This window comes from Numenius arquata, chromosome 12 (genome assembly GCF_964106895.1).
Source record: "Numenius arquata chromosome 12, bNumArq3.hap1.1, whole genome shotgun sequence".
Classification (NCBI taxonomy): domain Eukaryota; kingdom Metazoa; phylum Chordata; class Aves; order Charadriiformes; family Scolopacidae; genus Numenius; species Numenius arquata.
Window position 1 is genome coordinate 16,666,175 of NC_133587.1, and position 51,006 is coordinate 16,717,180.

Here is a 51,006-nt window from a genome sequence, read left to right on the forward strand (position 1 = left end):
GGCTCCCCTCCCTGATCACGAGTCCCTCCCCAGCTTTCCTGGAGCCCCTTTAGGGACTGGAAGGGGCTTCAAGGTCTCCCCGGAGCCTTCTCTTCTCCAGGCTGAACCCCCCCAACTCTCTCAGCCTGTCCTCACAGCAGAGGGGCTCCAGCCCTCCCAGCATCTCCGTGGCCTCCTCTGGCCCCACTCCAACAGCACCACATCCTTCTGCTGTTGGTGGCCCCAGAGCTGGAGGCAGCACTGCAGGGGGGAGTCTCGTAAGGCAAGAATATAAAAGAACAGTCAAGCCTTTAGGACCCCATATGCGACTGTTGTATCTGCAAACCCTTCCGAGAGCCTGACTCCTGCAGAGGGGGTGCGTTTGGCTGCTGCGGTGCCTGCTCGGACACACACCCATCACCATGCCCTGTCCCGCACAGCCCGGTTTCATCCCGAAGGCCCCGTTCCGTCCCCGGCAGGGACCGCGGTGGCGTCCGAAGGCGCCGCCGTGGGAGGGGAAGCGGGTCCGGGGCCCCGGGGCTCGGCGGGTGGCTGCCTGCCCGGCCGGACACCGTACCCTGCCGCCGGGGCGAGCCGAAGGGGCGTTCCCGCTCCCCGCAACGGGGGCTGCCGGACCTTCCACCGAGGAGCGGCCCTGCTGGGCCTCCCCCTTCCCCCAGGGCGGCCCCACTTCACCGGCCGCTGCCCCCGCCCGAGGACCGGGGCCGGGGCCGGCTGGGTCCCCCCCGGCTCAGGCCCGTCGAGGCCGCGTTCCCGCCTGACCCCTCTCTCCCGCCGTAGGGGGAGTGGCGCTCGCCTTTGTCACGTGTGGCGCGGGGCGCCGCCGCGATTGGCGGAGCGGGGGCGCGGGCGGGTGACGCTGCTCGGCGGCCGCTTCCGGGCCGGCGGCGGGGCCGGGTCTGGTTACCGGTACCGGGGCGGGAAGGCGGGAGGATGAGCGGCGCGCGGCGCAGGGAGGAGCCGCCGCATGCGCAGCAGCACGCGGTGGCCAACGGCGGGGCGGCCGGCCGCGGGTCGGTGTGGGGCAAGGCGCTGCGCAGCGACTCCGCCTGGCACGACAAGGTGGGGCCGGGGTGCCGCCGCCGCCGGCGGGAGTGGAGTGGAGTGGAGCGGAGCGGGGGGGGGGGGGGGGGAACTGCTCTCGCCTGGCGGTACCGGGGCCGGGAGCTGGTGCCGCCGGCTCGGGCCCGCACCCGACTCTCCCCTGGCCGCGGGGGCGTGTTTGGGAGCAGGCCCAGGCCGCGGCGGGGCCCGGCCCGCTCGGGTGCGTGTGGAGAGGCGGCTCCGGCGGGGCTGCGGGAAGGAGCCGGAGGAGCCTCCCCGCGGGCGCCGGGGAGGCGTCGCTGGAGCTCGTTTAAATCCCGTCGGCGGGGACACGGTGTCCCGCCATTTGGCAGCCTGTGGCGTTTGTCACCCGCAAACGTGGCTCCTGCCCGTCCCCCCTGCCCCAGGAGCTCCGGGCCCAGCACCGGGGCGGCCGGGCCGTGCCAAGCCCAGTGTCGCAAGGCCCCGGCCTGTGGCTCACAGCTCGGTGGGTGAGGCCAGGGTCTTGTCCGGCAGCCGGCCTGGAAGACACAGCACTCTTGTTCAGGTCCAGCTGGGACTCCCACACCGGGCAACCGGCATTATGGCCTTCCTCACCCAGAGAGCTTGCCTGCCACGTACTTGTGAAGGCAGATGTGGCACATCTGCTGTGCTGTGGCCTGCACCAGACCCAGTTCTTCTCCACTTCTTGGGTGCAGAGCCAAAGAAATGACAAGCTGCCTTTATATGGAGATATCTGTCCTGGTTTGGGCCGCACTGGCCACTGAAATGAATGACACATGCTCTGCCCCAGCCTCTACCTCCAGGGAGAGAAGGATGAGAGAGAAAGAGACGTAAGAGTTTAAAAGAAACTAAACTGCTTTAATGAGATATTAAATAATAAAAAGAAAAGATAATAATATCAAAAAAAAGAAGAAGAAAATGAAATATACACAATATATACAAAACCAGTATCAAGCTCCCAGGATGAAGATCACTGGGGAAGTCCCAGACTGGACTCAGTGACGGATGGGAACTGGATTCCAGATCTGGAGTCAGGAACACACGGATCCGGATCAAGGCAGAGGAACAAACAGGGTCCTCCTCAGACGCTGCCTATTGAAGAAAGAGCTGACCTTTTGATCCCTCAGCTTTTACACTGAGCATGGGGCAGATGGGATGGAATACCCTGTGGGTCAGTTTGGGGTCACCTCTCCTGTTCTCTCCTCCCTGCAGCTGGGACCCCTCTATGCTTTTCCGTTTCCGACCCTCCAACAGGACAAATAACAAAGTGAGGTGACCTTGGCTGTTATAGCAATGAGCATAAGCAAGAGCCTCTCTGCACACCATTCCTTGGCATGAATTATAAACATCGGGTCTTACCGCTCCGGAAGTGGATACTGTCTGAAAAATACACCATCAGTTTCAGAGAGTTCAGTTAGAAGAGGCTTGGCTGAAAAGTAAAATTACTAAAAAGAAAATGAATTCTATTTTACCTCAAAGAGGACATTTGGATTAAACTCTTCCAGGATTAAATAAAAATTTCCTTTGTGTAATTAAAAGAAAACTCGAAATGTAACCTGCTTTAAGGAGTTGGGGGTGACATATATTTGCAAATCCAGCTGACGTGTCGGGTCTGAAGGGAAAGGGCAGCAGTGAGAACAGGCTGGTGAGCGTTTCTCTGTTCCAGTGTCAGGGCACGGGTGTGTTCTCACAGAAGAGTATCGTCCTGGCAGCTGTTCAGCCCTTCGTGGTCTGCTTTGCTGTTCCCAGCCTGTCTGCTGTGCACAAAGAGGTTTGGTTTCTGCAGAAGTTCGTGGGTGTGCTCAACTTACACATTTTGCTTGTGTTTGTCAAGAGACCTTCCGAGTGTGAGAACCTGTCAGCCACAGACTTCCCAGTGGTTTTAGCTCTCGTGAAGCCCTCTCTCCTGTGCGTATCTCTGTGTGCTGCAGTGCTCCTGGTCAGTGCCTCATCCCACCCACAAGGTGCTGTGAGCTACGGCAGCGTCCCAGGTCCTGCTGTGTCCCTACCGTGGCCTGGGCATATGCAGGAGGAGCAGGACGGCTGCTCCCTAGTTTGTTGCCTTTGCCTTTCAGCGTGGGGAAGGTGCAGACTCTGCCCTGTGTTTCCTTGGGGCACCGACGTGAAACTCTTTTCTTCCCAGTTGCCGTTGCTCAGAACTGTTTGGGCTCTGCTGTACTCGACCTCGTCCCCCTCTGACAAACTGGGCAGGAATTTCAGAGTGAGCGAAGGGAGCAATGACAGGCTGTGCCAATGTTTTGATGCGACAGGATGTGAACTGAAGGCTGAAATGACTGTGAAATGTAGAGACTGAGAGAAACAACGTTTGATGTGGATTCTAGTCTTCCACTTGGAACCAAACACCTTTGCACGTCCCACTGTAAAATCAGGCCAGCTGTTGTGTTTGAGGGTACGCTGGGGCAATCCCGCCCTCGGGGAGGCTGTAGCAGAAGTGAATTTGATTGAATGTGTGAGTCAGCATTGTCCATCTGAAATACTTTCAGTTGTGTCAGCACTGTAGATGAACAGGAATGACCACTTTGGTGCCGCTCTGAAAGAGCACCGTTGCACTCGTAGTACGTGTGAGATATGGCTGAGGGTTTGGAGTTGGCGTGAGCACTGCCTGCTGGTGGCACTTGTTTCGGGGTAGGGCCAGGCCTGGGGCACTGAGAGTGGCTATAACAATTTCTTTAAACTTTTATTCCAGTGAATTTTTATAGAATTGAATCTTTAGTAAACAAGGGGACTGGATCCTTGTTGGCCCCTGAGGTTAGCCCATTGGTGGACAAAGCCATGTATTTAATTTGGAAGCAGAAAAGGCCAGGGTGCACAACGCCATGAGCTGCTTTCCTCTGCTCCGAGTACAGGATCTTATACTTTGAATGGAAAAACTAAGTGTTCGGTGTGTTAAATTTTCACTTTTCAATTGTATAATGCTTTAAAAAAAGGAAACATGGTAAATGCCAAAATCTGTCTTGTGCTTTCTCTCCTCAGGACGAGTTTTTAGATGTGATCTACTGGTTCCGGCAGATCATTGCGGTTATTTTGGGAATCATCTGGGGAGTAGTTCCGCTGAAGGGATTCGTGGGAATAGCAGTGTAAGGTTTATTTCCTTTTCTGTCTCATGTACTTTCCCACATTTGGACTTGACTTGGTGCCTGTTTTAAACACTGGGCTGGCCAACTGCAGCCTCTGCCTGCCCCGCGTCTCAGAGCCAGCATTGCATTCCGGGCTGGTATTTGTCATGAAATTCATACAAATCATAACCTGTCTTCATCAGCCTCTCTCTCTCTCCTCAGCCCGATTAATACTTCTTAAAAGTATTATTTATTTTTTTATTTTATTGTTCTTAAAGGGGGCAGGGGTAGAAGAAGGGAAGGAGAGGTTCAATTGATTTGTGAAGTGGCCTTTTCCCTGTGAATGGGGGCTATGACTCTGGTGGCCACTTGAGGAGTAAGACCCATAGAGGGGAAGGTGTGGTAGCCCTTCTCTTTTGAGTCAGAAGCCCTCCTCAGAGAGGAGGCTCTGCTAGCAGACGAGGGGGGCAGCTTCTCTTTGAAAAAGAAAAGGTTTCTTCAGAAAAGCAAAGATCGTAGGTGACAGGCAGGCAGAGTGGCCCTGTTGGCAGTGCTCCTGCAGCACTCCCAGCTCCTTCAGCCATGGCGGGGGGCGGGGAAGGCAGGATCCCCACCAGGACACAGGATTCAGGTCACCTCCCAGCAGGTGTCCGAAGGCTGCAGTGAGCACTCTTGAGTTAAGAAATGAAAATTTGTTTGGCCCTGGCACGTGTCTGAAAGCATCTGGAGGGACACGAGAGGTGGGAAGATGCGGGGTCAGCTCTGGGGAGTCTTCGTTTGCAAATGTCTCTGCCTAGTTGAGGTCTCCTAGTCAAGCTCACAACCTCACAGCTTTTCTTAGGGAAAATTGTCATCTTGTCCCTCCTCCTGAGTGTCCTGGCTGTGGCAAGAAAGTGGAAGGAGTAGCAGAAAGTGTCACTAAGAAAAAAAGAAAAAAAAAAAAAAAAAAGTTTGAAATTTAGGGAAAAGGAGCTGTAAAGCAGTGATGCCCCAACAGGAACTCAGGAGCCACATGCAAACAGTTAAATCTAAAGGGCTTCTGGTAACAGATGAGGAGTAGCTGAGGAGCATTGTTCTTACTTAGTCATCCATTAATCCACAAGGCACCTTCAGGCACCTAAGCCAATTCCTGCGCTAAATATTAATAAGAAATGGAAATAATATGGTGTATTGCGGGAAAGCTAAAAGCTTCCAGAACTGTGTGTGTGGTGTCCCCATGGTGTGCAGTCACCCAGCGGCTCATGGCATGCTGCCAGCCACTGAACTGGTGTGTGTGTCCTCCCCGATTGCCCTTCCTACACAGCCTGCTTTCCAGGAAATGTTCCTGTCACTTCCCAGGTTGCCCCAGCCCTAAGCTGGGGTGGTGCAAAGCCAGACGTGTCTAAGGACAACCAGGAGGTCACGTTTTTTTCTCTCTGTTGCAGCGTAACTGTTGGCACAGACTAGAGAGCACTGAATTGCCTCAAGTGGAACCCCAGCACTGTGGCTCTGAGGGCGCTATTGAGGCTTCTCTGGCTCTTATCTCTGACTGCATTCGGTCAGGGGACACTAACAGGGATCTAACACTGAGCAGGACCTAACAGCCCTCCCTCTGAGCAGCCTACTGATCCAGTAGCAGACACGAGGAGACTGTGGGAGCAGGAGTGCTGCCAATCTGCAGGATGGGAACACCTGCAGGCTTTGCGGATCTGCTGACACTTCCAGCTTTTGACTACTCTCTGTTGAGCCTGACGAGGAGTAGGGTGTGCCTTGTGAGGGGAACTTCATCCGAACCATGGCAAGCTGACCTTGGTGCTCTTCTAAGCTGCCTGGGAACCGTTACAGGATCAGCGTTCCTCTTTGCTTCCTCTCTGCTGCAGATGAAAGATGTTTCACTGCTGATTGCTCTATGGCGTGTTGGGTACTTGCACCACCAAAATGATGCTTCCTAATCCCTTTCTTCCAGATTCTGCCTGATCAATGCTGGTGTTCTGTACCTCTACTTCAGTAGCTTCCAGCAGATAGATGAGGAGGAGTATGGTGGGACGTGGGAGCTGACAAAGGAAGGATTCATGACATCTTTTGCACTGTTTCTGGTAATGCCTCTTGCCTTCTTTACGTTGATAAGTGAATTGTTGGTACACTTTCTGAGGGAAAAGACCTGGAAGAAAAGCAGGTGAGGTGGTGCACCGATAGGAGAGAAGTGTGTTAACATCATCTAATAAGTGGAGTTGGTTGGGAAAGAAAATCCTCAAACCTTATGGCTACTGGCTGTATTAATGTCTGGGATTTCTTTGTAGGAAAGGACGTAGGAACAGGCAGCTCTACTTCTGCTTCTGCCACTTAACTTTCACTTTCACAGGTTTCCCCATCCTCTGTCCCAGATATCCTGGTGAAGTTTCATCTGGAGCGAGTTACACCCAAACCAGTGTTTTGGGTGTCTTTGGTTTTTCCCTTACTCCCCACGCCGTCCCCCAAGTCTGAATGTGCACAGCACTTGATTTGGTGGTGGTTCTAAATCACTAGAGGGGCTGTGGTGGGATTTTCAGGTGGAAAGGCCTAGCCATCTCAGAAGACAAGCAATTTGAATGCCACCGTCTGTGGTGTGTGGTGATCCTAGCATCTCTGAGACCTTCTCAGAGGACTGGAATTCACTCCCCAGTCCTCTATCGAGAGCAAGGCATGAGGCTTGTTTTCTGTGTCTGAACATTCTCCGGAGGCATCAAAATAACCTTGGCTTCCTCTCCTCTCTGCAGGTTGTTTGGATAATCTTCTATACTGCCATCCACTATGATTGACACCGTCTGCAGCTTTTGCCTGTTAAATCAGTCATCAGTAAATCAAGAAGGTTTTAATAAATCATAGTCTTTAGTGGACTGGTGGGAAGGTGGGGGAAGTCAAACCAACCCCCTTCTGTACCAGTGGTCTGATTAGCCTGGAAGAGCCCCAACTCTTCTGCTGGAGAAGTCCGTCTCTGTTTTATATATCCGTTAATTGTTGGAACTATTAAAAAGCCATTGGAATTTTTGGAAGTGGTTCAAGACTGTTCAAATTTTGAACTTTCTGTGACTCTATCGAACTCCTGTGTGCTGAAGGTTGAATCTGTTAATTTAATGTATGTATGCCCTTCTGTTTGAAATCTGTCATTAAATCCTGACTTGTCTTCCATTGCTGTCCTTTAGACAAAGAGTTTTTAAAAAGCAGTTGTAGGCTACGTGGGAGAAAGGCACGGCAGCATCCAGGATGTGAGTTGAGGGCTGTCCTTAGCATGTTTTTGTAGTAATCAGATCTGATTTGATTAAACAGACTGTCTTGTTACCATTTCTAATATTTTTTGTCTTGCAAATCAGTTGATGACCAGAATTTTTAAATGGTCTTTGCTGAATACAAATTTTTAAGCAACTTTACTAGCAAGAATTGTGATTCATTTGGTTAACGAAGGTTTAACTTGAGGTGTGTTCAGGAGGCTTAGAAACTCCGCTGCGTTCTGCCAGCCTGACTACTGAGTTGCCAGCACATACCTCAGAGCTTAGTAGTCTTGAAGGACAGTTATTCTGGAGATACCCTTTTAAATGTTAAGCATTTAAATTCTTTGATTTTTTAAGCTCTTGAATTCAACTGCTCCTCGTTAATAAATGCAGAAGACTAAGACACAATTGAGGCAGCTATTATCTTAAATGCAGAATTACTAACTTGCAAATCAAGCAAAGTACATAAGCCTCTGGTTTGGGAGGTGCTTTTTATGAGTTGATCACTTCATAGCTGAGTTCCTCCCCAGTCATGCCCCTCTTGTGCATCAGTGGGGGGCACTCTCTGCTTTAAGATATTTTTAAGGACATATCTTTCAGAAATAGTTCTTGGGAAACACGCACAGTCCTTGTTCTCGTCAGAGGACCTTATAGTCTTGTTGCCATGTGGTCCTTGCTTTTTTAAACAACAGCTCAGGCACCCAAAGAGAGTCCTGACCTAAAGCTGCCTTATAGTGAGGAGTTGATAGTTCTAGCGTGCTCTTGCTGAGAGTCTGCATTGCTTCCTCGCTGCTGGAAGTTCAACGGCCCGCTTCTCACACACGAGTATGCAAAGCCAGGGATCTCAATCTCTAAGTGCTGAGCTGAGGCTCCACCTCTATCCTTACCAAGGAAAATGCTGTCTCTTCCTGGTGGAAAAAACACACCTGGCTATTTTAGGTCCTTGGGATGCCAAGGGAAGAGTGCAATAGCAGACGGTTCTGCTACTTGTGAGTTGCCAATTTAAGTGATCTCAAATAAAAACCTTCTGTATTTGCTCCTCCCCATCCCCAAACTTGCTCAGTCTTTTAGTCTGATGCTTTCTTTTCCTTTTCTTTCAACTGAAAGCATTAATTTCCCACAGGAATTGCATAGCCTGCTCATTCTAGGTCACCCTTTCCTACTGGCATTTGTTTGCATCTTTGCTGCTCACAGCCATCAGTAAAATCATTGTATACTTGAAATGCTCTAATAAATGTCGCCTGGATAATCCACTGTGCAGCTTCTGTATCCTCGGGTCTCTCAAGTTGTGCAAAAGGGTGGGAGTGTGGGATTCCTTTAAGAATTTGATTTTTGGTCAACGCCTAAGCCAGCAGCTCTTTGGGATTCTCGGGTCTCTTGTGATGCAGGCTGGAATCCTGTGCTTTGAGAAGGGGCCAGAAGTGTTTGTAGTGGAAGTAGCAGCTAATGCTTAGATCCGTGCTTTAATGGGGGATTAAACAGGTTAAGCCAAGTGTTGCCTCTACGTAATCTGTCCTGCCCCTACAGCAGCTGTCCCTGCCCAGTGACACGCAGTCATGGCAGAGCCACTGCTGTGCTGCAGTGCCCAGGCCTGGTCCAGAGCAGGGCTTCCAGTGCTGCTGTAAAACATGCAGAGTGAAAGACTGCGGAGCTGGGGAGTCACTTGCAGAATCACAGGATGCTGTGGGGCTGGAAGGGACCTCTGGAGATAGTCTAGTCCAACCCCCTGCCAGAGCAGGTCCACCCAGAGCAGGTTGCACAGGAATGTGTCCAGGCGGGTTTTGAATGTCTCCAGAGATGGAGACTCCACCACCTCTCCGGGCAGCCTGTTCCAGGGCTCTGCCACCCTCACAGGAAAGAAGTTCCTCCTCATGTTTAGATGGAACTTCTTATATTCAAGTTTGTGTCCGTTACCTCTTGTCCTGTCACTGGGCATCACTGAAAAAAGACTGGCCCCATTCTCCTAACACCCACCCTTTAAGTATTTATAGGCATTGATCAGATCCCCCCTCAGTCTCTCCAGACTAAAAAGACCCAAGTCCCTCAGCCTTTCACAGAATCACAGAATCACAGAATCACCTAGGTTGGAAGGGACCTTTTAAGATCATCTAGTCCAACCAATGAAAAAAAAAACAAACAAAAAAACAAAAAAACCCCGCACACACCCCACCACACCACCCAACACTAATCCATATTCCCAAGCACCATGTCAACTCCTCTCTTGAATACCTCCAGGGATGGTGCCTCAACCACCTCCCTGGGCAGCCCATTCCAATGCCTGATAACCCTTTCAGTAAAGAAATATTTCCTAATATCTAACCTGAACTTCCCCTGGCGTAACTTGAGGCCATTACCCCTTGTCCTATCATCTGTAACTTGGGAGAAGAGACCGACCCCCGCCTCTCTACAGCCTCCTTTCAGGTAGTTGTAGAGAGCGATAAGGTCTCCCCTCAGTCTTCTCTTCCCCAGACTGAACAACCCCAGCTCCCTCAGCCTCTCTTCGTAAGACTTGTGCTCCAGACCCCTCACCAGCTTCGTTGCCCTTCTCTGGACCTGCTCCAGCACCTCAATGTCTTTCCTGTGGTAGGGGGCCCAAAGCTGGACGCAGTACTCGAGGTGGGGTCTCACCAGTGCCGAGTACAGGGGGACGATCACCTCTCGGGTCCTACTCACCACACTGTTCTTGATACAGGCCAGGATGCTGTTGGCCTTTTTGGCCACCTGGGCACACTGCTGGCTCATGTTCAGCCTGCTGTCGACCAACACCCCCAGGTCCTTTTCTGCCAGGCAGCTCTCCAGCCATTCTTCCCCAAGCCTGTAGCGCTGCCTGGGGTTGTTGTGACCCAAGTGCAGGACCCGGCACTTGGCCTTATTGAACCTCATTCCGTTGGTCTCAGCCCATCCATCCAGCCTGCCCAGATCCCTCTGCAAAGCCTCTCTACCCTCCAGCAGATCAACACTCCCACCCAACTTGGTGTCGTCTGCAAATTTGCTGAGGGTGCATTCGATCCCCTCGTCCAGATCATTGATAAAGATGTTGAAGAGAACCGGCCCCAGTACCGAGCCCTGTGGGACACCACTCGTGACCAGTCGCCAATTGGACTTCATTCCATTCATCACCACTCTCTGGGCCCGGCCCTCCAGCCAGTTTTTTACCCAGCAGAGAGTATACCCATCTAACCCATGAGCATCCAGTTTCTCCAGCAGAATACTGTGGGACACTGTATCAAAGGCCTTGCTAAAGTCTAGGTAGATAACATCCACAGCCTTTCCTTCATCCACCAAGCGAGTCACTTTGTCATAGAAGGAGATCAGGTTTGTCAAGCAGGACCTGCCCCTCATGAACCCGTGCTGGCTGGGCCTGATCACCTGGGCATCCTTCATGTGTTGCATAATGGCACTCAGGATGATCTGTTCCATCACCTTCCCAGGCACCGAGGTCAGACTGACAGGCCTGTAGTTCCCTGGATCATCCTTCCGACCCTTCTTGTGGATGGGCGTCACATTTGCTAGGCGCCAGTCGGCTGGGACCTCCCCAGTTTGCCACGACTGTTGGTAGATGATGGAAAGTGGCTCTGCAAGCACTTCTGCCAGCTCCCTCAGAACCCTCGGGTGAATCCCATCTGGGCCCATAGACTTGTTTATGTCGAGGTTCTGGAACAAGTCCCTCACCATCTCCCTTAGAATTACGGGGGCTTCATCCTGCTCCCCGCCCCTAACTGCTAGCTCAGGGGTCTGGGTACTCGGGGGACACCCTACTCCACTGCTAAAGACCGAGGCAAAGGCGGCATTCAGTACCTCAGCCTTCTCCTCATCCTTTGTCACTATGTTACCTTCCATATCCAGGAGAGAGTGGAGGTTCTCCCGAGTCCTCCTCTTGCTATTAATATGTTTATAGAAATTCTTTTTATTGTTTTTAACATCCAGGGCCAGGTTAAGTTCTAGCTGAGCTTTGGCCTTTCTAATCTTTTCCCTGCATAACTTTACTACACCTTTGTAATCTTCCCAAGTAGCCCGTCCTTTTTTCCAAAGGACATAAACTTTCCTTTTTTCCCTGAGCTGTGACCTTATCTCTTTGTTCAGCCAGGCCGGTCTCTTCCCTCGACAGCTCGCTTTCCTGCGTTCAGGGATGGCCTGCTCCTGCGCTTTTAAGACTTCCTCCTTGAAAAATGCCCAGCCTTCCTGGACTCCTTTGCCCTTCAGGGCTGCCTCCCAAGGGACTCTGTCAAGCAGACTTTTGAAAAGACCAAAGTCTGCCCTCCGGAAGTCCATGATGGCAGTCCTGCTGGTTCCCCTTCTCGCTTCCCTGAGAATCAGAAACTCTATCATTTCATGATCACTGTACCCCAGATGGCCTCCAACTTTTACATCCCCCACAAGTTCCTCTCTGTTTACAAACAGCAGATCAAGTAGTGCTCCTTCCCTAGTTGGCTCACTAACCAGCTGTGTCAGGAAGTTATCCCCAACACACTCCAGGAATCTCCTAGACTGTTCCCTCTCAGCTGTATGGAGTGCCCAGCTGATATCTGGTAGGTTGAAGTCACCCACCAGGACAAGTGCAAGTGATCTCGAGACACCTGCTAGCTGCTTATAGAACATTTCATCAACCTCTGCATCCTGGTTGGGTGGTCTGTAATAGACTCCCACCACAATATCAGCCTTGCTGGTCCTCCCCTTGATTCGTACCCACAGGCACTCAACTCTACTATTACCCTCATTTATCTCCACACATTCATATTCCTCCCTAACATACAGGGCCACTCCTCCTCCTCTCCTTCCTTGCCTGTCCCTTCTGAAGAGCTTGTAGCCATCCATTGCAGCACTCCAGTCATTCGATTCATCCCACCACGTTTCCGTGATGGCAATTACATCATAGCTTTCATGCCGTACAATGGCTTCCAGCTCGTCCTGTTTGTTGCCCATACTATGTGCATTTGTGTAAATGCACTTTAGCTGGGCTAGTTTTCTTGCCATTTTTATGGGGGGGTGAGGCCCAACACCTCCCTGACCATGCTCAGACCCTTCTGTGGTTGCCAGCCTATCACTGTCCCTCATGTCATTACCACATGGGTTACAATCCTCCACCTCTGCTGAGGCAACAGGCCACAAGACCTTGCTAGCACTTTTACCCATCGGCACTGGTAATCTGCTCCCAGGCTCCTCTTTAGTAATCCTGCTTTCATCCCCATCCGCCTTCAACCCTAGTTTAAAGCCCTTTCAATGAGCCCTGCTAATTCTTGTCCTAGTATTCCTCTTCCCCTTTGGGTAAGGCTTGCCCTACCAGCTGCCACCAGGTCTAACGTCCTATAGATCATCCCATGATGAAAGAAACCAAAGTTCTGAAGGTGACACCAGCCTTGGAGCCAAGAGTTAATCTGCTGGCTCTTCCTGTTTATACCCTCATCAATTCCTGCAAGTAATGGGATGGAGGAGAACACAATTTGTGCTCCTGATCCCTTAACCAGCTGTCCAAGGGCCCTAAAGTCTTTCTCCAGGGCCCTTGGACTACTGTTAGCTACCTGATCCCTGCCTACTTGAAATACCAATATTGGATAGTAATCCGAGGGGCGAACCAGGGTAGGGAGATTTTTCTTTATATCCTTAATCCTGGCCCCAGGGAGGCAGCAGACTTCTCTGTGGGAAGGATCCGGTCTGCAAATGGGGCCTTCTGTTCCCCGCAAAAGAGAGTCACCCACCACAATTACCTTCCTCTTTTTTTTTGTTGCTGAAGTCCTAAGGCGTGGGGGTGGCTGGCTGACTCTGGGTAGTTCACTGTCTAAATCCTTGTCCCTATCCTCATATGCCTGGCCCTCGATTTCCAAAGCACCGTACCTATTTTGTAAGTGCAACTGGGAAGGTGAGGGGGGCTGGCAGGAGTTTTGCTTGCCCTTCTGAGGAGGAACCTGCCTCCATTCCTCATTGTCCCTTAGGTTCCTTTCTTCTGCCTGGTGACAAGCAGAAGGGAGATCATCCACATCCTGCAGAGCCTCTGCCCCACTCCTACGCCTCGGTGTACGGCTCCACCAATCTATTTCGCTTTCACTGTCTCTAATACTTCTAAGCCTATCCACCTCTTCCTTCAGTTCAACCACCTGCCTGAGCAGGTGGTTTATTTGATCATACCGCACACATGCGGTGTCTCTGGCTCCATTAGGAACACATGCCAGGCTGAGGCATTCACTGCGGCCGGAGACCTGCACAGACACGTGTTTTTGAGGGAGCTCCGTCTGAGTTTCCACATTCTTCCTTGTGGGGCATTTTGCACGTGTTGGGGCCATGTTCCTGTCTAGAGCCAGGAGGGGATCGACAACTGATGGCTGCTCCCACCCGCTGTGCGCTCGTGCACTAATATACCCGCCCTTGCTCTCACGCGCACCCGGCACGCGCTCTGACCCTGCTGCGGCTAGCTGCCGCTGTCGCTGTCTGCGTGGTCTGGGCGAAGCTCACGCTATGGCCGCTTTTAAATTTGCCGCGGCTCGCCCGGCCCGCCCCCAGGCACGTCAGCCTCTCGCTCCCTCTCGCGATTCCCGAGTCCTTTCGGGCCTCTCCGCCTTCCCTCGGCCTCTCCGTCTCCGGGAAGCTGCCGCTGTCGCTGTCCGCGTGGTCTGGGCGAAGCTCGCGCTATGGCCGCTTTTAAATTTTCCTCAGCAGAGAGATGTTCTAGTCCCCTCATCATCTTTGTAGCCCTCTGCTGTACCCTCTCCAGCAGTTCCCTGTCCTTCTTGAACTGGGGAGCCCAGAACTGGACACGGTGCTCCAGATGGGGCCTCCCCAGGGCAGAGCAGAGGGGGAGGATGACCTTCCTCCACCTGCTGGTCACACTCTTCCTGATGCACCCCAGGATGCCATTGGCCTTCCTGGCCACAAGGGCACATTGCTGGCTCACGGGCATCCTGTTGTCCACCAGGACTCCCAGGTCTTTTTCCTCAGAGCTGCTCTCCAGCAGGTCAGCCCCCAACCTGTCCTGGTGCAGGGGGTTATTCCTCCCCAGGTGCAGCACCCGACACTTGCCCTTGTTGAAGTTCATCAGGTTCCTGCCCCTTGGCTTTATTCCTTGCTTGCTTGCAGTCCCAACAGCTGAGTTCCTTGGTCTTTGTAGGTCTCTGCAGCTCTAGGGGCTGGAAGCTGAGGCAGAACCCGAGTTGAGGAGGATCCTCTGTTGAGGAGGATCATGACTGTGGAAGTGACATTGGTCTCTGGATCTCCTCAAGGCTCCCGGTAAATAAGTTAGGGATTGCAGGTTCTCAGCTGCAAGCTTTCAATTTCTTAAGGTTTCTGTTTTAATGGCTAGAAGCAGGTATCCCCAGTGCTGGTCACTAAAGCTATGGCATCTGTCCTCAAAGAAATGAGATCAGTTTTAAGAAGCTCAAGGGGATGTGGCCGCCTGTAGAAAGGAGCTGAGCATCTTACAGTGATGAGCACTATAAAAATAAGGGGGTTTTACAGAGATGTGAGAGATTGACACAGGGATGATCCAGCAAAGAGCATAAAGTTGAGTGCTAGGAGGACAGAGAGCAGCAGCTGACAGGAGGAGGTTCTGCAGTGGGGGGAACAGGGGCTTGGACAGCACCTCTGCCCTCAGCAGTTCTGGTATTGGCACAATGAGCATGATTGCTCTGCGCTCTCCTCGAAGGGCAGGTGACTAAACCCATGGCCGGGGGGGGGTGGGGTGGGTCTCTGATACTGTGGAGCAGCAACAAGGGAGAAAAAGGGCTTTCCTGTGCTGGGGGGCTGAGCTGTGGGAACCAAACCACAGCTGTGGGGAGATGGGTCCACCAGGAGTCTGTGTCCTCATGGGGTCTCTGGATGGTGCAGAGGAGAGGCTGTACCACCAGCAGGCTCTGTGGAGCTCACTGCTGGCTGCAGACCTGCGGGAACATCACTTTGGCTTTCAGCAGAAAGAAGGCAGTCCCCGGCAGGAAGGAGAGTGAGATGTTCCCTGGCCTCACCTCGTGTTGAGGAGAGGAGCAAGCGTGTTCTGGTGTGGAACTGGCAGAGAAATTTCTTGTGGTCTTTCTTGGGCTTCAAGCATAATATCCATTAAAACTTTAATGCAAGTTACTTTTGCTGTTACAGGGAAAAATGGTGTGGGTGCAAAGATGTGCTAATGGGCATGGAGAGGTGGCTGTGCAGCTGGACACCTGTTTCAGCACCATCGGCTGTCAGAGCCCAGCTCAAAGAGCTGCTGCCCACCGTGGGGCAGCGCTGCAGCAGAACGGCTGAGTGTGGAGCACGATGTGGGTTTGGTCCAGCGAGGGAATGGGGGTGATGTCATAGAATCATAGAATTGTCCAGGTTGGAAGGAACCTTTAAGATCATCGAGTACAACCATCATCCTAACTGATAAAAAAAACATCACTAACCCATGTCTCTAAGCACTACGTCAACCCAGCTTTTAAACCCCTCCAGGGATGGTGCCTCAACCACTTCCCTGGGCAGCCCATTCCAAGGCTTAATAACCCTTTCCGTGTAAACATTTTTCCTAATATCCAATCTGAACCTCCCCTGGAGCAACTTGAGGCTGTTCCCTCCTATCCTATCACCTGTTCCTTGAGAGACCGACCCCCCCTGGCTACACCCTCCTTTCAGGGAGTTGTAGAGAGCGAGAAGGTCTCCCCTCAGCCTCCTTTTCTCCAGGCTGAACACCCCCAGCTCCCTCAGCTGCTCCTCACAAGACCTGTGCTCCAGACCCCTCACCAGCTCCATTGCCCTTCTCTGAACACTCTCCAGCCCCTCAAGGTCTTTTTTGTGGTGAGGGGACCAAAACTGGACACAGCCCTCGAGGTGGGGCCTCCCCAGTGCCCAGTACAGGGGGACGATCACCTCTCGAGTCCTACTCACCTGTCTTGACTCTTGTCTTTCACAGTGCTTGGGGTGGCCTTAAAGCAAGTGGTGCCTGTGGGGCTTGGGAGCCTCTGTGCCCTCTGTGGAGGTGGCATCACTGCTGCATTTCCCAGCTTGATTTCCAGGCTTGCAAAGGCTGTGCTCAGAGTTGCTGGGATTCCACTGCCTGCAGCTGACAGAGCTGATTGCGTTTGGGTTCTCAGAGGCACAGGAGTGGTAGAGGCCAGGTTGGTCTGGGGCAAAGCAGGGTCTCCAAAACCCAAGAAGTGGGATGTAGAGCTTTGTCTTCAAGCACTGCTAAGTCACAGGTATACCTGACATCCATGTTTGCCAAGGCCTTCTGGGACAGCAGTGTCCCTGCCCACACTTCCTAAGGTGTTTCATTTCAAGGATGTCTGTTAATACTCCACTAGGCAAAAGGGTGGAGGAGGATGCAGTGTGCACAGAGCTCCTGGCCTTGCAGGAGCTGCTTTGGTGGGGAAGGGACCTCCAAATGCTGGGGATGGAAAGGGTGGAGAAATGTCTGAAAACGGAGCAGGCGGAGAGTGGCTTGCAAAAGCCAAACTATCCAAATTAACATGAGTATTTAGTTAATAACTGGCAGTGCCCATTGTGCCCTCAGACTGCTGGAGAACACGAGTGAAACCTTGCCACTGCCACAGCAAAGGTTTACATCTCCCTGCATCAGGGAGATAGTGGAGCTGCTTACGCAGGGAAGAGCAGGGGGCATTATTTGGCTCCTTGGAAGATGAGAAAGTAGGACACGTACCTCTCAGGTGACTTCCCAGAGCCAAACAGCCCGGCACTCAACATGCTCCATCTCCCAAAACAGCAGACGTCCAGCACAGATCAGGGCAGAGGATGGATTTTTTCAGATCTGGCAGCCAAACAGCCAAGCACATGTGCCAAGCTGAGGAAGAGGCCAGTGTTGTTGCAGGGGGAAGTAATTTGCACAAACCTGAAGCATTTTTTTCAGCCCAGTATGAAACAACTTCTCTCATCTTCCAGTTATTCCACTTGTGTGTTTTAGGTCAACCTCTGAAATAAGCGTGGGGGGAAAAATGAAATGTTTCAGCCAGTTTGATTTCGGAAATGTCCATGCAAACCAGGCCTCCCTCATTGTATTTCAATCAAAACTCTTTCCCAAAGGGGAGCTGTTGGTAACCAGAGCCCAGGTTTGCCCCAGGCACAGCAGGTGCTGTGGCCCCAGTCGGGGCTCTGCCTGCACCCCTGGCTCCCTGGGTGCTGCTGGGGCCAGCAGCAGCGAGAGCCACCGGGGCTGGGGCTGAGTCTGGCCAGCTTCATCCCCAACACCCACCCAAACCAAGGACCGCAGCCTCCAGCTCTGCTCTCCGGATGGCCGTGAGGAGGGGTCTATGCAAGCCGGCTGTGAGAGAGAGCCCACCAGGCTCTCCGGGGAGATGCCTCTTGCTGATGGAGTCCCTCGGGGTGGCTGGACCCCCCCTTGCCCCCTGGTAACGGGTGAAACAGCAGCGTGTGGAGCCTCCCTGCTAGAGGCTGGCATGAATAAGCGATGAGACAAAGATCTGGGGGTCCTGGTAGACAGCAAAATGACAATGAGCAAGCAGTGTGCTCTTGTGGCCAGGAAGGCCAATGGAATCCTGGGCTGCATAGGGAAGAGTGTGGCCAGTAGGTCGAGGGAAGTCATTCTCCCCCTCTACTCTGCACTGGTGAGGCCACAACTGGAATACTGCATCCAGTTCTGGGCTCCCCAATTCAAGAGGGATAGGGAACTACTGGAAAGAGTCCAGCGAAGGGCAACGAGGATGATTCAAGGATTGGAGCATCTCCCTTATGAAGAAAGGCTGAGAGAGCTGGGACTCTTTAGCCTGGAGAAGAGAAGGCTGAGGGGAGACCTTATCAATGCTTATAAGTATCTAAAGGGTGGGTTGAAGGAGGAGGGAGCCAGACTCTTTTCAGTGGTTGCCAGTGAGAGGATGAGGGGCAATGGGCACAAGTTGGAACATAGAAGGTTCCACTCAAATATGAGAAAAAACTTCTTCACAGTGAGGGTGCCAGAGCCCTGGAACAGGCTGCCCAGGGAGATTGTGGAGTCCCCTTCTTTGGAGATTTTCAAGACCTGCCTGGATGCAGTCCTGAGTAACGTGCTCTGACATGCTCTGGGCAATCCTGCTTCGGCAGGGGAGTTGGACTAGATGTTCTTTATGGTCCCTTCCAACTCTAAAAATTCAGTGAAATTCAGTGAAATCCCTTGGAAAACACTTCCAGCCTTCCGGAGACAGGGCTAAGAAATCTCCCACCCATTACGGTGGGGGCACAGCCCAGAGAGCAGATGCCCCTGCTCTGAGGGGGGCGAGGGCTGATCCCGGCCTGTGGAGCCGAGGGCGAGCTCACCCCGCAGGGAAGCCCAGCCCGCACCGGCCCGTCTCCTCCGCCCCGAGCGCTGCCGCTGACCGGGGGCAGCGCCCGGGGATCCGGTCCGGGGCTGCCGGCTTCGGGCGGGCCCTGCTGTGGGCCCGGCCCTGCCCCTCCACGGCCGCCCCGGCCCTGAGGTGCCACCGCCCCCCCCCGAGCCCCGCCGCGGGGAGGAGCTGCGGGGCCGGCCCGGCCCCTTCCGGCGGCTCGGCGGCGATGGCGGTGCCGGCGGAGGTGGGGGGCGGCCGGCAGCGGGCCCTGGCCGCCGGCTCGCCCGTGGACTACATGAGCATCACCAGCTTCCCCCGGCTGCCCGAGGAGGAGGCGGGCGGCGCGGCCGAGGGCGGCCTCCGCGCCCGGAAGGAGGAGGACGCGTTCCTGGGCGAGCAGGACACGGGTGAGGGGCGGCGGCCGAGCCCGCCCGCGGCCCCGCATGCCCCCGGCCTCCCGGGCCCCGCTCCGCCCGCGGCCTCCGGCAGGCCGGGCCCGGGGTCCCCCAGACCGCCCTCCCCGGCGCTGCGGGCCCTCGGCCCGGCCCGGGGGCTCCCTCCCCGGCCCCACGCAGGGAGCGGGGTTCGCCGGGCCCCGCGTCCTCTTGTCCCTCGGCCCCTCGTGTACCTTGCAGGGACGGCACCGGCCAGAGGTCCCGGGGGTTGGCCCGGAGCTGGCGATCCCCGTGTGCGGCTGTAATAAAGTCAGGTGGCTCTGTGATCCTTGAGAAAGCCCTTTGCCTGTTTTTAATTGATTGCTTCCCTCTCGATAGTTCACAGAAACGGTTTCTTCTCCCCCGCGTCGTGTTCCTCCAGGCAATATGTCCGTCTGTCCCCGGGTCTGCTTCACGGCCCGCGGGTGGGTCTGTGCCCCACCAGCCCCGGAGCCCCCAGGCCCATGTTTGAGCCGGCCCCACGTGCCCCTTGTCCCCAGCCCCGTCCTGCTGTCACCCCTGGGTAAAGCGCCCCTTCCTGTCTGGTGCCATCCCACACTGTCGGGGGGAAGCTCTTCCCAAAGCAGGAGGCCTCGTCTCACAGGGCTCGGTGCGGTTGTGGCTGTGCCGGCACCTCCCCGGGCGCGGGGTCTCGGTCTCCCCGGGTGACCGCGCTGGGGTGGCTGGGGAGCTGCCATTCTCCTGCCATGGGGAAACCAGCGCTTGTCCGACGCTGCCTGCATGTTGCAAACCTGTGCTTCTCCATGGCACGTTATCTGCCAGACTGGCAGGCAGGGAACCCAGACATCTGGTTTCTACTACCCGAAAGATCTCACTAAAAGGAGGAAGCCCCTGTTGTGCTGCGGGTGCTGGGGACAGACCCCGAAAGGACTGAACGGTCCCAGACTGCAGCACCTGCCAGAGTCTGTGAGTGGCTCCAGTCTCTGCTGTCCCCTCTGCAGCAGCTCCAGAGCTGAGGTGGCCCTGGTTCCCCCACGAAGCCGCATCTCCGCATGAAATAAAACTTAACTCCCTGCCTGGCCCCAGGACTGCTGCACCAGGAGTTTTTTTAATGTCATGGCAAGGATAGGGCTGGCAGTCCCCAGGGAGATGCTGCCTGTCAGAGCAGATGGAGGGGCATGGTGGGGTTGTGGGGGTTTCCTGCTTGATCCCTTGTCCCTTACCCCAAACGCAGGAAATGTCCCCTGAGCGGAGGGACAAGCTTCTCATCTTTTCCACTTGGTTCTCCCCACCATGGATGTGCGGGGCACTGCAGCCCCCTCTGGCTCTCGGCAGCCCCTGAAAAAATTCATCCAGGAGCCCTGGATGGTGCCCTGAGCCTCTGGGTCCCATTTGGTGGCCGGCAGGGACAGGCACACCCCCACACCTGCACCAGCAGCCCCCTGTGCCCATCAGGGCACGCTCAGCTGATGTCCTCCCTGCTACAGAGGCAGCAGCTGGGGCGAGTGGAGATTCAAGGCATCTGTCAGACAAAAAAGAGACTTTTCATCCCGCTGAGCATTGTTTGGCGTCCGGCGGATGCCCAACAAAACCTTGCCCCGTTGCATTTGCCATCTCAGGGCTGTGTGTTTAGCGAACGGCTTGATTTCGCAGTGGGCCTCGTCCGCCGGAGGAAGCAAGAAATTAAAGCAGAGCCTTTCCTGCCATCAGAGCGGGTGGATGCCCCGAGGCCCTCCGGTTTGCAGGTTTGCTCCTCTCTGCCCCCACTTTCCCATGCTTCTGTAGAAGTATTTCCTGTGCCCAGGCCACATGTTAAGCTTCGCCTCTCTCTTGCTCTGCTGTTTTAGCTCGAGCATAGCTCCAAGTAAGGCTGCTGATTTTTCTTCTTTATATCTTAACTTCCTCTTCTTCAGTCCTGCTGCATTTCAGAGACCTGTTTGCAAGTCACTGCTGTGTTAAGAACCCATCCAAACAGAGCAGTATCTGTGGGCCCATCACTGAAGACTGATGAATGGATTGAAATGGAGCAAAATTCAGGGGGTTTTGCCCCTCTTAATCTCCAGGAAGGTCAGGTTGGAATAACTAGAGCTAAGGATCAGTAAAATGACCCACAGCAGCACCTGAGGCAGATAGTCTTTTGTGAGCTGGAATCAATAGGGAAGGTAATATCCTTGCTGGAAGAGGCACAGTGTAATGTTAGCGCTGGGTAAACACTGCAATAAGAGCCCCGTGTTGCTCAATAACTAACACTTGTTTCCTCCCTGCTGCTCACAAAGACCCAGACTCCTTCCTGAAGTCCGCGCGTCTCCAGCGCCTGCCCTCGTCCTCGTCAGAGATGGGCAGCCAGGACGTGTCCCCTCTCCAGGAGACCAGCAAGGACCCTTTCTCTGGAGACTGCAGCTGCCGGCAGGATGGGCTGACCGTCATCATCACCGCCTGCCTGACCTTCGCCACGGGGGTGACGGTGGCCCTCATCATGCAGATCTATTTTGGGGACCCTCAGGTAAGATGAAACAGTGGCTTTTGCTGTCAGGGTTTGGGTCTAAAAATAGGAGAATCTCCCTGACTTTCCTCTTTGCCAGCAGTTTAGCAGGGTAAGTGCTAGTGAGCCCTGGCTGGTGCCAGTGGGACCCTGGGTGCCGAGTCTCTCTCTGTGATTCCACCCCAGATTCTCCTGAAAGCTTTTTCCTGCGGCTGGGGGTTGTGCTCGGAGAGGAGAGCTGGGCTCTTAGCTGCCCTGCTGGGCCTGGCAAGTTTGGGGGTGCTGCCGGCGATGCTTTCAGAAAGTAATCCTTAGTTAAGCAGTAGGCATCCTACTTGGAGAGAGTTTTCTGAATATGTATGCCCGGGCTGATCTCTGGAAGGATCCATCCAGGACGAAACAGGGGAATAGCTGAAAACAGAGCTGAACCTCCTACTGCTCTGTTCCACAGACCAGTGCTCAATTGCAGAGCAAAGGCAGAGTGGCCATGGGGTCCTACCTTCCTGCAGAACATCTCCTGCCAAGCAGGGCAGCCTTAGAAGGGCCAAGGGGTGGCCAGTAGTCATCTTGTCCACATGCCACCCAGAAGGACAGAGCTGCCTGCAAGTCCACATGCAACAGATTTGGGTTTTTGTTTGTTTATTGCTCTCTGTGGCATGCAAAACGCAGCGTTTGGGAGCGGAGCATTGGCCCCGCGGCTGGCCGAGGTGCAGCACTGGAGGGAGGATGTGCCAGGCAGCCCCTTCCGTGGCCCCGCTGGAAGGGCCAGTCCTGCTGTGGCCCTACCGTCCTCGTAGTTCCCAGGGCCACTCTGGCTAATGCTCAGAGGCAGCATTTTGTACCGTAGAGTTGAAAAGAACCTTTTAACACTTCCTGTGACTGCAGGAGCGCTGGCCCCAGGGAAGGATGAGAGCAGGCTGTGGTACTATGTGTATAAATACTTAAAGGGTGGGTGTCAGGAGGATGGGGCCAGTCTTTTTTCAGTGATACCCAGTGACAGGACAAGAGGAAATGGGCACAAACTTGAATGTAAGAAGTTCCACCTAAACATGAGGAGGAACTTCTTTCCTGTGAGGGTGGCAGAGCCCTGGAGGCTGCCCTGGGAAGTGGTGGAATCTCCTTCTCTGGAGACATTCAAAACCCACCTGGACACGTTCCTGTGCAACCTGCTCTAGGTGGACCTGCTTTGGCAGGGGGGTTGGACTAGATGATCTCCAGAGGTCCCTTCCAACGCCATATGATTCTGTGATACTGGGGGGATGCTGCGTCCTTGGCAGCTGCATTCCTGTTTGCAGTGACCACGTTGCTGCAGTGCAGTGACAGCACAGCGTCACCCATCACCCTCGAGGATTAGTCTGACCCTGCTCTGGGGATGTGGAAGACAGAGTGAGATGTGGCCCACCAGCTTAGCATGTCTGCTGGTGAAAGCTGGCTGCGCTGATGGCCACGGCTACCTGCAGAGAGGCCACAGCTGCAGGGATGTGCCAACGCACGTATTACTCCCACTTGCATTTGGAGGCACCTGAAAACGCAAATCAGCCACAGCCTTGGCACTGGCCTCAGGCTTCAGGTCCCACAGAGCCGGGCGAGGACCTGGGTGGCCCCACCACCCCTCCCTGGGCACAACTACTCTCCTCTTCTGGCAGATCTTCCACCGCGGCGCCGTGGTCACGGATGCTGCCCACTGCACGGCGCTGGGCATAGAGGTCCTCAACAAGCAGGGCTCCTCGGTGGACGCGGCCATCGCCTCGGCCCTCTGCGCTGGAATTGTCAACCCCCACACGTCAGGGATTGGCGGGTAAGTGTCAGTTGCTCCCCCCTGTGCTGTTGTCTGCGATTGTCCTCAAGCTTCAGTTGTTTCCCAACCAGCTGAGACATGCCTTCATGGCAGCCCCAGTCCCAGTGCGTGGTACCAGGTCTCTGACGTTGGGCAGTGGATGTGTCCACGTCTGCACAGGGACGGGGACCCTCATGCTGAGCTGACAGTGAGGGACAGAGACCCCCAGGGAGGGAAAAGCTGTGTCTGCCATAATGGCCACCAGGAAAATCCAAGCCTCAGGCTCAAGAGGGTTGAAAAAGTGACCACAGGCTGCTGAGCTCCTCTGCGAGAGTGTCAGGAGCTTGCGACACCCTGGGCTCAGTCCCAACACTTTCAGAGATGGAGCTCCATAAGCTTTGCTCCTGCTGCAGCAGGAGGCTGAGGTCCGAGGCTCTGGGCAGCAGCCAGGGGAGATGTGGCCATGAGGGGTGGCTTCTCCCTGGCCCTTGTCCCCAGGGTGGCATCCACGTGAGCCTGGTGCTCTTGGCTCTGCAGGAGGTCTCGGCAGCGTTGCATAAAACACCGCCACCTGATAGCTTCTCCGGGCTGCACCTCCGGTTGCTGCTGTAAGCAAAACCCCTGTTTTGTTGCAAAACTGCTCGGATTAGAAAGAAAATCCCAAATAGTCCCAGCCCAGCGGTGGAACAGAGCCAGTGGCCCTCTGGCCAGGCTGGCAGGGGTTGATCCGGCCTCACTGCAGGCTCAGCATCGGGGATGCCTATGTCTTGCGCTGGCCCAGGCTCGGTCATCCTGAGCTGTTCCCTGGGGAAGGGCAGCAGCATTCCCCTGTGCTGACCAGCCCTGGGTCACTGCTGGGCCTGCTACCATGGCCTCGTCATGGCAGGGCTGGCCCCAGCCCTAGTGGCACCTGAACTCTTCATTTTGGCTGTATGGCAGCGGCTGTTGCAGGGACAGCCGGTGCCCTGCTGTGACGCCTGTCTCGCTGCAGGGGTGGGGTGATGCTGGTCCACGACATCCGCAAGAACAGGAGCTGGGTGATCGACTTCCGTGAGGTGGCTCCCCTGGGCATCCTGTTGGAGGGGGACCTGCAGAAGGACACCAAGGTGAGGACCAGTGTCCCATGGCCAACCCCTCCAGGGCTGTAGCTGGCTGATGTCTCCAGCTCTCCTCTCCCCGCAACTCTTGGGCCAAGGGAGAGATGCCCGGGGAAGCAACAAGAGGCCTCTCCCACCTCGGGAGATCCTGGGCCCTACAAACATGGGGAGTCCAGGGCAAATACTTATTTGGCAGCCCCAAAACGCCTGGAGCCTGTGGGGCTCGGGGAGTAAAGAAGCACATGCCTCTGGGAGGGGGGAGCGGGAGAACAAGAGTCCCAGGAAGGAGCAGAGTCCTGTGTCGTTCTGCTCAGTTATTTCTCCTGACCAAACTGGGTTGAGACCAGGACTGCGTTTGCCTCTTTCCTTCCAAAAACTTTTATTCCCTAATTTAGTGTGTTGCTACAGACCTCTTCTCTCCTAAAGACTATGCAGACACTTTCCATGTGAACATGACTTGCATCTCCTTGACTTGCAACTGGGGACCGTGTCCCATGTCCACGTGGGAAGGAGACTACTCTTCCTTTTTGTCCTTCCTATGTTACAGCCAGGGCTGCTCGTGGGGGTGCCAGGCATGATAAAAGGAATGCACCAGGCACACCAGTTACACGGGAGGTAAGACAGGAGGCGGGCACGCGTGGGCTGTCCTCGTGCTGTGCCCTGGGGTCCCCACAGGGGAGCTGGGAGCACACGACCCCTCACTGTCAGACCATGCTTTTGGCCATGCTTTTGGTCAAAACCATTAGCTAAGGGGTGCTTGGCGGCTCATGTTGAAAAACATGTTCATTTTTTGGTACTTCATTTAACAAATGAAAGAATTCAGCTTGGTCAGGCATTCTGCAAAGCAAAATTTTGGCTAACAAGAGGGAAAATAAATGTTCTCTTAGAAATAGGTGCAGAAAATTTTCATGCCTGTCTGTGCAATTCCGTTCTCTCTTTAGCTGGACCCCAAGAGGTGTGGCTGTCCTTGCTGCCCTGCTGGGAGGATCTGAATGACTTGCTCAGGGCTGGGGCCTGGCTTGAGATTTTGCTCCAGAGATGCCCCTTCCCCCGTCCTTGCACTGACATTCCTCCCTGGTGCATGTTGTGGAGCACTCTCATGATCTCTCTAAAAAGAGACAACCCAGTGAAAGCTCAGTGCTCCTTCTGGCCACCACTGGCCCCACAGCCTGGTCTTTCAGTAGCCCCCTGACCGCAGAGCCGAGCCCCACGCTTACTCCCCACCACCCTGCCCTGCTGCACCCCTCCAGGGCACGTTTCTCCTTGTCCTTTCTCCTTTGGCAGACTCCCATGGTCTGAGCTGCTGGGCCTCGCAGCTGGTGTCGCCCAGGACGGGTTTAATGTCACCCACGATTTGGGTGAGTACCAGGTCGGGGGAGCCCAGGGTGGCTGCTCAGCACAGACGAGCACACTGGCCACTACGCTCGGGCACAAGGCAGCCAGGATGTAGATGGTTATTCATGGGAAATTAGGGCTCCTTGGACCTGGAGATGGATGGTGCTGGGAGCTGAGCGAGGTGTGAGCCACGGTCTGCAAGGGGAGAGGTGGTGGCAGCAGCACCAGAGCCCTTTCCCAGGGCTGGTCGGGGACAGGTCAGAGCAGCCCAGGGCCAGCCAGGCAAGAGCACTGGGGCTCCTTTGGGTTTCCTTCCCAGCTCCAGTGGATGCACAATCCAGCCCCCCTCTAGTTTTGAAATAGGGCAGGAGGCAGCAGCAAGTCCCCAACATCCCCACCAGGGGCACAGTGACTCCAGGTGGCCTGTGCCTTCCTGCACCCTGGCTTTTCTGGATGTCCTTCCCCTTCTCTTGGGGTCCTGCCCTTGGGTCACACCAACCCCCTGCAGCGCTACAGGCTGGGGCAGAGTGGCTGGAGCTGCCTGGCAGAAAACGACCTGGGGGTGTTGGTCGACTGTGGGCTGAACATGAGCCCAGTGTGCCCAGGTGGCCAAGAAGGCCAACAGCATCCTGGCCTGTGTCAGGAGCAGCGTGGTGAGTAGGGCTCGGGAGGGGATGGTCCCCCTGTACTGGGCACTGGGGAGGCCTCACCTCAAGTGCTGTGTCCAGTTTTGGGCCCCTCACCACAAAAAAGACCTTGAGGGGCTGGAGCGTGTCCAGAGAAGGGCAACGGAGCTGGTGAGGGGTCTGGAGCACAGGTCTTGTGAGGAGCAGCTGAGGGAGCTGGGGGTGTTCAGCCTGGAGAAAAGGAGGCTGAGGGGAGACCTTCTCGCTCTCTACAACTCCCTGAAAGGAGGGTGTAGCCAGGGGGGGTGGGTCTCTTCTCCCAAGGAACGGGCGATGGGACAAGAGGGAATGGCCTCAAGTTGCTCCAGGGGAGGTTCAGATTGGATATTAGGAACATTTTTTACATGGAAAGGGTTATTAAGCCTTGGAATGGGCTGCCCAGGGAAGTGGTTGAGGCACCATCCCTGGAGGGATTTAAAAGCTGGGTTGACGTAGTGCTTAGAGACATGGTTTAGTGATGGTTTTTATCAGAGTTAGGTTGATGGTTGTACTCGATGATCTTAAAGGTCCCTTCCAACCTGGACAATTCTATGATTCTCGCCTGCAGCCAAAGCCGTAAGTGAAGTGAAGGACCTGAACTACTCTGACAAATTTCGGGAGATCTTCCTGCCGGACGGGCAGCCCTTGCTGCCTGGCATGTTGGTCAGGCGCCTGGACCTTGCGGCCGTCCTGGAGCTGGTGGGTGCAGAAGGGGTGTCAGCATTCTACAGCGGAAACCTGACCCAGGAGATAATCTCCGAGGTGAGCCACGTCTGTCCCGATGTCTGCCCCAGACCGCATGGCACAGCCTGAGCTGGGAGTACCACCCACCACATCACCTGCTTAAGGTGACAACCTGGACATAAGCCATAGCCAAGTGTCAGCGCAATGATGGGGACAAATGCATGGAGCCTCCTTTTTCTTTCCTGTCCCTGTCACTGCAGTGGTGTAAGTGACACACAGGTCTGTCCCACAGCCTGCAGAAATGAAACCTCTACAACCAGGACAGACTGTTTTTCTTGAAGGCAAAAAAATCTCCCTTTCAAGCCCCTCTCTGGGCTGTGTTAGGATTAGCGACAACCTCTTTTTCCCCATAGCGGGAGGGGCCCCACTATTGAGAAGCAAATTTTGTTTGCTAATGGGACTGTAAGATACAGACTCCAGGAAGATGGTTTAAAACTAAAACTGTGAGGCTTGTGAGAAGAGGATCAGCCAGACTTGGTCCCACTTAGGGTTGCCCTAGTTTAACTCCTGTTGTTAGAGGTGCTCTGGAAAAAATAGCAACAACAAAGAAAGTAATTATTCTGGTAAAAAAACCCCAAGCTTTTGTACCTGTGTAGCTGCAGTCAGGGTGGTTGGTGGCACCATTTTTCCCTGCACCATGGTTCAAATGATGCATCTTCAACGGGTTGTCACTAATCTGGAATGGGGTCCTTCAGCTCAAGCCTTAGGTGTTTGTGAGCTCTGTGCTTGGAAGCCTTCTCCTGCAGTTCCCCTGGCCCACAGCAGAGGTGGAGAATGAGGAACAGGAAAAGTCCCAAGCTTGTGCTATATCTCCACAGCTGAACCCTGCCTTGTCACCCCATCGCCTGGACCTGAGGGCTGCTTCGGGGAAGCACAAACTCTGTGGAGGAGCAGGGCCCGGGGTTGCAACACCCAAAACCCTGGCAAGCTCTGGGATCGAGTGCGCAATTCCAGCTTGGGTTGCAGAGCAAAGCGCTGGCTTCCCACGGTGTTTATTGTTCCAGCAAAGGGAGGGCATCAATGTGGGGAAATCCAGTAAAGCTCCAAAACACCCTGCCCTTTGTGTCCATCCTGCAGTGGGAAGGCACGGGTGCAAGAAAGCGCTCTGCGGGGAATTTGAGATGGTGGCAGCTGTGTGTGGCTGAGCAGAGCTTCTCCCCTTTTTGTGCCATCCGGCTCCTCCTGCCCCGCTCCCCAGTGCTTCTCCCGGGCTTCCCACTGGCCCAGCTCCAGGGAGTCAGCTCCTGGCATGGGCACCTCCCCGCCCGCCTCAGCTCTTGGGTTCAGCCTGGCCTCTTCTCTGAGACTGCTTTGGGAAGGGGACAGGCATCCCAAGTAGGGGTTACATCTTCTTTTGCAGCTTTGGGGTGGTTTGACATGCTACCCCCCTGCAACGTGCCATGCATTAGCTTTCTTGCTCCAGTGATTCATCCATTTCTGGCAGAGAAGGAATTTTCTTGCCAATTAGCTGGCTAGTTTAGAAATCAGGACATGCACAGGTTATTTGTTCTTGCCCAGTTTTGGATGGAAATCCAGAGGACTCATAGCAGCCACTCAACACAGTGGAACTTCTCACCAGGTTGTGTGGCTTCTCCTGGGTGGAAGGGAAGAGCTGGCCCACGAGCACAGTACCACCTGAGTCTGAGTGGGAATATCAGCTTCTTCAGGAGATTTTAAGGTCAGCAGAGTGCAGTTATGATGGTCCTACCTCATCTCCATCATGACTCAGCCACAGAAGACCTGCAGTGGAGGGAATTACCCATCTTCACTGTGTCCATGAAAATGACCAAGCCCAATTAATTGTACCTCTAAGAGAGTCTTACAGAAAGACCAAGGGTACAGCAGACCGGCTCTCACCTGAAATAATTAACAATAGGGTGGGAGTTGTATGCTGAAGGTTTCTAGTGATGGCAACCTGCTACATCCAGGTTCCTTCTATTCTGCATCCATTTATATCTTTTATCCTGTCAGTATTCAAATGCTTCATAACTTTTAACACAGTCGTCCTTGCCACCCAGGGGCAGGGGCAAGAAGGCTGTGAGGCAGTGCCAGTCCCCATCCTCACAGGTTTGCAGAACATCTTCAGAGAACCCATGGGGTGGGCGAGCTTCTGGAGGTGAGCTGCAGAGCCTTCAGTGGTGGTGTATGGTGAGCCAGGCCACCAAGGCCATCAAAGCACAGATTTTCAGGGCATCCTGAGGAACCTGGCACTTGGCGTGGGAATCTCAATGGTATTTGTTTGACAGTGTGGTGTGTGTTCGCCTGGGCCAGAACAAGGAATGCAGAAAGCCTTGACCCAGCTATCTCAGTGTGCGCTGCTCTGCTCTCCTACACAGGTCCGCAGCTACGGAGGAGTCTTGGTGGAGGAAGACTTCAGCAATTACAGCGTCACAGTGGAGAATCCTGTCCACACAGTCTATCGAGGTAAGCACCTGACCCATGCCATGCAACTTCAGTTACGAGTTTGCTTCACCTGGCAACAGGTGGCGACAGTATTTAGCAAGAGTTGAAGTGAAAGCTGCTCTGAGGCAGCTGCAGAAAAGCCCTCCAGGGAGTTTCTGGTGATTGCCTATGGACAATGCTGTTTAACTATGGACATGCTGTTCACCTTTGTCGGAGACATGGACAGAGGGATCGAGGGCACCCTCAGCAAGTTTGCCGACGACACCAAGCTGTGTGGCGTGGTCGACACACTGAAGGGAAGGGATGCCATCCAGAGGGACCTGGACAGGCTGGAGAGGTGGGCCCTGGAGGTGCAGGGTCCTGCACCTGGGACAGGGCAATCCCAGGCACAAATACAGGTTGGGTGGAGAATGGCTGGAGAGCAGCCCTGAGGAGAAGGACTTGGGAGTGCTCATGGATGAGAAGCTCAACATGAGCCGGCAGTGTGCACTGGCAGCCCAGAAAGCCAACCGCATCCTGGGCTGCATCAAGAGAAGCGTGGCCAGCAGGTCGCGGGAGGTGATTCTACCCCTCTACTCTGCGCTCATGAGACCCCACCTGGAATACTGTGTCCAGCTTTGGAGTCCTCAATACAGGAAGGACATGGACCTGTGGAACGGGTCCAGCGGAGGGCCACAAAGATGATCAGAGGGATGGAGCACCTCCCCTATGAAGACAGGCTGAGAGAGCTGGGGTTGTTCAGCCTGGAGAAGAGAAGGCTCCAGGGAGACCTCATAGCAGCCTTCCAATATCTGAAGGGAGCCTACAGGAGAGCCGGGGAGGGACTCTTGATTGGGAAGTGTAGTGACAGGATGGGGGGGAATGGTTTTAAATTGAAAGAGAGGAGATTTAGATTAGATACTAGAAAGAAATTCTTTGCTGTGAGGGTGGTGAGACCCTGGCCCAGGTTGCCCAGAGAAGCTGTGGCTGCCCCATCCCTGGAGGGGTTCAAGGCCAGGTTGGAGGGGGCTTTGAGCAACCTGGTCTGGTGGGAGGTGTCCCTGCCCAGGGCAGGGGATGGGATTGGATGGGCTTTGAAGGTCCCTTCCAACCCAAACCATTCTGTGATTCTGTGACACTCCTGCATTGCAGCCACTACAGGAGGTTTTCAGTGCTTTGAAATGGGCCTGGTTTTCCCTTGATAGTGACCGATGGTATATTGATAGCGTTAGAGTGTAACGATGCAACATGTTCATGTACTGATGCAATGCCTAGATAGGAGTTGGACCATAGGCCAGCTCCTTCGTCTGAAGACAGTTCCCAAAGTTGATCTACAAGGGATAAAAACTTACTTTATGCAAAAGGTTTCTAAAATGTCATTCTTTTCTAGAAATCCCTGTATTTACTCTCCTTAGAGCTGTAATGTTGCAAACCCATTTTGTCTCCATTCTTCCTTGCTGCCATCCAGAAACCAACCAGCCAACCAACAAGAGCTGAATTTCAGATGTAAAAAAAGCATCTCTGTTTGGGCTTCCTTCATCCATCATAAAAAACCAGAAAGATACAACAGGAATGTTTTGGGAAATTCTCTTCAAGTCACGTTGCTTTCCATTATTTCCCCTCAAATCTAGAAAGGTTTCTCTGTCCCCAAGGACACTAGCTTGTGAGAAAGCATTATAACTGGACAGTATCTGACAAAACCAGCTTCATTTCTCTCTTCTCCCCTTCACAGGGCATCTTGTTTTCAGCCCCCCACCTCCGCATGCAGGCCCTGCGCTGATGACAGCACTGAACATCCTCGAGGGCTTTAACATCACGAGTCAAGTATCCAGGGGGGATACCTTGCACTGGATGGCAGAGGTAAGCAGAGGTTCAACATTTGGCTGAATTTCTCGTGCTGCTAGGGAAGAATTTATTTATTCCTTGGCTGTACAAAAATGTTTGTAGGTAATTCCCAGAGGAGAATGAGCAAATAGGCTGCTAAGGTATAAATCTGAGCTGTGCCTCCTGCTCAGCTGAGCTGCTTCTTGCTTAGGCAGAGCTTTTTCAGAACAACAAACTGTGGGTTTTACCCATTTCTTGTACGTGAGCATCTCTTCAGAATGACCCCACAGCAGCTGAGGGTGGTCCCCTCTGTTTCCTCCACCTCTTATGCCCCCGTGGCCCTGGCTGTACCAGAGCACTGCTGGGAGAGTCAGCGACGTGACGCTGCCAGCAAAAACCTGTGTGTGTCGACGACGAGGAAAACTGATTTATATTTTATATGACTTTATATATTTTTAAAAAATCTTTACATTTTAGCCAACTTCATGATCTCAGTGGTCTAGATTTTGATTTTTCCAGTATTTAGGGCTGTCAGCCCTACCAAAACTTTGCAGCTTCCCAGGAAGCCAAGCATGTGCTCCTATTCCTGCTCTGTAAGCATAGTTCTGTTCTTAGATGCTTAGCAGAGCCACAACTGGGTTTTATGAGTTGGGAATTTTAAGCAAGGAGGTAACAACATCCTTGTAGCAGACAGGGCAGTGGGTGCTTGGAAGTCATTGCCTCTCATCCAAAATGCAACAACCAGAGGTCTCACACGCTGCCAGGCTTGTGCAGAGGCAGAGAAGATTGATTCACCTAAGTTATTTTGGAGCACTCTTTGGGAAGCTTTAGATGAATCTGTTTGCTCTGCATTTTCACCGGGTCAAGAGTTTCACACGTTGGTTGTCATGTCCCAGCTGAGGAACAGCAGCATCCAGAGAAATGGCAGTATCTTCAGAAGGTGTGTAACTCTGAACACATGGCTGAGGTTCAGTGGTAGGTCAGCACCAGATTGTCCAGCGCTGGGACAGCCATGACCAAGATGTCCTTAACCTGTGCCTGTGGGGTGGATGCGGTCTGCTTGTTTCGGTGGAGCTCTTCCCTGGCCACCAAGCTTGTACATCCTCCACGTGGTATGGTGGTCAGGAGACTGTTTCATGAAAACACCACCTTCTTCAGAAGTTAAACCACGTTCTACACTGTACATCAGAAGATAAATGATGACACTTCAGGAGGAGTCAATGCATGGCACATATCGAAACAGAAGCCACATCTAGCTGTCCCTGCAGGGTAATGTGCTGTCTTGGATCCTGAATGACAGTGGCACACCCTGCAAGCTGAAAGTCTGGCATGTTTCTGCTAGGCACAAGCTGGCTTGATTGAAGAGCACATTTCTCCTTGGGGCTGTCCTCTGGCTATGCGCTGTAACACCAGCACTGGATAAACTCTGTCTTTTGAAACTGCTCTTCTTTTCCCCTTTTTAATGGATTGGCTTAGGCAGGATTCTGCATGTATGAGAAACCAGATCCCGTCCTCTTTTTACACTATCATTCCCTTAAGTGTGCTGGGACTAATGCTTTCTGTTCAGACGCTTGGGATGACTTACAACTAGGAACATGGGTAGCAGCTGGTGAGCAGAATGGCTTGTTTCTGCTCAGCAGTGGTGCTGTGCCAGTGGAGCTGCCCTCCAGAGGCAGCGGCGAGCCCAGGATCCACTGTCCCACTGGGGTTCAGTTTGATCTCTGCTGTTGTGGTGACCACTTGGGAATGGGAACAGAAAGTAAGTGGCATCCTGGTGACCACTTGGGAATGGGAACAGAAAGTAAGTGGCATCCTGGTGACCCTGTGTGCCAGCTGGTGACGCAGCCGGACTGCTGAGCTGGGCTGAGCCAGCCAGTCAGGCATGTTCCACCTCGTACAGACACTGCTGGATACGCTCAAGTCCCCTGGCACACAGTTTGCCATGCTAAACTGGTGCCCTTTAGTCCCCATAACCACATGTGGCAGCCCTTGGCAATGAGGTATTCCCAGAACCAGGCTGTTGGGCAATTTTCTTCAAAGGCTTTAGCCAACAAGCCAAGAGACCAGATACATCTTCCTGTTTGGAGTATCAAAAGTTGTATTTCCAGGGTCACATAAATGTTTTTCGCTCTCTTTCTCTCTTTCTCTCTCTCTTTCTCTCTTTCTCTCCTTCTCTCCTTCTCTCTTTCTCTCTTTCTTTCTCTCTTTCATTTAGACATTAAAAATAGCCCTGAGTCTAGCTAGCAACCTGGGAGACCCATCTGATGATGTGTCCGTCGCTCACACTGCAGAAGGCATGGTGAGGTAGGTCTGAGGTGACATGGTGGCACAGTGACAGTTGCCAGATGTGTGGTTTTGGATATCATTCCTGGATTTTCAGCGCACAGGGAAAGGCAAGGTTTTTCTACCTCTATTTTACTGAGGAAAGGTCAGTCCTTGAGTGTCCTCCTAGGGCTCACTCTGCCACAAGGATCACAGCTGATGCCACGGGGCTCTGGGGATGGAGTGTGGGATGTCCTCACACAGACATTTCCTGGAACCAGCTTGACCTTGAGGGTTCCGCCCACTTTCTCACCCCTCTAAATATTCCTTCTCAGCAGGTCGGACAAGCAGCCATCCATGTGGTCATGACCACACATGCAAGTTTCTGGCTCTCCCTTCCCCACTGTGGGGCTCGGTGCCTTTGCAGTACCCCCAGACAGGCAGGAGAGGCCAGGCCTGGGGTTTCAGCCCAGCTTCCCTCTTCAGAGCCAGGATTAGTCACGGTTGGTGGCCAGAGCTGGACCTGATTTGCCCTTCACCTGGAGGACTGGCCTTCAGCCAGGTGGTGCCACCCCTTGTCCATTGAGGCTGAGTTTACCACTGTAGACAGAGCCTGGGAGGTCCATGGCGTTGCCTTTCTGTGGGGACTGAGCCATCTTGTCTCCTTCCATCGGGTGAGCTGGAAGAGCTCCCTGTCAGTCCTCTCAGGGAGACACCGCCAGTAGCCGTGTAGATATTCCCCCCCCTCCCAGAGACCAAGCCGTGTTTGGCTCCCCAGGCTTATGGCTTTCTTTCCTCTTTCCCTCCCTCATCGCTGCAGTAAATCGGAAGCTAATTCCCTGCGCCAGCTGATTAATGACTCCCAGTCCTTCTCGTCTGATCTCCACCTGCCTCACTTCACCGTGGAGAGCGGACCCGCTGCAAGCCAGGTCCTTGTCATGGGACCCGATGACTTCATTGTTGCGGTTGTAAGGTAAAGGATTTATTTCTTCCCTCCATAATGCACTCAGAGGGTGGGAGCAGGGAGAAGGCAGCAGGTTCAGCAGGACAGGATGGGACCAGACCTGACGCAGCTGGGCTGCTCAGTCCCAGTTAGTCCTGTGACAGGAGAAATGGGAGAGATGGGGTGGAGATGTGCAAGCTGGTGTCGCTCTGCCCTGTGCAATCCTACAGCCCTCTTGCAGTGAAACATGTCTGGATTGGCCTGAACCTGCTCCCTGGAGAAGCAGTGATGGCCAGTTTTGAGGGCTGATGGGGGCATGGAGCTCCATCAGCGTGAGGGGAGTCCTTAACACAGGGAGGGACAGAGCTGCTATCGCCCACATGGTTCCTGCTCCCAAGTATGGGGAGACTTTCACTCCTCACATCTAACCAGCCCTAGAGAATTACCGGTGTCTCTGTCAAGTCAAGATGGGACAGAAGATTGGAGCCCTGAAAGCCTTGAGGTGTACAGAAATCTCAGGGAGGATTTTTATGAGATTTCTTCATGTTTCTTTTCAGTTCTTTGAATCGTCCCTTTGGCAGTGGCATAATAACACCCTCTGGAATCCTCCTCAACAGCCAGATGTTGGACTTCTCCTGGCAAAATAAAACAATGAACCACTCCATTCCCAGGCCGGTAATGAATGACATGACAAATTCTTTATTTGACCTGTTTGTACCTTTTTTTTTTTTTTTTAAATTTTATTCTCATCTCCACAACAGGAAGGCTGTTTAATGCCTTTTTAATAACTGAGAGACAACAGCCTGTAGAAAGCTCCTGTTTTTCCATTATATGAGCCACTGAAACAGAGTAAAGAGAAGGCTTCACACGTATCCATTGTCATTACAATGCAGTTCTATCAAACAGTGTTGCACATCTCAGCTGCCTATTTTCCCTGCATTCCAGATGCACTTTAAAGCAATTGTCCTTTTTCGTGGACTTGGGTTAAGGGCTCTATGAGTTACTGCTCTGCAGGTTTAAAAGTAACAGACAGCAGAAAAAAAATATCTTCAGGTCTTGGAAAGAAACAATTACAGACCAGTACTGGTGGCTTCCAGTGCTGCCTTGTTGTTTCTTCTTGCCGTGTGCTGTAAAACCATCCCACTTTGCTGCGTTGATACTTTAGAATGGCTCCGTATATGTTCTGTAAAAGAGAGCCAACGGCGTGAAACGGGACGTATCCCATTAACACCAGCAAGCATTGTCACAGCAGGGAGGGTGTCAGCCTTGTACAACTACTCAAGTGCAATTGCTGGCTGAAGCACAGAGAGTGAGACGTTAACCTGCACAGCCTGAGCACCAACAAAGCTTTAGTCTTTAGTCTGGATGGATAAGTGAAGGGAGGGCGGTGGATGTTGTCTACCCTGAGTTCGGCAAGGCTTTTGACACAGTGTCCCACAGCATCCTCATAGGTCAGCCTAGGCAGTGTGGGTTAGATGAATGGACAGTGGGGTGGATTGAAAACTGGCTGAAAGATAGAACTTAGAGGGTTGTGATTGGTGGCACAGAATCTAGTTGGAGGTCCGTAACAAGTGGGGTTCCACAGGAGTCAGTACTGGGTCCAGGTCTTGTCCAATATATTCATCGATGACCTGAATGAAGGGATGGAATGTACCCTCAACACGTTTGCTGATGATACAAATATGGGAGGGGTGGCTGACACACTGGAGGGCCGTGCCATCACACAGCGAGACCTGGACAGGCTGGAGAGTTGGGCAGAGAGGAACCTGATGAACTTCAACAAGGGCAAGTGTCGGGTGCTGCACCTGGGGAGGAATAACCCCCTGCACCAGGACAGGTTGGGGGCTGACCTGCTGGAGAGCAGCTCTGAGGAAGAAGACCTGGGAGTCCTGGTGGACAACAGGATGCCTGTGAGCCAGCAATGTGCCCTTGTGGCCAGGAAGGCCAATGGCATCCTGGGGTGCATCAGGAAGAGTGTGGCCAGCAGGTGGAGAAAGGTCATCCTCCCCCTCTGCTCTGCCCTGGGGAGGCCCCATCTGGAGCACTGTGTCCAGTTCTGGGCTCCCCAGTTCAAGAAGGACAGGGAACTGCTGGAGAGGGTACAGCAGAGGGCTACAAAGATGGTTAGAGGATTAGAACATCTCTCTTATAAGAAGAAGCTGAGGGACTTGGGTCTTTTTAGTCTAGAGAAGAGAAGACTGAGGGGGGATCTGATCAATGCCTATCAATACTTAAAGGGTGGGTGTCAGGAGGATGGGGCCAGTCTTTTTTCAGCGGTGCCCAGTGACAGGACAAGAGGGAATGGGCACAAACTTGAATATAAGAAGTTCCACCCAAACATGAGGAGGAACTTCTTTCCTGTGAGGGTGCCAGAGCCCTGGAACAGGCTGCCCAGGGAGGTGGTGGAGTCTCTGTCTCTGGAGACCTTCAAACCCCGCCTGGACACGTTCCTGTGCAACCTGCTCTGGGTGGACCTGCTCTGGCAGGGGGTTGGACTAGATGATCTCCAGAGGTCCCTTCCAGCCCCACAGCATTCTGTGATTTAGTCACCTTGTTGAAACTCTTTGGTGTGTCTTTTCTTCAACTGCAGCAAAATCTCATTCAGCCTCGGAAACGGCCACTGTCTTTCCTGTTGCCCACCATCGTGAGACCGTCCGAGGGGATGTGCGGGACGTACCTGTGTCTGGGAGCTGACAACGGGGACAGAGCCTTGAGCAGCATCGTTCAGGTCAGTGCTGTGTCCAGGCACCCGCTCAGAGCAGCAGCCGAGACCAACGCTGAGCAGGGCCCCTCCATTCCTCATGTCCCAGGCTATTTTGCAACTGGTGGCCACTCGATTCAAATCTCTAGGAGCTACCAGGTTACTTCTCTTGCACCTTTCTGGGTGGCACCGCTCATAATTGTAGAGGAGAAGCATTTTGGCAAAATCTGTAACGGTTTTGTGTCATTCTAATACCTGTTCAAAGCTCGTCTTAAGGATTGTTAGGAAAAAAAAAAAATGAGCATTTTGTACCCCGAGAATTGCAGGAGGCTGGCAGCTTTTAGCCCTTCTCCTGATGAAAAGCTCCTTTTACTGCATTCCCGACTGAATTCCTCCCTGCTCAGCACTTGCTATAAATTGGGCAGCTCTTCCTAATTTGTGATTTGTCATGAGGTGAAGTACTTGTGTATGGCCTGATCACGTGCACAGCAGCAATGGATCGCTAAAAAGAGAGGCAGAACTGGAGGTGGCTCCCATTTTCCTTACCTTTTGGGAGGCATTACTCAGAGCAAAACTGAACCCAACCGTTGCTACTTTGTTTGGAGAAGTCACGTGCTGAGCTTTTGGCTGTAACAAACATGTATTTAGAGATGACCTCATGTTCCAGACACACAACTCTCCCAATTTAGCAGGAACTACATGACAAAAAGCCCATGAAATCCTGAAAAGGTACTGCTTTTCCACCAGCAATATACAGCCCGTATTTCAAGGGTCCCTTTGTATGTGTGAAACCCTGTGTTAGTCCATGCAGTTTGGTAAATAGTTCAAAATCTTCTTTGCCTGCTGCATCTGCAGATGTTGGAGCCACCGAATGGAGGGATGCTCAGGGGGGTTGGAACTCAATGATCTTTAAGGTCCTTTCCACCTCTAACCTTTCTATGATTCTATGAAGTTGGCTTCTATTCTCATTACTTTTTTATTATTATTATTGAGGATCTTTTATTCTCTTGCAGGTTTTGGTAAATGTTTTAACATTCAACAAGAATCTGAGTGAAAGTTTGTCACTTGGTCGACTTCACCCACAGCTTCAGTCCAACACCTTGCAGGTTGACAGTGAGTATGGACCCTGGGTGTGGTGCCCAGCACAGAGGGTTTTGGGGAAGACAGAAAGTGGCAGCCTCGCTTCTTCAAAGCTTGGAGCCCTTGCTGAGCCATGCCCTCTCCTTCTTTTCTTGGGAATGCTCCCTAGCCACCTCTTCACCCTGTTTCAGGTGCTTCTCCCCAGCCCTCTCTCTCTCCCAGCTCATCTCCTGGTAGTTGCCTCGTCCCATCCTTAAAACCTTTTGGTGATCTGATATTATGCCATTGAGGGTATCCAAATAAACAAGATTGCAACTACAGCTTCACCCAGACAGGTCCTAAGAGCCAGCAGATCTTCCTACACTTTACTACCACTGCCATAAATGATAGTCCTTCACTTTCCAGCCCGTGTCCCTTAACTCCACCAGCTGGCGAGAAGACAAGGCTTATGGCAAGGCTTGTAGCGTGACAGTGCAGCATCAATAGCGACCCTCTGGAGACTGTACTGCCAGCTCTAGTCCTTGGTATTGCAAGGCTTGGTCCATTGGTATTTTTCACAAAGCCCCGTACCTTACCAGAGTGAACCAGAAGTGAAATTTAGTTATTTCACACAAAATGGCCAAAGTTTCTAGGCCTTCCCATTTTAGAGGAAAATCTAAAAATGTCTGTCGAATGTAACCCACAGACTTGGAAACTAGAATGTAATTAAAACAAATCCAAAGCTTCCAAAGGTCCTAATTTGCGGGTTTGGACATTTGGCATCAACAAGATCCATGCAATATATCTGCAATGTGTAGAGCTTAAACAACCGGGGGGGGGTTGTGTGCCTGCTCAGTTTGTCTGGCTGCATCCCCAGCTTCCTGTCCTCCAGCGCTTCCATTCCTACAGAAATTACAGAACACCAAACAAACAAAACGAAAGCAGAAGAGCAGGCAACCTAAGGTAGATGGCTGGAAGATTAAGAAATACGTGAAGGGGAAGTTGGAAGGTTTATCCCAAAGTTTGTCATTTGGCAACTTGTTTTACTGGCGTTAGTTCTGAGCTGCCTTGCATCTCGTTTTGACTAATAACTGTTATTACTATTATTTGTAACTAAGCCCTTAAGAGCAGGGGCTGCTGGCTGGTCTGTAAGCAGAATAACTACAGTAGGTGCCGACAACGTATTTTCCCCTTTTTCCAAAGAGGATGATCTTCCGCATCTTTAAATGGTCTTCTGGATCCTCTCGTTTCCCCCACGGCACACAGCACTGGTCCTTCTTGGCCGCTCAGCTCGCCCCAGCTGGGACAGCTTCTCAGGGGCTGCCCACAGGTTCCTTCCCACTGGAGATCCCAGCAGGGTTGGGGCAGAGCTTTGCATCAAAGGCAGCAGTGGTTTCAGTTACAAACTCCTCTTTTAAAACCCCTACAGGTGAGTTTCCTGAAGAAGATATTGGATTTCTTGCAGCTAGGGGCCACGAAGTGGAGAAGGTCAAAGTGGTCTCCCTCGTTCATGGGGCCAGGAGAACCAACAGTTTCATCATCGGCCTGAAGGACCCCAGGAGCGTGGACGCTGCTGGAGCCACAATATTGTAGCACCTCCGGAACACGGTGCAGACAAATCACCCCAGTGACATGCATGTTCTGAAACGGCCCCTTCTCCCTCCCTGGGGCGGGAGCCCCACACACACATGCTGCTGAGAAGCCGTTCTGCATTCCCACCCCACCCAGACCCACACCACGGGGGCTACAGCACCAACACCCAGCGCTCTGGTTTGGGGTTTTTTTTTTATTTTATTTTTAAATGATTTGAATTGCAAGCAGCCCAGCCCTTGTGACAGGAACACAGGGAGCACACTTCCCTTTTGGCAGAGTCTTGCTAATAATGTCAGTCTTTTCAAAAGCGTCATTCTAGCCACCATCTTAATTTTAGCGAGCAGGGACATTAGCAAAGGGAAAAACAGCTGATGATGTCATCTTTGTCACCCTGTCTTCCCCAAGTTCATTCTTCACCTCTTGTGTAAGCCAATAATTAATGCAGCCTAATGCAGTGTCTGTAGCTGCCTGGAGCTGGAATTTCGGGGGGTCCTTTCATACCCCACGTGGGCCCAGCTGTTTTTTACTGGGGTGCCCATTCTGTTTCTCACATCGCTACAGACCTTGGATTTCGAGAGTAAATATTTTGGATCCAGTGGCTGCGCAGACTTGCTGGGAGTCTGATTTTGTAACTGGAGCAATGGTTTTCACCTTCTAACAACCTGTGGACCCCCCACTAGTTTTCTTACAGAGGTTCAGAGGTGAGTTTGGTAATGGGCTTAATTTTCCTAGATACTTTTTGGAGCTACATTAGCAGTACTCCACAGACTTAGAAAATCCACAGATTTGTGAAAATTCACAGACCACAGATTGAAAACCCCACGGAGGGTGTTTAGGGAGGTTCAGGGCTTTCCTTACACTGCCTTATCCCAGACTGCTCCGAAAGCCTGAGTTGCGTAATCCCTACAGAGAGGCTTGGGATTTTCTGCCTCCTAAATTCACACCTGCGCTTCAGCTCTCTATTTTGATACTGGTGGCTCTATTGGAAAAGCTGAAGAGAGTGAGAGAAAAGGTACAAAACAACCCAAATATTACTGAGATGTTTTTCTGTCCACAGCACATCATGCAAAATCCAAGAATACTTCTGCATTTCTGGTCTGAAATAGAGCAAAGAAATAACACCACCTCTGAGAGCTGCCCTGCTCCATTCAACCCGTGTTTGAACATTTCCTTCTCTTTTCACTAGCAAGTTAGACAGACACCTGCCACCCAAAAATCCTGCAATTTGATCATTTTCTGCAGTTTAAAATTTGATGATTTCCTTCATGGTGCAAACGCATCTGTGGCCACTGCACATATTATATATGTGTGTCTGCTTACGCTTGTCCTGGTCTTTCATTTGATGGTGACACCAGTCACCCCCAGCCTTCTTCCCAAGGGACACCGTGACGCCTGTCTGCTGTAACGCACCTTCCAACGCTCCTGGCCGTTGGACACGGGGAGGGCACGGGTCATCTGGGGGCGGTCAGGGCACCGCAGCCCATAATCGGACTAATCGTCCTGGCCACCTGCCAGCTGAAGATCTCAGAGCATCTCACACAAAGCCTTGCACGTTGGGCCGTGGAAGGAGGACAGAGATGCTTTCGTGCTCTGCTGAAGCGTGGCCACCCGTGAGAAGAGCTCGGCAGGTGCCCGGCAGGTGGGAACATCGGCGGTATTTTCTGTTCCAAATGCATCAGTGGCCTCAGCTGAGAGATGGGGGAAATACCACGTCGTTGTTGGGAAGTTGTCTTCTCTGCCACCACACTGCCCAAAGGGCAAGAAGGGACTTTCTTCACCGTAGGGACATCAAATCTTATTTATTTATTTTTCTGTCATCAGCACTAGAGTTGGTCACTGCCCGAAGTCGGAGCGTTCATGAAACTTTCCGTGTCTTGGAGCAGAGCTCTTCAGGTTTCCCAGGAAGGGAAGGATGCGGTTTTGTGCATGGAATCTCACTGGTGGAAGTTTGGGAGTTTCTGGAAGGGCACAGCTCGGTGTGTCCCTCGGGCATGAAGGTTTGCTGAGCGCAAAACGAGTGGTGGAGTCATCGTCGCTTCAGTACTTTGCATGGGCTATCACAGAACACTTTGAAAGATAAAGTCCCTCCTTAATAACTGAATTCACCAACTCACTTCTGAGGCTTGAAACTGTGTATTCATTTGGGAGTTAAAGACTCTGGTCTTGAGTCAAAAGGGCACTTAACACACCCCAAGGGACAATTTCACAGCAGTTATCCAGAACCTCAAAATAAAGCATGTTTCTTAAGTGCTCTGCTGGATCATGGCCTATGTTGGAAAAAAAAAGAGAAAATTTAAAATAATTTGGAGATGGGATTTAGGCCCCTAGGTCATGGCTAAGAGAAGGAAAGATATTTTGAATTATTTCCCATTTTCTCTCTTTAAAAACAACATCAGTATAGCACAGATGTATTCAATACAGACACCTTTAATCTGCTAATTGGCCCAGTGTCTCTGACGCTTTGAGTCCATCTGTTGCAGTGAGATCTGATTAATTTAATGGGTGGTACCAAGAAATACCCGATGTTTCATTCTGTACAGGTGAGACAAGACGTTGTGAAATAAAGGGCCGTATTCTGGAGGCGTGTGTGCGGAGTAACTGCAGGGATTTCAGCCCGACCACGGCCTGCATCTAACAGCTCTGAAGCAGAATTTGTCCTGAAACTTTTACATGGAAGTGTCAGGGAGGAGCTCAAAACACAAAATACAAAGTGGCCGAGAAACACAATGAAGAAAAATTTTAAAGGAACAAAATAAAACCAAACAAAATAATAATAAAAAGAAAGATGCATTTGCCAAATGTGACTGTTATGATCTGGAACGCGATCAGGTTGTCTCTGCTCGCGTTTGCGTTGCTGCCATCCACATGCACTGGTTTTTACCTGGGATAAGCTGGAGCCAGGCTCTGCCGTTAAGTGTTAGCTCAGTTTGTTGGCGTTTCTCACCCAGGCTCGATGCCGTTCCTCAGCACAGTCACCAACCAGGGCTTCCCCAGCGTGAGGGACTGCTCTCCACCTGCATTGAGCTCTGGTCGCTGCCTAAAGGTGGGGCAAGGCAGAAGTCAGCACCGCCGTCCTCAGCCGGGGGGACAAGGATGCTCCGGCCCTTCAGCTGTGCCATTTTGTCTCCATCGCTGTCCCGTTCAGCGCCCGGACACTGAGAGGGGCTGGAGCCTGCTGTGCCCCCACCGGTCTGGACGTGGGCCAGTGCTGGTAGGCTGTTGGGGTGGTTGGAGCCATGCTGCTGGTGAGGCACAAGGAGGGCTGGGGTCCCTAGCTGCACCCCAGCACGGTGTGAGACCAGTGGCCCCGGGCACCCCAGGTGTTCCCACACTCCAGCCGGCAGCTCTGCTCCGTGCCCTGCTCTTTGCCCCAGGAGACTGGGTCTGCTGGGACGGGTGAGGGCAGAGAGCAGCCGCTGCCACCGGAGCTGGGGCAGCAGGTTCAGGTCCCCAGCTCCAGGGATTATGACCAGTGTCTTGCAGCTCTGCCAGTGTCTCTCCAAGGGGTCCCTCAGCTGGGGCAGTGAGTCCAAAAGTGCCTGTTTGGCACCAGCTGGTCGGTGCCTGCGGGGACCTGGACCCTCCCGGCAGCTGCTGGGTCCCTCCTGGCAGGACCATCTCAGAGCCTCCTTCCACCCACTGTGCACACTCCACAGGCTTCCAAGGCTGGTCCTGGACACCGGCTGCTTGGAGGGAAAGGGGAGCCAGGCCTCAGTAACACCATGAGGTGAAGCCAGTGTCTCTTTCATGCACATACCAAACCGACTGAAGATTTTGTAAAGTTTGCAAAGAGTCAGGTGGAGCGGGAAGAGCTCCCATAGCACCCAGGTGCTGTCATCACAGCAGTCTTGGAAAGCTCTTCCATACTCCAGGGATGGACATCTGCTCACTGGCTGGGGAAAGAAGCACTCGGAGCGGCAGAGCTGGTTTCGGAGAGGCAGGGCACTGCCTTAGAATGAAACATGTCCACGGAGGGGGCAGCGGAGCCCATGGAGTAGGAGCCCTCGAGCAGCGGAACCCAGTGGCCACAGTACTGTTAGGTGCAGACTGTCCTCACAGAGCTGACCCTGCTGCCCAGAGGCAATATCCCCTTCGACAGCAGTTACCATGACCCTCCACCACCAGGACTGTCCGCAGCATGGCCAGGGTTCCCCCCCGGCAGCCCTCACCTCTCCCCCTTCCACAGGGCAGAGGAGGGGATGGCTCCCGGGTACCCCCCTCTGTCACCTCTGCAGCCAGTCACCCACCTCTCTCCTTCTCCCCACACCCACAGTTTAACATGCCAGATCAGAAGTGACGGTGACTTCTCCCTTCTTCCTCGGATTGTACCCATATTGGAGGAGAAATTATTTTGTTCAAGTCACTGTATAATGTTTAAGTTTGGAAAAATCTGGAGCTGCTCACAACCCTACTACTTTTTCCATAAAAATATCTTTCCTTTGAGAATACTGTCGTGTGAAAACGTGTGTAAATACAACCACTGTTTTGATTGTCGTAATCTCAAATGGGTTTCTCTGTTCTGCTTGCGGACACTGAGCCAGCTCAAACTCTGCCTGCTCTCCGCAGCCCTCCTTCTTCGCGGTGTCACTCCACAGGTGACCTTATATTAAAATCATAGGATGATAGAATCATTCAGGTTGGAAAAGACCCTTGGGATCATCAAGTCCAACTATCAACCCCACTCTACAAAGTTCTCCCCTACACCATATCCCCCAACACCTCATATAAACCACTCTTAAACACATTCAGGGATGGTGACTCAACCACCTCCCTGGGCAGCCTCTTCCAGTGTCTGATAGTGATACCTATTAGTAGGTATATTTGTTTTGCAGTAAAGCTTCGGATTCCAAACCAAAATGAGGGGCTGCTCGTAGAGGGGCTCCACAGAGAGTGATGGGACAGATCGAGCCCCCAGACGCCCTGTGCTAGCCACAATATGCGGGGTGGCAAACCCACCTGGGGTCCCTCCGGCTGCCCGGCTTCAGCAGAGATGCCTCAGAAGGATCCTCGGTTGTGCCCTGTCACCCTGGTGTCTCTTCAGCTCTGCCTTCCCTTTACTTCCTTACATTTGTGCCAAAGCCACGTGGAGACAATGGGGATTAATTTTCATTGTGTGGAGTTTGTGCCAGCGCCGGTCTTTCCCAACGGAGAGCAGAAGCGTGAGGAAAAGCCACCAGAAGAGGCATGCTACCAAGTGCTGAGGGGATGTACAGGGCCCAGGAAAGTGTTTGCAAACTCCCTGTGTGACAAGGCCCAGGACAGTTGTCCATGTGGGACCTCTCAAGCCCCCATCAGAAACCCACAGCACTTAGATGGCTTGAGCAGATCTTAGGGAGGTACCACCATATTGTGCCTCCAGAGAACCTGGGTCTTGAAAGCTAGTGTGGCACCTGTTCTTGTTTGCTATGGTCTGGGATGTGCCCAGTATTAATGTAGATATACATGCAAACACGAGCAAACAAAAAAACCTGAAGGACAATACATGGAGCTGTTGGAGCGGGGCCAGAGGAGGCCACGGAGATGCTGGGAGGGCTGGAGCCCCTCTGCTGTGAGGACAGGCTGAGAGAGTTGGGGGGGTTCAGCCTGGAGAAGAGAAGGCTCCGGGGAGACCTTGGAGCCCCTTCCAGTCCCTAAAGGGGCTCCAGGAAAGCTGGGGAGGGACTCGTGATCAGGGAGAGGAGCCATAGGAGGAGGGGAAAGGGTTTGACACTGAAAGAGGGGAGATTGAGCTGAGATGTGGGGAAGAACTTCTCTGCTGTGAGGGTGGTGAGAGCCTGGCCCAGGTTGCCCAGAGAAGCTGTGGCTGCCCCATCCCTGGAGGGGTTCAAGGCCAGGTTGGAGGGGGCTTTGAGCAACCTGGTCTGGTGGGAGGTGTCCCTGCCCAGGGCAGGGGGTGGCACTGGGTGGGCTTTAAGATCCCTTCCAACCCAAACCATCCCATGATTCTATGACAATCTTGCAAGACAAACACAGCGGCACCGGTGGCAAACACTGGGATGTTTTGGGAACAGCACCTGACATAGCTGCACCCGAGCGGGACACGTGTGAGCCTTTGGGGGACGATCAGGCTGGAGGAGGAGGAGGAGGAAGATGTTAATTGCAGCTGGGTTAAGAAGCGCCTCCTGAAGCAGAGGAAAGCGTGAAGAGAAGTGGGGAAGAAAAGGTAATTCTTGGCAGGACATGAGCGGAACAAGGTGGAGCAGGGGAACCTCCTGGCTGACGCCGACAGAAACTCCCCGAGGGACACGCAGGGAACCCTCCGGGTCACCCGCCATCAGGGACCCCCCGGCTCCTCTCCCAACACCCTGGGGGAGTCTCCAGTGGGGTGGGGGGGGTTCGCACCGGGCCGTAGCACACCGGCGGGGGCTGGAGAGGGGGTCCCCTACCCCCGAAACCAGAGAAGAGAAAAAGGCAGGAACAGAACAATCCTTTAGCGAGGAATTCCTGCCTGGCTGCCGGCAGGGAGCTTCGGAGCTGCAAACACGAAGGTCCCTGCCTGCAGCTCTCCACAGCCCAACACCAACCATTAAGATCAATCATATCACAACCATGACGGTCATTATTTTGTTTGGGGTTGTTTGTTTTTTTTTTTTTATGGAACGCATTTATATCTCAATGTAAAAAAAGCTTTTCCTGTGTTGCGAGCTGTAGCGTCAGGTGAGACACGGGATTGCTGTGCTGAAGAGGTTTTGCAAACTAAAAACCCATTTTCCTCTTTTTCACACCCTTTATCCTGCAGCCACCCGTGTGCAGCCAGCGCCAGGGGGGTCAGGGAGGGCTGACCCCAGCCCCCCCTCTCCCCCCAGCCCTCCTGGGGCCAGCAGGACCCTCTCCAGCCACCGACATTTAACGAGGCTCCTTCTTTGTGGAGCAAAGTCTGTATTTTTCCCACAAAGGACCTCTGATTGTATTACTGCCCGAAATGGGGACTGCCACGTGTTCCTTCCCTTCACCACCACCGGGGCTGAGCTTTCTGCCAAAAACAACGACTGACAGGAAGAAACTCAGCCCTCTCTGCAGCGCCGCTGTCTCTTTAGATTAATTTTATCATTTCTCACAAATAAGATTTGTGGGATAAGGCTCGTTCTCAGCGTTAAGGGTCTGTGAGGGACACGCTGGGTGTCCCGCGGCCGCTCTGGGGCACCCTGCCGGAAAGCCCCCCCGGGGTGCTGGGGAGCCACCGTCACCCACCAGGGACCGGGGGACAGCTCGTTAGCCAAGTAAAGTGGGTTTTAATTAACATTCGGCACTGCCGCATCCCTGTCGGGGCGCTCTCTGGCTCCTTCCCCATCTCCCCGGGGGTGAGACTCCACACGACTCGGTGATGTTTATCAAGTCCAAAGTCTCCCGATGAAAAGCTCCTCTGAACTAAAACCTTCCTGAATGAAAAGCCGTGTTTTATAGTGCCTGTCTATAAAATCACTGTTAGTACAGGAATTTTCTATGTTCGATAAATTTCCTATAAATTATTATTTTCATCTTTAACTTCGCCCAGGAATCACGCTCTGCTCCGCTCCGGCAGGGCCGCCCGCCCCCGGCGCCCCCGGCTCCCCCGGCCACGGAGGGTCCCGCGCCCCGCGGTGGGGGTACGGGAGCCCCGCGGAAGGTCGGAGTCCCGCAGCCGGGACAGGGCGGAGGAGCCCAGCCGTCCCCGCGGGGGTGTGCGTCCCGGTCCCCGGCGGGGGGGGGGGAGGGGGTCGTCCCGCCGCGCTCCGCCCGCCACGTACCGGCACCGCGCGCGGGGGCGCGATTCTTCCCTCCCCGCCCCCCTGCCACGGCTCCGCGCGCTCGGACGCAGGCGCGCGCGGGGCGGGCCGGATCACGTGGGGCGGCGGCGGCGGCGGCGGCGGCGGCGGGAGGCGGAGCGGCCGCGCTGCCTGTCCCGGGCGTCCCCGCGCCGAGCGCGACCCCCCCCCCCCCCCCTCACCCCCGCCCCCGCTGGCCCCGCGCGCGCCCCCTCCCGCCCCGGCGGCCCCCGCCCTCCTGCGCGCGCTCGCGGCGCGGCGGCGGCGGCGGCGGCAGCAGCGGCGGCGACGCCACCGCGGCCGCCACCAGCGGCGGCAGCGCCAGGTGAGGGCGGGGCAGGCCCTCGGCGGGGCCCCTCTCGGCGGGGACGCGGCCGCGGGCGGGACAGGGGCGGCGGGGCGGAAGCGGTGTCAGGGCCGGGCCGGCTCGGGCCGGGAGGGGAGCAGTCCGGGCCCGCGGCGCGGCGGGGCCTGGCGGGGCGCGGAGCGGTGCGTGGGCCCGGCCCGCCGCCGGCGGAGCGCCCCGCTGAGCCGGGCCGGGGTGCGCAGGCGGCGGGGCGCCGGGCCCCGCGGGGGCTCCTCGGCGTGCGGCGGGGGGCTGCGGCCTGGGCCCCGGCGCCGGGTGAGCCCGCTCGGCCGCGGCCTGCAGCCCGCCCCGCCGGGACGGAGCCTGCCCCGTCCGTCCCGCTGCTCCGATCTCAGCCGCTGCCGGTCGCAGCCTGAGCTCAGCCCCGGGGCGGGGGGGACGGGGGCGGGGCGCGGCTCGAGGCAAAGCCCCCCGTGGGAGAGGCGGGCGCCGGGGCGGGCGGCGCTCCCCGGGGAGGGGGGTGCTGTCAGCCCCGGGAGCTGCTCCGCCGCTCGGGAGGTTGTTGGTGATTCCGGTTCCCCGGGCTGAGGCGGGCGGTGACGTCTTTGTGAGATGTCAGCGAGGATGCGCTGTCGCTGCCTTGAACCCGAGCTTTTTGTTTGAGTTCCTCGGTAACTCTTTAAAGCAGAGAAAGGCTTTTTAACTTGTTCCCTCGCCTCGATTTCTGCCTTTGTCTGAATTTCATCTCCTCTTGGAACGTCTCAGAAAACTCGGGGTTCTCATTCCTTCCGGCTCCTGGGGGGAATGGGAAGCAGAGAGCTCTTCTGTCGGGTCGGAAAGCTGGGCCCAAATGGTAGCTTTACGAGCTTTGTCTCTTCACGACCCCTCGGCTTCCGGACACACGCACACACTTGTGCTCATTCCCTTAACTGGAAAATACAGTAAAACCTCTCTCATTTGAATTTTATTAGAGGAAAGGCAGTGCCTCTTGTCTGTATTTATAATTATCATGCACTGGAGTCTTCCAGGCCAGTTCTTTATGGAGCTCAAGTGTCTTTCCATATTTCACGTAGGAGGAAACAGCCACAGAGAACAAATTTGGCATTTTCAAAAAAGGTCACCACGTGTAATAACCACCGCAACTCTTGGATTTAGCAGCTCTTTTCCAATTATAGCAAGTGGTCCCAGCTTCTATACCCAGGAGAGAGAGAGAGAGAGAAACAAAGGTCTCAAGACACGTACCCAAAACAGCCAGGTCCGCCGGCCTCCGGAGCAGACGCGGTACCTGCAGGAAGGCAGTGGGAGTTTGCTGGGAGTTTGTACGCCCTTCAGTGTTCACTGAGCCCTGTGGCTGTCTCTGGAAGGGACCTGGCTTTACCAGGGCATTTTTCACAGTAATACCCTGTCCTGACTGTCCTGAGAGAAAAAATAAAATCATACCGGGGGGAGGTCTGCACACAGAGCTGATCTATTGAGGAATGACATTTTTTAATATTTTAAACCTGCAGAAGAGTGTTCCGTTAGGCTTTGGATCTTGGCTGGAAGAACTCCCAGCAGCGCTCTCCAGCCGTTTTCTCCGGAAAGCCTGGTGTTCCATAGGACGTGCAGGGAGGAGTTGTTTAAGACAGGCTTCCAACGGATGCAGTAATTTTACACTATTCTGATAAAAAAATAGCTGCTTCCTTAAAATAAAAAACAACTGTGTGTGTGTAAACCTGAGAAATCCAGGCCCCCTCCGTGTATCTCTAAACTAAGTGTTAGTCCGTTCTTTTTTTTAGTGGCTTCAATACTTGAAAATACAGAATCACAGAATGGTTTGGGTTGGAAGGGACCTTAAAGATCATCCCTGGGCAGGGACACCTCCCACCAGACCAGGTTGCTCAAAGCCCCATCCAACCTGGCCTTGAACCCCTCCAGGGAATGGGCATATAGAGTTAAATTCTGCTGGACAATCGTGATGCCACACTTTGTTCTGTTTAAGTATGGTACTGTCAAAGATTGTGTGCCTTTGTGGTAGATATTAAATATTTCAAGCTGTTAACTAAGCCGTTAAACAGATTTACAGTGCATTTTTATTTTCTAATAGCATATTGATTGCTTTTGGATGGACCCTGGAGGTACAACCAAGGTACACAGAGATACCAAATTTAACAGCTTTGCAGCGGCAGAGGGTTTGCCACTGAAGGTACAGAAGAGTAACGTGGCTGTAACAGTTTGATTGCATTGGGAATGTTGAAGTTTTGTAGGTCACTAGTGGACCTCTGAAGGGCAGAAGGCTGATGGTGGTGTCTGTTCCAAAGTCATGTGGTTGCTATTGAGAAACACAAACGCTGTGGCGTGGAGAGGATACAGGGAGCAGCACATGGAGACCATTGAGCAGCGAGACAGCCCTCTGTGCTGCAAAAACTGGGTCCGAGCGTAAACTTGTTCCTTAAGCTGGGCTCGAGCAAAGCCAACGGGAGAGAACACATAGGGTTGGGAGAAGTGAAGGGGCAGAAGCGGAAGGAGAAATCACCCCAGGTGAGACGGATGTGAAGCAGGGAAGGTGCGTTGTCACACGCCAGGTGAGCTGTTCTCCATCTGTTAGCAGATGACCAGCTCACCAGTGCTTTACTGAAGCCACGGGTATTTTGTGTTTTGTCTGGACACTGTTCCGTACTCTGCTGTCCCCTCCTGAGCGGATCAGTGATGTTCTTCAGCAGGAACTGCCCATTGCAGATAACTGAGCATCTCACCCACATAGTCTGCGCGTTCCTTAGTTTGGATGCATCGATAGCTGAAGGTTTGGCTCAAGACGGTGTGTGAAACTCAGATTTTCTAGTGTCCTGACTAATTAGAAGGAAGGAAAAAAGTCTTTTCAGTGACACTGCTGTAGTTGAAATTTCATCGAAGCTTTGGATTATACAGGGGGATACCAGTGGAAGGTCCCGGAGCCTGGGATTTTTCTCAGTCCATTGAGCATTGGGGGTCATTTTCCATCCAACATGTCCTCCATCATTAGTTGATGCTATTAACAGCATCCCACTGCACTCTGAATGACACGTCAAAACCTGCTATTGTCATTAAAAATAGAAATAAGAAGTGAATTCTGTCACTTATATATTGTGGCCTTG

At 53.4% G+C, this 51,006-nt stretch overlaps 2 protein-coding genes across 2 annotated transcripts; both read left to right on the top strand.

Annotated features, from left to right (window-relative positions):
- The first annotated feature begins 845 nt into the window (after positions 1–845).
- RAB5IF (RAB5 interacting factor) lies at positions 846–8,605 on the top strand. The gene is made up of 4 exons (XM_074157307.1): positions 846–1,062; positions 4,042–4,145; positions 6,070–6,199; positions 6,860–8,605. The coding sequence occupies exons 1-4, from the start codon at positions 934–936 to the stop codon at positions 6,899–6,901; spliced, it is 405 nt and encodes a 134-aa protein (XP_074013408.1). The 5' UTR covers positions 846–933; the 3' UTR covers positions 6,902–8,605.
- Positions 8,606–18,808: 10,203 nt separating this feature from the next.
- Positions 18,809–39,841, top strand: GGT7 (gamma-glutamyltransferase 7). Its single transcript, XM_074157255.1, has 15 exons — positions 18,809–18,989; positions 21,254–21,480; positions 23,106–23,257; positions 24,228–24,342; positions 24,881–24,948; positions 25,618–25,691; positions 26,902–27,095; positions 29,414–29,501; positions 31,192–31,319; positions 33,499–33,587; positions 34,366–34,518; positions 35,046–35,163; positions 37,079–37,216; positions 38,203–38,302; positions 39,678–39,841. The coding sequence occupies exons 1-15, from the start codon at positions 18,809–18,811 to the stop codon at positions 39,839–39,841; spliced, it is 1,989 nt and encodes a 662-aa protein (XP_074013356.1).
- The last annotated feature ends 11,165 nt before the right edge of the window (positions 39,842–51,006 follow it).

Coding starts and splice junctions, on each gene's coding strand:
- RAB5IF (XM_074157307.1), top strand. CDS start 934: ATGAGCGGCGCGCGGCGCAGGGAGGAGCCGCCGCATGCGCAGCAGCAC. Junction 4,146..6,069: donor GGATTCGTGGGAATAGCAGT/GTAAGGTTTATT, acceptor CCTTTCTTCCAG/ATTCTGCCTGATCAATGCTG. Junction 6,200..6,859: donor CATCTTTTGCACTGTTTCTG/GTAATGCCTCTT, acceptor TCCTCTCTGCAG/GTTGTTTGGATAATCTTCTA.
- GGT7 (XM_074157255.1), top strand. CDS start 18,809: ATGGCGGTGCCGGCGGAGGTGGGGGGCGGCCGGCAGCGGGCCCTGGCC. Junction 21,481..23,105: donor TCTATTTTGGGGACCCTCAG/GTAAGATGAAAC, acceptor CTCTTCTGGCAG/ATCTTCCACCGCGGCGCCGT. Junction 37,217..38,202: donor CCTTGAGCAGCATCGTTCAG/GTCAGTGCTGTG, acceptor ATTCTCTTGCAG/GTTTTGGTAAATGTTTTAAC.